The sequence below is a fragment of the Melozone crissalis genome, unplaced genomic scaffold, assembly GCF_028551555.1.
Source record: "Melozone crissalis strain CALT ecotype California unplaced genomic scaffold, PUWL_Pcris_2 ptg000018l_1, whole genome shotgun sequence".
NCBI classification, from domain to species: domain Eukaryota; kingdom Metazoa; phylum Chordata; class Aves; order Passeriformes; family Passerellidae; genus Melozone; species Melozone crissalis.
This window is the reverse complement of record NW_026535796.1, coordinates 31292528-31364616: the sequence shown is the minus strand read 5'-3', so window position 1 is coordinate 31364616 and position 72089 is coordinate 31292528. Positions and strand designations below refer to the sequence as shown.

The 72089-nt window shown below is 42.7% G+C and overlaps 1 protein-coding gene across 1 annotated transcript; it reads left to right on the top strand.

The window, feature by feature from the left end:
- The first annotated feature begins 25945 nt into the window (after positions 1-25945).
- Positions 25946-50323, top strand: EGLN3 (egl-9 family hypoxia inducible factor 3). The gene is made up of 5 exons (XM_054275654.1): positions 25946-26302; positions 46078-46197; positions 48054-48190; positions 48880-48953; positions 50053-50323. Exons 1-5 carry the CDS (start codon positions 25946-25948, stop codon positions 50088-50090), a joined length of 726 nt encoding a protein of 241 aa, XP_054131629.1. The 3' UTR covers positions 50091-50323.
- The last annotated feature ends 21766 nt before the right edge of the window (positions 50324-72089 follow it).

Below are 72089 nucleotides of genomic sequence, written 5' to 3'. Positions count from 1 at the left end.
TACTCACATTTCTTTTCCGGTTTTTATTATCTTGCCCCAGTGGGGATTTTCTTCTAACTTTGTTATATTATAATAGGTAGTGTGTGTACATGAAAAACCTACTGACCTTTTTCTGACTTGTGAGTCACAGGATTAATAGCTGTGCATATGACCTTTTGAAAATCGGAAAAAAAATTCCCTTAACCTGGTTCGCAGATGAACAAAAGGTAAAATTCCTATTCTGTATTTTCTCCACATTTATTGCAATAGATTGCTTCTTTTTTATAACTGCCTCAGATTTTCAAGTTGTATATTTTGATTACTAATCTACAGAGTTATGCAGATAATAATATAGGTAATAATATAGTAATATATTCTGTGTTGGTTTTAAAAAGCAGATATTTTGTGCATTTTGCAGTATGTAGCTTCCATAATTGAAAATATTTTGAATTAGTTGGTTAAGGTCAGTCTCTAAGCTCGTTATTATCTTCAGTCATATGAATAGTTTCAGAGAAATACCATAGGAAATCCAGAGCCAGTCATTCCAGTGGTCATGCTGCTGGAAGCATAACAACATGAGGGGGAGAATCTTGCAATTATGGAGGAACAAGTTGGTTATGGCTTTCCTCTGTAATTCACTCAGCAAATGCCAAGAGCAGCATTAGGACTTGGGATTTGCCTCATGCAGTGACCTTTAGGGTAAAGAAGATTAGTGAAAATTTTCAGAAATCCCAGTTTTAGAAGTTACGACTACCAGTGGCTTTCTCTGAACTTCATGGGAACCAAAAACTTCATCCTAAAGAAGTCACCAGTTCAGATACCCCATATGGAGACATCCAAAAGTGCAAGTCACTTGGGTGAGTTCTGGCCTTAACCTTTGTGTCTCTGAAGCCATTCCATGCAACAAGTAGAGGTTATGAAAAGTGAGAGGGACAGGGAGATATCGTGGGAGAAAGATATCTGGCAAAGATATCTGCAGAGAAAAAAAGGGACACAAATAGCAAGGAGCAGTTTGGGCTCAATAGAAGGGGAGCAGAGCAGTAAAAATATCACTTTGAAATGGAACAAAGTCCAGTCTGTCTCAACATAAATTTTCCAGGTACATCATGCAGCCTACAGAGAGCACTCTGATGGTAGAGCACCCTATGCACTGTCTGGAGTGTAAAGTAATATTTGATTTGCATGTTATTTTATTTTACTTCATTTTTGACCCTTCTTACATTGTTTTCATTAGTGTAGGGCTTTCATTATTTACTGAAAACCAGACTTCTTGTGAGTCAGACTTGCTGAGAGCATGGGAGTATGTATACTGAGGAAGTGTATCCCTTAGCAACAGAATGCAAGTTAGGGTTCCTCAAAACTTCTCTATTCATGTTTCTCTCATTGTTAATAGATCTTTTACAGAGAAATTGGCTCACTCTTCATTTGGAGTGCTTTAGACCCAAAGGTTAGTCAGTTTAATGAGACAATTTTGGGAGTTTCATTTGCTGCCAGACAGTGAAAAACATGTACAGGGTTGCATCAATTGTTCCAGAGGTACAGACCTCCTCAGGAAAAAGGTAAGGGGAGAGAATTATGTCACTGTTTTTGTAGGTATGAGCTAATCTACTTAGCAAACATATAAGCTGGAGACATGATACATTTTAACCTAGTTTGTCTTCATGTTCTTTGCCTTAGTCAGGCTTTAGGTGTGAAGGAGCAGGTTGCCCTATCAGATGTATCAGTTAACTGATTTTACCCAGAAAGTATTTTAACCCTACAGGAGCTGCACTTACAGGAGCTGGGTTTATTGTCTGTTCCAGGGCCTGTTTTACTTCCAGCACACAGTGACACCCAGGTGGCAGTGCGAAGCAGGCATGCCATGGGCTCTCAGCTCTCACATCCTGACATCCCGTGTGCCTCTCCTTAGGTGACCCTGGCTCTCCGTGGTTGTCACTGCCACCATTCCACCCTTCCTGAAGCTGATGGATCCTGGCAGCAGAGACAAGAGACGGAGTTTCCACCAGTGCCCATGTCCCAGAAGGTGGCCCAAGGCCAGTCAGAGCATTCCCACACAAGGCAGCAGTTGTTACCCCCAGAACACACACCTCAAGTGACCTGGCCTTTCACGTGGTGTATTTTACACTGATGATGGCTGATGAACCCCAGACCACTGCCCCCTATCTGTATTTATTGCATCCATGACCCAGACTCTTAGGGACATGTTAAAGAAAAATCCCCAGACAACTAGAAGGTAAGGGTTGACTTCATTGTCCTCTGTGTATAACAAATCATGTAGCAAGATCACTAAAGGCTAAACTGGCAAAGTTATGCTGATAAGAATGAGAAAATTTGGAGAGGAAAATAGTTCGCATAAATAGAAATAAAATTATTTTGCGCCTTTTATGTTGGTGGCATAGTTCACTATTTAATTATTTTCGTTCTAAATAAATCCATTAAATTTGAAATGATAAAAAGCAATCCTAGTAAGCTAAAGAAAAACTAGACTTTATCTAAGTATATTGCTTAGTTAAATGAAGTGTGTTGCATATTCTGACTTCAGATCTTTCTTTAAGTGTTTTTTCTGTGTTGTTGACTCAGTGAATATTTCATTTATTTTCTGGCAGTTTTCCTGAAAGGAAAGCCAAGGAACATCATCTGAATAAATAATTGTAGTTTATTTTGGCAATATGTTGTAGCACCTCAAGTGGTCAGGTATTTATTTTTTAACTGAAGCACCCTATCATCTTGGAGCCTCACCTGGAGCTTTCTGACACTTTAGAATTTACTTGTTTCACTCTGATCATTTTTTGTAAATAATAGAGAGGACTTTTAGCTAAATATTGCTGTTTCTAGTTTCAGATGTCTCTCTTCAAAGCCAGAAACATAGCACTAGAGTCACAGAATGGTTTGGCTTGGAAGGGACCTTGGGGATCATCTGGTTCCAACACCCTGGATTAGGAATACTAATGTCTTTGTGGTACCCCAAAGAATGTGGCTAAAATACTTACAGGCATTCTCTTTCTGGCAAAACCATAAGTAATTTCTGTGAAAAAAACTTTAAAAAATAATAGGAAAAGGAATGAGCCCACTATCCTGTGTATTCGGTTAGTCTTCTATAAAAGGATCCTCCAAAAAATATCAGATTTGAATAAGTCTTGAGCCAAAATACTGATTTGTAAACTTATTTCACCTAAACTTGGAAAAATATTTCCAGCAAAAATAAAAAATCTTTTCTCAAAAAAAAAAAAAAAAAGAAAAGAAAAAAAAAAACCAAAGAAAAAACACATTTCCATTTCCATTGCAATTCTAATTTTTTTTTTAATTGAGAAGTTTTTATTTTAAAAAGTAAGTATACTTTTTGGCTTATACTTGTGTCACTGTCATAATTACCTTTACAAATAGGTGAAGGTAATTATGACAGACAATGAAATAAGCGAGCAATTGCATCTGAACAAATAGATGTAGGCTGAAAATCTGCTGGGCTGCTGCTTAATGAAGACACTCTTGAAGAATATGGTTGTTCTCAGTTTCAGTTCTGGCTTCTGACATCTGTGGATTTTACCTTGACTATTGCTATGTGGAATGCATCAGCCATCTCTGGAACTGTGTACAGGCAGAGGGAATAGGTTTCACACAGCATCTCTTGGCACCACCAGGCCTAAGAATGGGATCCTTGAAGGAGTGCCCTGTATTCTTCCTGTAATCTTGCCACAATCTTGCTATAAATTGAGAATTGTGTTAAGGCTTCTAGTAAAATCAGTTTTTCCAAGGGAGAATCTGCCAAAGCACCACTGTACTATAAATGTCCTTCCTTTGCTTCTGCTTCTGCAGATAGCTTTGGCAGAAAACTCACAGTATAAAAGAATTTGAGGATTCCTTGGGCGGCCATATTTATTTTCCCTTTCCCATCTCCATTTTTTTTTTCTTTTCAGACATGAAACTGAAACCAAATACTTTCAGAGATTCATTAAGGAAAATCAAACTATAATTACTGGTGAGTTCCACCCTGATGTAGCATGAGATGTGGCGGCCCACTTAAAGCAATACAAATCTGTTTGGTTTTGCCAAAGCAGAGAGTTCCTAGTTAATAAACCAGCCACTTTCTGAAACAAGAGGACTAAAATTATCTGTAATGATCCATGCTGAGCTCAGTGGATGGGAAGACCATGCCTCATCTTGGCAGACAAAGGAGTTGACCTCCAGGTCTTTGGCCCTTTGCAGGCTGTTTTGCTTAGGTATGACTGTGCTGACCATGCTCCTGCAGATGATTAATTTGGTTTGTGTTTACTTCATCCTTACTTAAGTGGAAGTGATGAGAGGCAGCTCTTGTGAGTTGATGTAATGCTATTCAGAGATTCAGGAGGTGATATTTCACTGCTGAGGATGCTTGAACCTTCCGTGCCCACCTCAGCCAAGACATGGCTGCAAGTTGGATGCAGATACCTGCAGGCAAGATTTGGGTGGGGAAGCACTGGGTAGGTTGGCCTGACCTAGCTGATGTGAGTCTATAAGTTCTGGTTCCAGATCAAGTAGAAATCTCCTGTTTTGCACAGCCAAAACACTAAGGCTTTGCATCTGAAGTATATGTCACAGTCCTTGCTGGATTTGTTGCTGGTAGTGGGTGGGGTTGATTCTGGTTTTGGTATTTTATTTAATTTGGTTTGGCTTTTAAGAAAAGCCTAGGGTGTACCTGGATGTACAGGGCTCTGTGAGAATTAAGGATATTTATTTTGGAGGCTGGGCTTGGGTTGCATTTTTGATTTTTTTCTAATCCCTGAGTTGGGAAACTGAATCTTATTTTTCCTGGAATATAGGGGGAGGGTGGCAACAAGAATCAATGTGTTAAGCCATTAGCCACCAAATGCTAGAGTACAAATATTGACAAGTGCAAAGGTTTGGTGGTCTTGCTTTTCTGCATGAATATCAGCAGTCTGTCTCACAAAGCCTGCCTGCACTTCCAGGAGGCCTGTGCCTGCGTAACACGATTCCTGCAGCCTAATGGGGAGGGAAATGTTGGAATGGGCAGTGCAGCTTCCACTGAACCTTCGTTACCCAACACCTGCTTAGACAGAGCTTTGCCTTGCAACACAAATATCATACATAAACTGTGCTGTTCTAAAACCAGCCATTGCTTTCCTGAATCACACTTCCTCATAAGGACAATCTTGTAAGCTCATATCTGATAATTTGATTATGGATCTCTGGTGTCTCCTTTAAAAGATCACATGCTCTGAGGGATGTCCCCCAGGAAGAATGCTGTAACTATGTTGTTCACATGATAGGAATAGAATAACTGTGGGAACAGAGCAACTTTCAAAACTTGAAGCACCTTGCAGTGAGATCTGTGAAATGGATTGTCAATGGGCTCTGAACAGGGATCTGTGAGCAGAGAAGTAGATGATGGACTCAAAAATCTTGTCTGAGAAAAGAAAAAAAAAAATTGAAAACTTTCCACTGTTGTTCAGTCTGGCTGAGCTCCATGAGCTTGCAACACTGAGTCATTATAGAAGTTGAGTCACTGGGTGCCACAGGCAGTTTCAAATCCTTACTAATGAGACCTGCTCAGAGCAAGGCTAGAAGCCCTGGTGTTGGAAATGTCTGCAACCTGAGAGACGGGTACAGCCAAGGAAAGAAGCGTAATCTTGGTCCATCATACTGCAGATCCTCAGCCAAACTGCATACCCACAGTCCCTGCTGGTGTTGTCATTCCAAAGCTGAGCATCCTCTGCAGATATTGTGCTGTCACCTCTTCCCTCTGAAATTCATAAATCACTTTCTGCATAAATCCAACTTTCTACCAGACTCTGTAACATGAGGAACCATTGCTATAGTCTCCCTTCCAAGGAGCAGTACTGCTGAGGCTGGTATATATCTGTGTGCAAGTAAATAGCTGCAGAACAAAAAAGAACAACGTTTTTAAGTCTTCCATTTGCAGCAGTTAAAAGCACAGTTCTATTCCATATTTCCATGCAAATTCCTTTCCCTTTTGGTTTTCATGTGACTATCATCCAAAAAGATGATTCTTAGAAATAATCTGGATAAGGTTAATTATTCTGCCCTGATTAATGAAGAATTTCATTTGTTCTTGTGCATGTTATATGTTATATTCCTGTTAGCAGAAGAATTCAATAAGGAAAACATCTGTTCTTCAGTTTTTGATCTGTAAAGTTAATTCACAACATTTAATTTCTTTTTCCCAAAATGTCTTCTTCAATCGGCTGTGGAATACCATGTGTTACCTGTCAGCTCCCAAAATGACACTTGTGTCTGAGTGGTTTGCAAATGAAAGAAAGCAGGAAACTGAGTCTCACTCATTTTGCTTACCTGTTGCATCATTGTCAGTTTTGCCCTTTTTTCCTTCATTTTCTGCTGGGCAGCTGGTTTCTTGGGAAATTTTGTGGCTTTTAAAAGACACGATATCATGTCTTGCTATTTATAACTGCTCAGGCTTGTGTAAGCAGAGGATTTATGTGAGGACATGGAGAGTGATGAAACTATTTGTAGATGATGGGTGGTTATAGGGACAGTGGAAATGCCCTTCTTTCCACCGCAATGCGTAGATTTCCAGACCTGCAGAGGACACAGAGCACTGTGAAAGGAGACTGCAGGAGCATGGAATGAAGAGACCTGTATTTGCAATGCACAGTATGGATCACATCATCTATTCAGGTTAAAGCAGCTACAAGCAGATCAGGTCCTGAAGCTGAGGTAAACAGCCACCAGCAGCTATTGAGTAGACATGGGGCAGACAGTAACAGCTAGGGAGAGCTCAGATCTCTTTAGCTGAGGTTTAGCTCTTTGGCTCTGCCCTGCAGCAGGGAGAGGCAATGGGTGACCTCCTGAGGTCCTTCCCTGCCCTTATTTCTGTGATTCCAAAGGTTATGTGTAAATAGTTCATGCTGAACTCAAAAACCCATCAGGGGAAAGATAATGCCTATGACAAGACCATTCATAGCTCATATACTTGTTTTTGTTATCATAATTGCAGCAAAGATAAAATAGAGTCAACGATGCAGCGCTTTGTTTGAAAGAAAGTTTCACAATTATTTCCTGTGTTAGTGAGGTGATGGAATAAACACAGAAATGGATGCACTTACATGAAAGAGATGAAATAGAAAGATACTAAAGTGAAAAACTGCCCTCTTGTTAGTTTAGCTACTTTCCATAGTGATATCAAAACGACCTGTAAAAGCAGCACTACTAATCCCTTCCCTGCCTGGGCTCTGAAGTTCCACAGAGGAAGCTTGTCATGAGGCAGTTATTGCCTGTTTTATTGCATCATTGTGGAAAACAGCCCTCACACTGGACTAAAATGTGAGCAGAAGTGCTGCTTGCTGTAATGCTCATTCAAGTAATGGTGTGTGACAGAACAAGCAATTCTTGTCATTTACTGACCTTTATGAGTCACTTAATCAATGTAAAGATAACTGGCACCCAGTGCTATGCCCCATAACATATCTTACCAAAAGTGGACAACACAGAACATATATCTGCAGAATAAGGTGTCTTATATGAATATAAGGCACACCTCTAATGCTGAACTGGGCTTGACTGGAAAGGTATCTGCATGGAAAATCCAGTAAAACCTCTGTATATAGGAATATTTGTCTGCTCTGAACGAGACTCCAAAGTGTAGTGGTTGGACAGTATTTATCCTACTGCATAAAAACTCTTTACTCAAAATGAAAGCAAGTTGACAATACAATTTCTTCTCTCAGTGCCAGATTTGAGCAGGGATTTAGAGGTGGCCTGAATTATCCCAAGGTCTGTGTCCAAAGTGTAAGGAGCATTACTTGCTAGGCAGAGGCATCTTTCATCTCACACATAGGACCAAAAAGGTTTGGACTCCTTGTAATCTTAGCCTTTTGTTTTACAAGTAGTTGCCCTGGCTAAATTCCAACTAGCAGTAAAGGTGGACTTAATGAAGAGGGAAAGGGGAATTGGAAGACATGAAGGATACTCTGTTGTGAAGACTGTAGATGTCTTGAATTTAATTGTCAGCTTAGCATAGCTGCCCTTTGTCACCTTGGCATGCCAGAGTTTCTGTTTTCTTTCCCTGGATTTTAAAGAAAAGAGAGGGATTGAAGAAAAGAGAGGGATTTCCGGTGAGGAATAAGTTTACTTTTCAGAGAGCAACCCTCTAAAGGCATGTTCAAGATTGCCAGGTTTTCAGAGGGTCTGTTGTGTGAAAGATGCTAGTACAGAGATGATAGTGGAAGTGGAAAGAAAACAAATGACTAATGACTAACAAATGCCTTGTCTAGCCACACTGTGGTTAGACAAGTATGTGGAATGTACTAAGGATAGAGAGAAAAAGTCAGCAGGAGAGAGACTATAGAAGTTGACAGGTGACTGCTTGAGGTCCTAAATGATAATCGAGTTCATATCGTAGAGTTCAGAGAGCATGCTGGATCTGTCTCTTCCTCTGCCTTTCACAGCTCTGGAACTAATTTTACATATTAAATGAAGGACTTTGTCGACCCAGTGTGTCTGGCACTGAATTTGTAAATCCATGCTTTCCATTTCAGTCAGGCGTGACTGGGTGAACAACCTCTATAACTAAAAGAAATGACATGAATAATTCTTCCTTGAAATAAGGTCAATGTTATCCTCATGTGACTTGAGCTGCATGGAAGGAACAAAGACCTACATCAACTGGGTGCTATTAGCAGCTCTGGGTGCAGATGTATTTTGTCATAAGTCTCAGCTAATAATTAAAGAGTCATTATGATTATCTCATTTTTTTCAAGAAAACAATATTCTTCATAGAAATGTCTTCCAGCATCAATTTCACCTTGGGGTGAGAGAAATTTTGCCATTACAAAGCAACTTTCATGTTATGCCCTAGTGTACATTCACTAAAAAGTTGCTAGTATTCATATTCTGCTTGGTCTTTGTCATCATAAGCCTAATCTTTTATTGTCAGATTAAAATGCAGTTTATGGTAATTTTTGTTGGTTTCTGTTTCTTTCTGTAATTCTGACTTACCATTTCAGTATATTACACGACTGATTTACTATTGTCAGTTACCTTTCCTATATGTACAATATTTTCAATGTAAAAAAGTGGTAATAGTGGATGCAGCCTGCTGCTGTTTTCAGATAGCATCAGAGGGGAATGTTTTGGGTTTTTTAAATATACAATCTCAATCTAGTTTAATTTATGTGGAAAGCTTATTTTGTTTTTGTTCACCACAAAAAGAAATGAACAATTCCGTAGATGATTTTTTTCTACAGAACAATGGAATAGCACAAGTGGCCATAAAATAGCAAAATGCAGTACATCTTGCTAGTAGAAAATTACAGTATCTTTAACAAAATGAACTTGCATAGATCTTTCTTTGATTGTTGAAAGTATCCTGCCTTAAACAGTAGGCAATATCTTTGGAAATGCTTCAGTTACCAGTTTCACTGCCATTTTATACTTCTGCTTACTGACAATAGGAGTTCACAGTCTGCACTGTCCATCTAAATCTGCTTAGAGAAAGAAATGGTAAGTCAGGTGTGTGACATTGGAAAACCTGCATTATTTTCTTCTGCTTTTCCTTACTTAACTCTAAATATTCTCAGCACAAATTAAATAGAATAGATAGGAAAACTTGTCTTTCTCATATACACTAATTTATCAGTTCTATGTATAATAAATCCATGCTACACGATCTCATAAACATGCCACCAGCTTCATAAGCACAGGGCTTTGAAATTTGCTTGTGGAAAACTTAGGATCTACTACTGAATCATATTCAAAAGTTATTATAGGTAAATATAAGGCATCATGAAGGCTTGCATGAAAGATCAGAAAAGAGTATTCTATACTATAAGTTTGTGAACCTTCTCAGGTTACCCAAGAGAAGCCATCTAAAACACTAGCTGGTCTGGAAAAGGTGTAGAGTAACTGGTACTGCTGTGCTATGGGAACCACTTTCTATAACTCCCAGATTATCTTCACATCATCATATTTGAGATTACAGAGATTGGGTAAAAGAAAGCAGACGGAGATGTGGGTTTATATCTTTTGCTCATGTCACAATATTTGTTGTTAAACTGTTCTCATTATTGGAATCTGGCACAGGTCATAGAAGAATGTATTTGAGTAATCTTTTTAAAACTTATTATTGATTTACCTGTCTTTTGCCCTGGTTATGTAATTAAAGCTAAAATCAATTATTTTTTAATTCTGTTTCCCAGTCGTGGGCTGCTATTTCTAGTGACAGTAATAAATTTATTTTTAAGTCTAGCAGATTGCACAACTCTGGTTTTACTTCACAGTCTTTATAAATATAGCTACAGCCATTAACAGCAGATTTCTGCCCTTGTATTCTAAAGGCACAGATTCCTGGCCAAACTCAGCAGTCATAGAACCAAAGAATCATACAATTAGTTTGGTTAGAAGAGACCTTTAGGATCACTTCAGTAGTGTTAGAATATGACTAAAAGTCAATTCCTTATCCTTTGAAAATAGATCAGGAGATAAAAAGGGTTGAACAAGAGAGACATTAACATGGGTTGAAAAGAAAATTCTAGATATAAAAATTTATAAAATTGAAGTGGGATACATTTGATTTTCAGGAACTACAGTGAACCAGATCCTTTGAACATTTTAATTTATATAAGACAGTTTGTATAAGCTGACTCCTTTGAAGATGTTGGAATTAAATTAATGTATCAGCTCTGATTTTCTGAAGAATTCAGTCCATGTATTTTCTTTAAAGCCAGTGATCTTTCTTAACCCTTCTCATTCTGGTGATAGAAAATATTTTAATGATTGGAGAATTAGAAATAAAAAACTGACTTTTTCTTTCCTAACCAAACTTCTGCTCTCCTAAATAAACTGTTCTGCATTTTCCAGGGTCCTCCCTCCACAGCCCAATGCCAGGCAGTAGAAATGGAACTTGCATACCCTAGCTCTAATTAGACTGGTTTTCCAGAAAAGCAACTTAGTCTGATCTCTGAATTTAACCTCACATCTAAACAATGCAGCATACTGAAACTATTGGCTCTTTAGCCCTAAACTTAGTGATCAGAAATTCCCTAGATTATTTTTGCATTCCAGGACTGCTACCACACAAGATCCATGGGGACATGAGGAAGATTCAAGATGCTAAAAAACCATATATATATATGTAGGTAAAAATTATATTATTCCTCAAACTATCTGGTGAGCTAGCATTTTCTTCTAACATCACTAATTAGGTCTTGAAAAAATTCTGTGGTGTCACAGATGTTATTGCAGAGGAAACCATGCTGGCAAGCAAGAAGGAAATAATAACAGTGCATTTGTTAATTTAACAGAATAGAAGGCTTAACCCTTTTAGTGTTAGAACAGGGGCAGGATAAAGTGTTGTATATTAAATAATTTCATTCATTTGAAGATGTTAGTGCTTTTACCCTGGAAAGAGTTTTGGTATAGACTAACTGGACAATTCACATAGGCTTCCTTTGATTATGTTCCCAGGTGTAAATGGCACCGTATAAAAAAGATGAATTTTTGTTAGCAGGAGGACAACATATCAGAGGTTGTTGGACTAATCTGGCTTCAGTCTCTACTGATAAAACTCAGAGGAAAGTCTAGCTCCACAGACCACTGAGAAAAAAACCACCTTTGATACAAGTGGAAAATGGTAATAGAATGTCATTTTCAAAACATGTATGCAAGCAATTCTGGTGGCTGCGCAGTCAGCCTTGCCTGGGCTGCCCACCTGCAGCCCCAAAGGGACCCTGCACCCTGCAGCCTGTCTGGGAGCAGGGATGGGCTGGAGGCCCTGTCAGTGCACCAGCTCTCCTCAGAACAGTGGGAGATGAGGTTCCAACACTGACTTCTGCTTTGTTTAACCTCTTCATTTATGTGACTGTCTCATTCCTGAGCGCATCATCACCTGTGTGGATGAGGACTGAATAGCTAAGTACTTTCCTATTGTTAGGTCAGCATAAATGCTGCTGTGGTGGGAAGGACTCCAGGAGTGTTTATGCCCAAGGGTGGAGAACATGAGAGCTTGAGAGGAATAAAACATAGCTGCTTATGAGTGCAGTGTTTTCAAGGCAGATGAACAGTTTGGTGAATCTGGTTATTATTTTGGCCAGCAATGAAACAAAACCCCAGGGTGCATCATCTCTTTTGAGCTGAGGATTTTCAGCAAGAAAATGTACAGGGAGACTAGAGTTCCCACAAGCACTTAGAATAAGTTCCTAATTGGTTGTGGGTGCTATTTTCAGACATCCTCACCCACCTGCCAGGGAGATAACCAGGAGCTAGTTACCCCCATGTTAGCAGGTAACTGGGAGTGCCTCAGTACCATCAGCCTGGGGTGGAGAAGAGCATTAGGCAATTCAGGAAGCATTTGGAAAAGCTATTAGTAAGGACTTCTCCCTCCCTAATCACCTAGTTGATATTTATGATACTAATCAAGATAATAGCTGTCCCTGCTTGTCTCTCTTCTTTTCCAGTCTGATGAAATGCTGTGCTCTCTTCCTGCTGAGGAAGACAAGTGGCAGGTGATCACAGAGGGTGTGGAGCTGTTCTGCAAGAAGTCAACAGGCAAGTGGATATGGCTTAAGTTCAACAAGGAAAATACACGAGACTCCCCTGTTGAGTTTTTGGTACATAAAATTTGTGAAGTTCACCTTTGGCATGTGGGTGGACTGCCATTTTGGGTGGTGATGGGGAATGTAGCACTAATTTGAGAATAGGCGATCATGATATAAAAGTGATTGTAAGGCTGCACCCTGGTGCTTATCTCTACTCTCTCTATTGTTCATTTCCTATCTATTGTTATGGTTATCACTTACAATAAAAGGGCATTGATTTACAAAACACTTGAACTTTATTAGCAAGGCATTGTTGTAAGATGATGAAGTCAATTGAGAGTTCCACAGCAGAAGGAGGAGGTGGCTTGATGGAGTGTGATGTCTGTATTTGCTGGTTGCAATGATTAGCAAGTCTGGCTCTTAAAGGTCTGGACTTAAATTTCTGCCATTGCCAGCATATTCCTTATTGTACTTTGCAGTAGTTCTGTCTTGTGTTTCCTTGTCCAGATTGCATCCAGCTGCATGTCTTTTGGCATTTTTTTGCCATTCCAGATGGATGGCCATACTACATTGGAGAAGAAATCCAGTTACATATGACTCCTTCTGAAGCTCTAGATAGCATAGCATTTACAATTTCTGTTGGTGTTTTGTTGGCCCTTGGACATAAGATTACAAAATATATCCCCACCACTCTTTTTTTTTTCCCCCTCTCTTATGGTTCCAACCTTGACCAGAAATTTTTCAGAGGGATAATAAGAGATTGCAGAAATTTGCTTCTTGAGGTCATGGGTTAACAGGAAAAACAAAGAACAGATAATTGTTCCTGGTCATTTTACTTCCCCACTTAAAAACATATATTTAAACCTTTATTAGAGCCTTGAAGCAAATACTGCATTTAAGGCCTTGGGTTTGAGGTTTTTTTCCTTTACTGTGCGAGATCAGCATATTCCCAGTAAAACTCCTGGGAATACAGATCTAAAGGGACAGGGAAGGGTAAGCAGAAGAAGTATTTAGTGACGGATATTAAACTATTCCAGACAGAATCCTTGAGGGAATATCTTTCAAGAGAAATCCCTAAGTGGCAAGACACAAGCTGGGAAAATATTACACCAATATATTTTACAGCCTTCTGAAGAGCTGTTGGAATAATACGAGGAATGTTTTCCTTTCTTGCCACATTCAGTTTCCTTCTGTGTGCTGGCAAAAGATTAAGCATCTTGTGAAATACTGCCTTTAAATACATGATGCTAACAGGTTTCCACAGTTATAAACTACAGGAGTGAGTGTGGCACCTCCAGTGAGCTGTTAGAGGCTTCTGTAGCTCCCTCCCCTCTCCCTCTGCAGCGGTGGTTCATCACCCTGCATCTGCCTGGGGGATCAGAGCAGACCCGAGGGGCTCCTTAGAGCACTGTGACATTATCCTGTGGATGATGCCACTACTTCCCATGCCTTGAATAAACACTGCCTTTGCAGTACTTCTATCATGTGCTCAGATAGACAGAGCATAGCCTGAAACATGCAGGATACAATCCACTACTCAAAATTTATTCCTCTAATTTTCTATATGATGGCATTACAGAAAACTAGTTTTGTCATAAAAACACTATATAATACACTTCATAGGATTTAAATATTTTTCATTAATGGATTGAATCACATGCTTTAAAAAGATCAAATTACTGTTTGCTATACCACTGAGGTGAAAATACTGCCTCCCCAAGCACTGCCTTTTGCTCTTGCATGCAGCTTTTGGCAATAATTAGCTGTGTTTGGGTATTATGTGATGTAGAGGAGACCACTCATTGGAAATTACTGAACTGTTATAAATGAGGATTTTAGTGAATTTAAGGAAACTTATGATCTATTTTCGGGAAAATCTTTGGGGTTTTGGAGGTTTTGTTTGTTTGTTTGTTTTGGATAGTGGAGAATCAAAAAAAAAAAAAAATCTTGCCAGAGAGGAAATGGAAGATAATTTGAAAGCATGTGAATGAGCTGGAAGAAAGATAGGATTCCCACATTTTCACTCATACATGTTTTCATCAGCTGGGAAGGTAGGATCAGAGAGGCTTACTCAAAATTTTCTGTGCAGTAAATATTACTTTGAATTCAAGGTTATTTGTCAGGAATTTCACAGAGAGCATGAGTACCAAATATTTAGCTGAGTTTGTTTCTGGTGGAGTAATAAAAGTTCAAGCATCAGAGTGAGATTCTGGGCTCTGTCTCTGTGTTAGGGTTGGACATGGACCAATGCTGGGCTTTGAATTTATTGTACTTTGCCTTTCTGTCCAAGACAATCCATGACTTCCTCTCTGCACCTTATTGACCATGTAGTTCATGTTCATTGATAGGGAATAGAAGTGGAAATGTAGCATCTCATAATATAAAAAAATCTTTTAATATCACTTTGTCTTTGAATTATGGGTATCAGCACTCAGAAGACTTGTCTGTGGGATGTGACCTGCCCCAAGATGACTTTATCAGTGTAAGTCACCCCTTCCACTGCTCTGATGTGACCCACGGGGAGGGGTTTGCACTACTAGAAAAGAGTGTGCCAAAGTGTCAGCAGGATGTGTCAGTGCCAGATAGATATGGGTGGGATGCACATACATTTCTACAACAAAGTAAATTCTCATGGCATAATCTCCATGCTCAGATGAACAATTCTGTCATGATTGCAATACTTTCTCAGCCATGACCCTGCAAAGCAAACTTATTTTCCCTGACCTTTAAGGCCTTTTGAAAATCACTGTGGTGCCCAGAGCATAAAATAGTATACAGTATACAGTTTGTATAATAGTTACAGCTATTATACATCTAAATATACGTGTATGCTGAGACACAGATCTTATCTATGTTCTTTGCTCCTTAGTTCATTTGCACTAAAATGTGCTGCTGATACTAGACAGATTAACAGGATGATCCAGTTTTCTCTATAAAATCAGCCTATCCTTATCATTGATGCTGTATCTACTCCTGGTCACATATTTAATAATACACATACACTCAGAGAGCTTGTTGATGAAACAGCAGCTTACTTTAAAGACTATCTTTAAAATGTTGATTTATCTTTTCTGTATTTCATGGGAAAGACAGAAGTTTATAACAAAAATGTCAAGAAAAGAGATGAACATGAATCAATCTACTCTAGGATCAATACACTACAGCCTATTGATCTGGCCTCTAGAAAAGCAATAAATCTGCTACAAGAAATCTTTTTCCCCCCAAGACTTGACTGAGGTCACATGCAAGATTTTATGGACTTTTCATCAGGCAGTTTTCTCTTACTTATAAATGCAGAGTAGCTTCTGGGATATAACATGACCTTAAGAATCCTCTCCTGGGACTGCAGGATAGATTCATGCCTCGATCAAGCCTAAGCAAAGAGTGTAATCAACCTCTAAAATTACAACAGTGTGGCACAGATCTCTTCAGGAGACTCCTCACCCCCAAGCCAGAGGGCATCATCAGTAATTCCTAGTTAAATAAGGGAGCAGTCATTTGCCAAAAACCTTTCTTTTCAAAACATAAACATCTCTTTCTTCTTTAGGGAAGGGAGAAAAAAGATGGGATTTTTTTTTCTTTTTGGATCATACTATCTGATCCTTCAGAGCACAGCAGTGCAAAGAGCCCAGATGAAGTTTCCATTCACAACCACACAATGAGAAGACAAGTTTAGTCATGGGTAGTCTCTATTTATATTTCTCCCACACATCCAGAAAAAAATGGATATTTTTCTCAGAAAATTGCAGAAGAATGAATTAGGTAGAGGCTCATTTAGCACAGACATAAAGCTTTGAAGATGTGCTTGGCTGCTGCAGTCTCTGGATACCTGTATCTGCTCAAATTATCTTAATGTAAATCTCCAGTGAAGATACTAGCTGCTCCTCTCTGGTTTGAGCACCCACATTCCCAAAGGTGGAGTTGCTCTGATGTCCAGGCTTGATGTCCTTGAGGCTGCTTTTGAGCCCCCAGCAGATTTTTGGCAGTAAATGGCTACTTACCCTCTGTCTTGGAAATCCCCAGAAAGGCAAGGAAGGAACTGCAAAGTGAGATTGAGCTGCTTATTAAGTAAGAATGACATTTTGTACTGAGTCTAATTACTGCAGTGTCTGTTCAGAAAAGGCAGCTCAAAAGTTCCCTCATGAAAAAAAATGTTGGTGACAAAAATGTTCCTCTTCAAAAGAGAGATTGTGGTTGCAATATCCAAGGGTTCTATTTGAACCTACTAGCATCCTGACATGCTAACATTTCACAGTCAAACAGACAGTGAAAAAAATATTAACATCAACTTCTTCTCTGTGGAAGAATGATGAAAAATGTGAATTAAAGTCAGTCAATCCATTCTGGCATTAAAATAGGAGTAACTGGATCCTTGCTTTGAGTTGTAGGAACATTGGCTTGTCCACAAAATCAATGCTTTAAATATATATGATTTAAATAATTGATCAACTCTTTTGGTTATGGTATTTTTCACTCCTTTTGCTTTACATAAGCAAGAAAGTCATTACACAAGGCCTTTCTCCATTAAACCCCCTGATCTATCACTTAAGTCACCATCTTGTGCCTGTAACACAAATTCTATTTAAGTTTTCCCATAGGACACAAAAATAATTTCAACACTTATGAAAAGAGATATGGACAGTATTTTTCCACAATACTCGTAATTCCTTTAAGAGTCTCTTTTTTTAATGCACTACATGAAGGCCTAAATTTTATTTTCTGCATTGCCTTTAGAAAGTTTTGCTGGGCAAAGACATTACTAGCTAGTTGGAAACAGCAAAGTATGTTTGAAAAGGCAGGTTTTAATTACAAGTGTTGTTCTTTTTTGCTAAGTTGCAAGTAATTTGTGAAAAGTGATGTTATTTGGCCAGCAAAGAGACCTCGTGTGAGAGATGGAACAGCCTTATGCACACTGTTCTAAGCACCAGGACAAGGACTTGCAGGTGTAAGAGGACTTGCACAGCATTTGGCTGACATGAGCTGAAAGCTGCGCAAGTGGGATTGATAACTACTGGGACTTCTGCCTTTAGCTCTTGATTTATGAAAATTGCACAATAGCATTGATTTCTGTTGCTGTTATGTGGCTGGGTAGCTTGCTATCAGTGCTTGCTATCAGAAAGAAATTGCAATAAGAAAAAAAATTGCTTATCAGAAAATCAAATGTGTGAACAAGCAGTAGCCAGCCACATGATCCTCAGAAATCCATGACTGTCCAGATTTTTATTAAATTTTATTTACAAAAAAAGAAAGTAATATGTTAAATAGATCAAACTCTATGCCCTGCCATGAGGGTGTTTAGAACTGTGTACAGGACAAACTAAATGCACTTTTGTTATAAGGCTGGCACTACAACTATTTATATGTATAAATTATCAATTTTAAAACTTTACATGAGCATGTATTTTACATTTTATGCAGCCAGAGTAAAACTTAGGCACTACTGTTCAGAATAACATCTGGCAAATGTCCTACAAAATAGATGAGTTTTATTAGAAAAATTAATTTAAGAGACGAAAACAAATCTTTTGTGTAAGTTTTATTAGCAAGCTATTCAGAAGAGAATTTAGGGAACAGTATTTTCATGGTTCTGCATTAGGAGGAAAAATTGCTTTGATTAGGTATGGTAAGTGATCAATTTTGCAAGCTATGAATAGGAGGACAGTTCTAGTAATTACATATAGGGTAAGATGTCCAAGTGCTTAAACATCTGTTCCTAATTATCAAACTTACAATATAGACAAAACTTACATCTGTATTAATTTTGTATAACAGAAACACAAATCAAGATTACTTTATTGTGATCTTTATGTAAAAATGCAAATTCTATTTTTAATAAAATGATTATGCCTTGTATTTTATGGGATTTATTATCTTCCTGATGCAAAAAAGTCTATATTGTAGTGTAAAGGCCCTATACTTGTAGGATAGGAATAAAAGGCAGAAAGACACCACTTTAATTATCTTAAGTAGTCTAGAAACATTTTAACTTTTCACTCAGGAACTTTTAAAAAAAATCTTGGTTTCTTTTTATTTGTTTAATTTGTACAATATCTTAATCTAAAGCCAAAATGGAGGACCATAATTCTTGACAGCTAAGGCAAGAGATTTAAAATGTATGCTCACTAAGTTGCTTATAAATTTTCTACTCATAGGTAAGAGGAAAATAAATAAAAAGGCAAGGAGATGAAATAAGATAAAGCAAAATCACACTCCCCCCATGTTGAAGACTATTTTTGTATCCATATTGATCTGAAACGGGTAAGAAAAACCAGAATTCTGATTTTATTCCCTTTGTAAGGATTTTTGTTGTCTCTGATTCAGCAACTTAAAAAAAAATAAAATAAAAACCCAAACCACACACACACATGCACACAAAAGACATCCAAAGAGAAAAGTCAACAACAACCCAACCCAGACAGCTCTACTATCTCACTGGCACTTCAGTAACTGCTCTAAGTCAACTGTAATTTTTCTTGCCAGCTAGAGATTTCTCAGAAATTAAATTTGCCTGTACTACAATTGCACAGAAGCAACTAATTATAAAACCCAGGCAATAAATGACTGCTCATTCATTAACTAATAGAACAGGAAAACTGGCAAGTCTCATCCCTAAAACTGTCTATCTTCAAATATACTCTTGTTCTAATTTTTGTTTACATCACATACTTATTCCTTGTTTTCCTTGGAAGCTATGGGAAAACTAGAAATGTGAAAACTCAACAACTGCAAACCAGCAGGGAAGATGCTTTAAACATTTAATTTCTGGCATCCTTCTTCATCTGTATTAATGATCAGTTAATGTCTTTGAGAAAGAAAAGACATAGAAAAGATTTTGAGATCTGGTTTTATCAGTAGAAGTCTCTTTAATATCGAGAACTTTGATTTCTTGTCTGTCAAAATTTGTGTTTCTGGCTGTTATAGTTCTCTGGTTTGAAATCCCTGGCAATGCAGTTAACATGTCTGTGGCTCCAGTCTTCTGATCAAAGGATTGTGGATTACTGTTTCCTGGACATACCCTCTATTTTATTACAATGCACTATTTGGGGCAGACTTATTTCTCAGTCATCAGGATTTACTGTTTAATTCCAGAAACACTGAGATACACTTGGGAGAACACTTGGGAGAAAGGGATGTGGTTTATGGGGAGGAATATCTACTTAAAAAGAAAGTAGCTTTTAAATTAATTATAATGCTATCTATGGTAATTTTCTATTTAAATTCAAACCTAAATACTTGCATTGGATACAGTTCTTAACTGACCAATCCAAATCAAAAAGGGAAAACAAACCTCTCTAAAACATGGAAATATACATATGGATATCTGCGCACTCTGATTCCTACAAAAATGTTAGCAATTTCAAATTCACTGAAATGTTGTTTTACAAAAATATTATACTCTCAAAATTTACTGTTTTCCCTTCTTTGTGCTATTTATTTATCATATTGAACTTCTGTTTACATAAATGAAAATCTCAATAGTTGCCTCTTTTACCCTCATAGCCATACTTAATTCCAAGTTCTTGATGGTATGATACTTGATAGCCATAAAATTAACTGCCCAGTGCAATATTGTCAGACTGTGCATGAAGCGCATTTACCAAACAACTTTGCCCTCCTTGCACTCTGCTCACTTGCTAACTCCCTGCAGGACAGTTTGGAACACCCCAGGGCTCCTCAAGCAGCTGAACACGTGCCACAAACATCCATTGCTCTACCAGAGATGCACCACAGGCCAGTAAAAGCTGCAAGTTTAAGGTCTGGCATTCCTCAGGGCCTGCTGGAACAAGATAGGAGCAGTTAATCTTATCAGGAAGCTGGAAATCTCACTTCCCAAAGAGCCATTTTTACACCCAAACTGCTTTAGGAAAAACCTTGATAGAACACCTGATTGTGGCTGACAGGTAGCTGAGCTCCCTTAGCCACAACAACACTTACAGTGTTGTTTTTTCCCAAGACAAGGATTTGGAAGATACTGGTGCATCAGATACTCAGCCCACTTCAAAAAAGGCAATCTTTAGCAGATGTTTAGTCAAAGCCTACCTGGAAGTTTATCACGCATTAACTAACTCAAACCTGGTTCAGGCTGGATGGCTGGAAAGGAAGGGAAGATACCAGTGACAGCTGAGCTCTCATAGAATGCCATGGGTTGGAAGAAACCTTAAATATCATCTAGTTCCAAACACCTTGTCCTGGGCAGGGATGTCACCCACTAGAGCAGGTTGCTCAGAGCCCCATCCAACCTGGCCTTGAACGCTTCCAGGGATGGGACATCCCCAACTTCTCTGAGCAACCTGTTCCAGAGCCTCAGCAACGTCACAGTAAAGAATTTCCTCCTTACATCCAGTCTGAATCTCTTCTCTTTTAGTTTAAATTATTTACCCTTGTTCTAGGACTATCTGCCCATACAAAAAGTTCCTTTCTCTCTCTTTTAAAAACCCTTGTAAGTACTGGAAAGTCACAATGAGGTCTCCCTGGAGCCTTCTCTTCTCCCAGCTCTCTCAGCCTGTCTTTATAAGAGGGGTGCTCCAGCCCCCAGTTATCTTCGTGCCCCTCTGGGCCTGCTCTAAGAGGTCCCTGTACCTCTGGTGCTGAGGGCTCCAGATCTGGACCCAGCACTCCTTGTGGGGTCTCACAAGGGCAGAGCTGAGGGGCAGAGTCACCACCTCAGCCAGGCAGCTGCTGTTCCTTCTTGGTTATCAAACTGTTCACCTCCTGCCCAAAGAGGTCAGTCCCAATGGTTCCCATCCTTCCAGGGCATCTCACTGGACCTAAGACAACTCCCCAAATGACTCTTTATTTCTTTGCTCAGAATTGCTTTTCTGCCACCTTAGCAAAGGAGATCAGCCATCAGGGAGTCCAAAGTGTGCCAAAGCAAGTGCAAAGAGAGGTGTGTGGAGGGGAAAGGTGCTGAATGAGTTGTTAGGTCAGCTCAAGCCATGACAGATACCTTTGCCCTCACTCCTGCTTTCAGTGTGACCTAATATTAAGGGTGCTGACAAAGGAGCTCTGTCAGGTCTTGTGGCTGCAGTTGGAGGACACATCATACCAAAACACGGCTGCTCTGCCATGGTACCTGCACAGCAGGCAAAGGAACAGTACAGCTGCTGGTGCCTCAGCTATTTCTGTGTAAAACTAAGCCCCCAGTGAAGGTGGATGTAAGGCTCTGGACTTTGGACTTTTGAAGAGGCTGAGGCAGAAATACATTCTCTTCTGCCAGCACTGCAGAGGAGAGGTTGAAAGCCACAGCAGAGGGATGGGGAGGGCAGGAGGGGTCAGTGACCTCTCAGGAAGCCATGGCAAGGTGTGCTAGCACTGGTGTGTCATCTCTGCACAAACACTACCTGCCCCTTGGCCAGAGGGATTGTATAACCATACCAACATTGTCAGAAAAGTACCTTCTGTAGGCAGAACTTCAGTTATTTTCTCACTAGATCATGAGACATCAGCTCTACAAATCATGCTATGAGGATGATTTGTATTTTGTAACAGTATTAAGAGTACTGTTTTACAGTTTCTCACTGATGCAAAGAATACTCTTCCCTTCTTCCCTTTCTCTTGCTGGGGCCCTTGCAGTTCAGCCCTTGGCATTGGAGAAGTCTGGCTTTCCAGCAGGAAAAATCTGAAAACAAGACTCAAAATGCTTAAAACTCCCTGCTCTAAAAAAGTGTGAAGCAGTTCATCTGTAAATTCTCTTGTCAGAAAAATAGCATTAGTGTATAACTAATATCCAGGCTTGACTGACACCAATTATTCTAATCCTCTAAAACAAATCTCCTTAAAATCATTCTGCCAGCTTGCTAATGTCCTTTTTTAGTCTACTGAGCTCTAATGTGCGCCATACTGGCAGTGAAAGCAACAGATATGCAGGATTCAGAAGTTTTCAGAATTAGATGAAATGGAAAATAAGAAGGCACAGAATTAATTTTAGAAGTGAAAAAAAATTTCTCTATTGTAAGGATAAACAGAGCTTTACATGGCAGAGGGATTGCTCATCTATAACTGAATGATGTAGGATTTTTAATTAAATTGTGGTGACACCTTTCATGCCTGAGATGCACAGCACTGTAAACAAACCTTAAGCGCAAACATGTTTGCGCCATGTGCAACACTGACATTGTACATGTACATTTGTTTGGAGAGCAGTGGAGTGGTCGCAAGAAGGGCTATGGAAGGTTCAATGCTGGTCCTGTTCCAGCTCTTTAGTTCTGGGTGGTTCTCATCCACTGCAGTATACATTGAGGATACACTGCTTTGCCTTTCTATTGGCAAGTTCATGGCTTAGCCTGGGAATTACTGCAATTGCAGCCCAGCATCTCTCAACTCAGCTTTGGTACCCCTAAGGGGCATGAGAGAGCTCTTGAAGAGTGTCTGTGGGCTAGGCAGGAATTTGTCCTTTCTTGGTGATGAACAAGGTGATGTGTGATAGAGGCTGTGATTGCTCAGGTCACAAACTATAATGATGGAATGAAAACTGTTTTTGGGTGCAGTCTGCATGCATGGAGAGGTTCTAACATCACAACCTCTGTCACACACCTTCATTATTATCATCATCAAGGGACAAAGAGATGAAGCAAAATGGCACTGGTAAATAAAACTAAATAGAATCACTACTCTTTGTTCCTCCTGATGTTTTATCCTCACATGGAACAGTAATGCACCTGACTGCTATTGCAAATGCTAGTATGAAAAGCACATCATGCTTCAAGGGCCAAAACACTTTGTCCACCAGAAAACCTGATTTGCCAACAAAGGGCAGCACATGCCCTGCTGAGGAAGACATGCCATCAATGCTGGGGAATAAAAGTATTTCCAGCTCTGAACATCACTCTGCAACTGGGGCTGTGGACTCAGTTTTCTAAGACAAATCTCTAACTCTCTAAGGTGACTTTTTCTGATGGAGACCTGTAATCTAACTAACTCATAATTTCAAACTTTCAAAAGGAGAGAAATAAAGCTGTAAAGACCACCTTCAGCTACTGCCAGAAGGCATCCCTCTTAGCCCTTGACTTGTCAAAGTGGCATCATTACACTTGATAGAAAGGCTGGAAATTCAGTGTTTATAAATACCTGATTCTGGTACAGGACTGTATATCTGCATGTGTGTGTGAGCAAGAAAAGGGGAAAAAATCAAAGGGTTTTGGCACATAATGGCTTTTATATAATAAAAGTGTGTATATAAATAAAATTTTATATAATAAAAATGTGTACAATAATATGCATCAACAATATTTCCTAATGTATCCAAATTTCATAATGTTGAGATTTTGCAGCTGAACTAATCTTGCATCCCTTGCTGATTATGACAACTGCTCTTACCCTATCATACATGACTTATTTCTCAGATAAGCATTAAGGGATTAATAAGATTCAGAATTGTATCTTATTAATTATAACCCCATTTTAATGTGAAGTGTATACCTAAATCAAATAAGGTCCTTTGACAGTCCATATCTCCCCACATACGAATTTATCTGATGTAATGTTGCTCGGCTCTCGACAGAGCTGTCAGGCACTAACTTTATAGGATTAGACCTGTGCTTAGTGCTATGCACTGAGGGTAGACACCACTGGATTCAAGGAGAACAAACGTGGAATACGTGACCCGCTCCGGCATCTGCCGGGGCCTGGAGTTTGCAGCTCGAGCAGCACCAGCAGCACGGGCTGCTCGTAATCCCGTCAGGATTCGCGACGGGAAGGGGAAGAAAAGAACCAGCACAAATTTTGCCTTTTTTGGGGGTGAAATGTGCCGGGTTCCAGCCGGAGCTGTCAGTCCCGCGCCGTGCCGTGCCGGTTGCTGAGCGGGCTCGGGGTGCTCGGCCCGCACGGGCAGGCGCACACACGGACCGCGTCCCGCACGGGCAGGCACACACGGACCGGGTCCTGCGGGCTCGGGGGGCACATCCCGGACGGGCAGGCGCACACACGGACCGGGTCCCGCACGGGCAGGCACACACACGGACCGGGTCCTGCGGGCTCGGGGTGCTCGGCCCGCACGGGCAGGCACACACACGGACCGGGTCCTGCGGGCTCGGGGTCTCGGCCCGCACTGCCCCCGTGGGGTGCGGAGGGGTGCAGCTGTGTCAGTGTGTCTGTGTGTCTGTGTGTGCGGACTCTGGGGCAGCGCAGGTGGCCGCCGAGCAGGGGGATGACTCGGCACACACACACAGCGCTGCGGGGGCTCGGTGACATCGGTAACTTCACAGACACCGACTCAGGCACGGCCGCCCGGCTTGCCCGCGGGCAGCGCCTCTGAGCAACGTGACTTTGCTTCGGTTTTGGTTTCTGTGGAGGCTTCTCTTGTTTGGTTAACAAATCCCGGGCGTGTTGCGTGTGTGAGCGGAGCTGAGCGGCTGCCTGCTGCTCGCTTCTCAGGAGGCATTTTACTTGAAAGCATGCTGCTCGGTCGGAACAGACCCAACAGCGACCGCGGGACCGTACTTCGTGGCCGGCCGGTACAGGGACAGTGTTACCGGCAAGGGGCACGCGGGGGAACGGCGAGTTTTGGTTTGGCACGAGTTTTGTCACGGTTTGACCGCAGCTGTCCCGTGGTGGCACGAAGCCGCCGACGGTCCGGGGGGTGTTTCCTGCAACCAGAGCCAAGCAACCTGGCGGGCCCTTTGGGATAGATAATTCAGGGAACTGCTGTTTTGCTATGTAAACCTTTTGTAAAAGGTGCATTTCTCGCTCAGAAGAACTGCATCTGCCGCTTAATGCAACAGTTCCGTCTGGTGCTGAAAGTGCCGCTGTGGTAGGCGGAGGTAAGAGGCGGCCGGAGAGCCCCGGCGGGGCATTGGCAAACTTCACTGGGGCTGTTCCAAGAGCTCCGGAGCGGCGGAGCAGGACGGAGCAGGGCGAGGCGAGGCGCGGGGGTCGCGGCCGACATGCCGGGGGAGAATTCCTCAATGGCGCTGCCCACGCCCACTCCGGGGGCGCGCGGGACCGCGGGCCACGCCCCCCGCGCACGTGTGGGAGCCCTCGCCGCGCGTTCCCCGCGGGCCGGCCCCGCCCCACCCCGCGCGATTGGCTGTCGGGGCCCCGCGGGCGGGGCGATCGCGCCGCGGCGGGCGGCCCCTCCCACGTGCGGCGGCGCGAGCACACATCCCGCACGTAGCCGGCGCGTTAATCAGCGCGGGGCCATCTGCCGCCCTCCTGCCGGGGCGGGGGCTGCTCGCGCCCTTCCCGCCCGCCCCGGGCCGCTCCCGCACACTGCCGGGGCGCCGCCGGCGGCAGCAGCAGCAGCTCGGGGCTTCGGCAGCACCGCCGCTCCCGCAGCGCCGGGCCGCGGTGCGTAGCCGAACCCGCAGCGGCGAAAGTTTTGCCTCGCCTCGCCTGGCCTCGCCTGGCGTCGCGCCGCGGCGGAGCCCCTGCCCGGCTCGGCCTGGAGCGGACGGCGGCCCCGCGGGCATCGCTTCCCAGCGCGGGCGCCGGCGGAGCAGCGGCGCGCCCGTCCCCGCCGCGCCATGCCGCTGGGGCACATCATGAGGCTGGACCTGGAGAGAATCGCCCTGGAGTACGTCGTTCCCTGCTTGCACGACATCGGCTTCTGCTACCTGGACAACTTCTTGGGGGAGGTGGTGGGGGACTGCGTGCTGGAGCGGGTGAAGCGGATGCACCGCGACGGGGAACTGGCCGACGGGCAGCTGGCCGGCCCCAGCCGCGGCGTCGCCAAGCGGCACCTCCGCGGTGACCAGATCAAGTGGATCGGAGGCACGGAGGAGGGCTGCGAGGCCATCAACTTTCTCCTCACGCTGATAGACCGGCTGGTGATGTACTGCGGGAGCCGGCTCGGCAAGTACTACGTGAAAGAGCGATCCAAGGTAAGGGTCCGCGGGGCCCCGACCTGCTGTCCGCCCGCGGCACCGGCTCCCAGCCGGCCCGACCCGCCTCGCAGCTGCCGCCGGGACCGGCCCGCAACTTTCCGCGGGCGCCGGCCCGTGGCGCGTCCGCGCTGTCGGGGGTGCCGGCGGGTGCCCGTGGCTCGGGCAGTCCCCGGGGCCGTCCCCGGGGGGCGGAGGCGCCGTGCCTGCCTGCGGGGCTCCCGTGACCGCAGCCGCTCTCCAGCCCTCGCCGCCGCCTGCGGGGTCCCGCTGGAAGCGGGGCCGCCCCCTGCGGGTCCCTCGCCCCGCCGGTGCCAGCAGCGCTCCGGGCCGGCTCCTCGCCGCTCCCTCGCTGCGTTTTCGCCGGGATTTTCGGCTGCCGGACCCCGGCCCGTCCCTTGCCTTTGCACCTGTGTGACACCGGCCGTCCCTTCTGCAGGCAGCTCCTGGCCGTGGGCTGGAGCGGGCTGCACCCCGCGTCTGTCTGTGCTCACGCCAGGTGCGGACAGGGTGGGACAGTGCGGGGCGTGCCCCACCGAAAACGTCTGACCGTGACTGCTTTCCGCGGGGGAGCAAGCTCTCCGTTCTCTCCCTGCGAACGAACGGACCCGGCTCTGATCCGATTGTTTGGATGTTTCGCCCATGTATTATCCTGAATAGTTTCGCGGTTCCAACTCTTGTCGCCGTTCTACAGCTGAAGAGATTATCGTTACTGAATTGAGTACGCACAGAATACGGGATGTTTAGTGGTTTGAACATAGCAAACTTTTGTTTTAAAGAGATAAGTTGTTTTTTTCTAGGCTTTCTCAGAAATGGAGGCGACACTTGTATTATTAGTTTCTTTGCCAATGAAGTTTATTTGAACTTGCAATGATATTAGTGTGGGATAACTTGTCTTTCCTTACCTGTTTTGCTACGGCTAAATGAACTAGCTTGGAACGAAGTTTACTTTGTCGTCCTGAATGCTTATTTCTTTATTTCTGACTTGACATAGTACATTTTCAAAAGGTCCACTGCTTTTAGAGTACGCCAGAAACAAAAACAATGAAACTTTTAAAAATGACGATAGGGAGAAATTAGGCATTTCTCTAGATCCTAACTTGCACTGGACTAAGGGCATGTGTGAATGGTACTGCGATTCTGCCCTGAAAATGAAGAAAAAAGTACAGTGATGTTCACCAGTGACTTGGGAACACACTGAAACCTGTGCATACACCCCCACACATTTAGACACAGTAGTGGGAACAATAAAGGCTCCTTACTCTTTGCTCCATTGAATTACTGATCATCAATTCAGTTAAAGCTTGGGTAGGGATGTTTTAAAATGTGGGTAGGTTGGATTGTACTTATTCCTGTTGAGACCCTTGTATGAGGAGGCATAAATAACCATCCTGCCTTGGCACACCTTAAAGGTCATCCCCATCCTTTCTCTGGGTGATTTCTGTTTACCTGTTTACTGCTGAAAGCGCGTTTGTGGCCAAGGGGGTGTGTGCAGGGGTGGATATTGTGCGTGTGTGTGTTTGGGGAGTTGCTTATAAGTTGGATTGGAGTGAAAAGGAGGCTGTCCAGCCTTTTTACAAGGTATTTGTAAAACAAATCAGCTGAATGAATGAAGGACGTTGGTGCTGGCTGGGAAGAAACATATTTTGGGCAGTAACTTTGGGTTGTAGAGATGACTTTAAAACGGAGTTTTGGTGTTTTTGAAGGCATTCTTGTACAAATAGTAATTAAAAAATAGAACAGAACTTGTTTTATAAATAGGCAGCAAGCTATTTACAATGAATAAAGACTTCTGGCTCTTGTGCTTTAATGTGAAAGTTGTCAGACTCCAAACAGCACATGGAAGTGCTGCACAACAGTCTGGGACTGAAAGGAACTCAATATCTCAATATTGTTTATAAAACCAAATGCAGAGAAATTTTCATCAGATGTTAATGGTAACCAATCCTCTTGTTACAATAAGAAGTACCGTGGGTATGTGAGGCCCTGGAATAGCAGCTGCTGTCTGCAACTGAGATGTGGGATGCCTTCAGCAGGAAGATTAGTCCTGTGACTAACAACTGATTACTACAGTGCATGCAGGTTCCCACGTAGGTTGAAGACATTTCTCTTCCACCATAAAATCTTCTCATTCTGCTTTTCATCTGAAGTCTTATGAATGCATACACACAAATCTCAAATTTAAATCCAGTATTTTTATCTGACAGATTATGCATGTAAATGCCCAAAAAACTTTCACAGCTTAACATTTGTGGGGATGCGGGATGTTCATGGGCAACTGGACCAGAACATCTCTGTGGGACATGTGCTGTTGTAATTTATTGTTTTGGGATATAGATATTACTCAAAACTAAGAGTTCAGAACAATTTGTTTAAAATGTAAGCATTTAGGTACACGTTAACTCAATTTGTCACGAAAATGTACTTATGTTGTATTAGCCCATCATTATTTAAAGGTTTATTCTTTTAATAAGTAGTATGACTTTAGTCTTCAGCTTAAGTGTTGGAAGAAGGCAAAAGATTTGCCTGGTAAATGAACTTATGTCAGTTCAGTGTGAAGTGCTTAATATTTTTGTAGCTACACAAACATAAGTCCTGAACAACTTTTGTCAAATAATTGAAATTTTCCTTTTTGCTAAATGAGAGAAACAAGTCAGTTGGGATTGTGCTGTTGCCAAATTAATTTCAAGAGCATTTCAAGAGAGTTAAGATCGCATCAAAGAGAATGAACAGAAGTAAAATTTTCAAGGGTGCTGGATATTCATAGGAGCTGCTGGCTGACATTTGAGGGCTGATCATGAAATGTAACCTGCCATCTTTGCAGACCAGTCATACAAATATATCTTTGGTGTAAGCTGTATTTTAAAATACTGGCTGGTTAAATGATCAAAGCATGGTTAAAGGTTGATGGACGCAATACACTGCTTGTTGGCTTTTGTATTCTCATCCGCTAGTCTCCATTGTCTAGTAAGATAATAGAATGGTTCCCCTTTTCTAGTAGGTGAATGACTAAGGACATCACTCTGAAGCATAATTGACCCAAGTTCAGTCTTCTCCTCAGAGTGAGAAGATTGATGTCCTTGTGCAGAGAGATGTTCTGGCCTGAGGACAGAAGTCACTCTGTTTTTGAGGACCTGTCACTACCCTGCTGGAGCTTTCCTTGGTGGAGAAGTGGGGGTGGGTGTTTCAGGTCAGCAGCAAAGCTGCAGCTTGCTCTGTGAGGCCAGTCACCCAGAGTGCCCTCTGGATCAGGTGGTGCTCCAGGGACTGCAGGTGGAAGGGTGATGTGCTGCAGCTTCTGGCTCCCCAGATCCCAAAGTTCCATCTTGGGGTTTACTGGCATTTGCAGGGGCTTGAGGGGGGTGCCCTGTAGGAAAACACTGTACTATAAATTTCTCCTTCAAGACTTGAGAAATGTTTTGGTCATGGGTGGAGTGTCTTTGGAGGTTTTTTGGGTGTTTTTTTAAGAGACTCTGCGGGGCCTGGGGGAATTTGGAAGTCCCTGATGTGAGGAGGCAGGGGACAGAGTATGGCAGGAACCAGGCGGGCTGGCTGGTGGGTGGAAGTGTTAAAGCTGTGTTTGCAGTGGGGTGCCTGCATAGTTCATCTGCTGCTATGAGGCTGATGCCCTTGTCTCATTTTACCTCTGCTGGAGAGGGGCAGCTGTCCCCGTGGCTGGGCAGGTCCCAGGGCAATGCCAGCAGTGCCTGCTGCCCTGGGTACCCCAGCTGAGTCAGCTCTTGACGTGCTGCCAGCGCTGCCTGGGTCCTCACGCTGAGGGGTGGAAGGTACTTTGAACTGGTGTGGCTGCACTCTCAGTGGACTCTGCACCTCCTGCTCTGAGTCACAGATACCCTCTTGGGTACCACCAAGGGCTGAAATCCATGTCAGGGCTGCCTCTGGGGACTTTGAGCCCATCTTGCACCTGCTAGACACCAGTGAGTCCTGCTGGTTTGAAAATAAAACAAGAATTTGTAATCTTAGTAGTTGCTCTGTGCTGAAGGAAGCCTGTGACTGATGTTTTCAGCTCAGAACAGAAGTGCTCACATTATGTCAAGTGTATGGCCTAAAGTTAAAAACTAAAAAAGTGTTTTGAATGTAAGATTAGTTAATTTAGAAGTCCCTATGGGATGTGAACCTTCTCAAAAACTTGCTTCCTCTGCTTGTTGGCATTGCACCACCCTGGTGGACCCTCTCTAATGGTCACAGGAGAAGTAGGTCTTTTGGTAGCAGCTCATAGCTAGTGAGTGTTTGCTGGAAACCAGAGTGGGTTCTTGTGCCTGTCAAATGATGGGGTGGTCCTAGGTAGGTTTTGAAATATGGTCTGCCTAGCAGGTTGTTACCAAGATTTCTGTTCCTGAAGATTGAAGAAATGGATGAGATGTTACAGCAGTAGTTTTATAAAGTCCCTTATAACTCAGGTAAGGAGGTGAGGTATTTTTGCATTTATATATGAAAAAAGAAAAGTGCTGTTCTATAACATTCAAATTCTATCCTTTGCAATTAAAACACAGTGAAATGCTGAGTTTTCTGACTTGAGGTACTGATTTGAAGAATGAGATAACAGAGAACTCTAGCTATAGTAGGCTGAAGAGCAGTACTGCCCCTTGAGATATACTGGCTTATTGTACTTACAAAGTATTTTTGATACTTGGGTAGCATTGTGCCTTACAGTTAGTTTACAACGGGAGGTCTGATGAGTACCACCATCCAGAAGAAATATGCATAATTTCTTTCTTCTAATCAAATGCGCATGTTCTGCCATAATGCACAAGTTCAAATCTGTTCTTCTGGCCAGCTGCCGGCAGAGTCCAGAGCCACTGGAACTGTAAATACAACAGACAAGTCATTTTATGATATGAAACTGAAGAATTCAGCATTGGCACAGATCCTAGTGTGGTTGCTTTGGCTCAGTGTCAAAGCTGATGTTTATATCTCTGTTTGTCAAGCAAGATTAGTTAGCCTGGTTAATTATACACAGGAATGTATAATTTTTACTTGACAATCAGATGAGTATAAACTTGGGCATATTAACACTTGTTTTTGTTCTTCATCAAATTATTCTCAATGACTTTTGAAACTTTCAAAAGAACTACTTCTCTGAAAGAGGCACTTGGAGAATCTTTTCGATAAATTCTTCTTTCAGCAGGGACAGGGTATTGGAGAAATAGATCAATATTTCACAGACAGTAATGGACATGTCTGCAAGTGGGTTCAGAAGCATGAGAAGCCTCTAGGGAATGGTGTTTGAGTTAATACTCAGGTGTTGAAGTTGCAAGCAGCTTGAATTCAGCAGCTGTTTTGTATCCTCAGTCTTAAAAACCTGACTGTAGTGCACTGGCAAACTTATTTTATGGTAGGCAGTGGCAAAAATCTGCTGCCTTCAGTTGTGTTACACCAGGCCCTTTGGCTGCCAAGTGGCTTCTCTTGGTCCTCCTTTCCCCCTCTTGCCAGGGAAGTCTGTATCCACCCAGTGACCTTTATCACACTGTGCCAGGAGCCTGTCCATGAGCTCTACAGCCATAGTCCCAGAGAAAGGCAGAAGGTGGTTAATCCTAAGAATGAAGGGAAATGTCAGTGCTCTCAGGCAATGTAAAGATATGAATGGTCTGTTTATCCTGAGTTTTGCATGTGTTTGTGGCATCAGGGCAATTTTTTTTGTTGTTGTCTGTAGTTTTACAGTCCAGCAGTTCTTAGTGAGTCTTGATAGACTCTGGTAATTACACGGTGGTGGCAAAGCAGTGAAGTTTTCCACAGTCTCTCATACATTGGTCATGCATTTTCTGCAGTAACTTATTCATTGCTGTGCCTGCTCTGGTAGCAGTTCTTGCTGCTATCATGTCAGCTCTTAGTGCCAGGGACTTGCAGAGGTTGCCTTACTGGTGTGCTGGCCAGAGCTTGATCACTGGCAAGCCCTAAACAGGTATGTGCTACTCAGTTTGCTTTTGTGTGAGGACCCATTGCTCACTGAATGCTGGTGTGACTGTAATACAGGGCATCAAGGCCTCTGTGTATGGGAGTGTTTGTCCTTTGTACCCACGGGGATGTGTGTGTGGCATCACAAGGTGCAGTATCCTTGGGAAAGCCACTGGGGAAATGACAAGATTCAGAGTTCAGCACCTTGCCCTGCTGAGCTTGCATTTTGGGAGGGAGGAGAGCTGGCCATGGAATCACAGAATCAATTAGTTTGGAAAAGACCTCTGAGAGCATTGAGTCCACACTGTGACTGAACACCACCATGTCAACTAGACCATGGCACTAAGTGCCACATGCAGTCACCTCCAGGGACAGTGACTCCACCACATCCCTGGGCAGCCCATTCCAAATCTAATCACCCTTTCTGCAAAGAACTTCTTCCTAATGATCATTGCTATTAATATTTGTGTGCCTTTTCCCAAGGTAATTGTTAATGAATAATTCAGTCCATTTCATACAGTTCATTGCTAATAGCAGTATATGTTAAAATGGACATTGATTCTTACAACACTGATGCAGTGCAGGAAGTATGCAGTAAAAGTGGCCTGTTAGTTTGCATTAAAGATTCCAGCTGTGTTAATCCCAATGCCTTTATCTGATTTCACAGTAAACTCTTCTTTCTCTGACTTTCAAATTTATCTGGATGGTGGGTCAATGTAATTCAGTCTTTTCTTGCATGTTGCTTCCTGGCAAATTTGCTTGATTTATTACATGGAAGTATTCTCTTCCATATTGCAGAAATATTCTTTTTAATTCTTTTTCCTGAGGTGGTGGTGGAACAGTACTGCAAGTGCTTCCTATTTGTGTGTGGAAGGGATGAGAGAGGGAGGAGGTAGAACCACAATGATCCAAGCGTGTATGCATTTTTAATTAGATGAATTTTTGATGTTTCCTGAACAAACTCAATACACTTGGAAGAGATCAATACTTTTATCAAATGTTTCAAGATCACTTACTAAGACAAGGTACTTTCTTCTTTTTTTGTTTTTTTGAGGTATTCACTTTTTTCTGCTCCTCTTGCATTTGGACTGAGTTTTCCCATTGTGTAGCAGGCTGGGGGCAGGTGGTCCCTTGGCAGCAGCAGGCCCCATAGCACTCACCCGTCTTGCAGTGGATGGCTTGAGAGAAGGGGGAGGTTAGGAAGGAAAGCCTAGGAGAGGTGTTACCTGTTTTACCTCCATGAAGGAGGATGTGTGCATACCAGCTTGAGGGAATTTAAAGCACTGGGTTGGATTTGTCATGACTGTAATCCTTCTGTCACAAAGCTGGAGACTGAAACAACATTGGTAGAAAGCTGCCAACAACACACCTCCCTAAGCTTCTGTGAAAAGGCTTTATTGGTAAGGTTTATTAGTAGAGGAGTTCTTGGGAAGAGGTGTTTTGGAAACTGCCTCTGGTACCTGTGCCTATGGCTGATGGCTGCTGTGGTGGGCTCCAGGGTGAATAACTGATGCAGTGGTGCAGAACTTGGTGGGGCTTGACAGAAGATTTTGACGGATGCATAACACCATGTAACAATTTGGTTTAGACCTGTTACTGCTTTGAAAAGATGTTACAGAGTTGGTCAGAAAAGCAAGAAGGTCTCTCAGTTCAGTCAGTGACATGAAGTAAGATCTTGAAGGAGGTTCATGCCAACTAAATCATCTATTTCCCACTGTTTAAACTGCTCACGGGCACATCATCCCATCAGCACACCACTTGTGATCGTTCCTGTGAAGGATTTGGAGAGAGCTGTAAGCTCTGTTCCCCTCCATCACTCACACATGTGCATCTAGCATCTCTCAGTGACAGAAAGGAGCTTTTTCCCCTACAGTCATTTTTCTCTTGACATTGTGCTTTGATAAGATTAGTAGGTGAATAAAATTAGTGCCAACATGCCAAGCACTTAGTAGAAAGCAGTTGATTAAACAACCTACTTGTTGCTCTGATTTTTCACAAATAAAGTAATCAAAGAGATTTTTGCTGACCATAGTGGTTCCTTGGAGGCTTACTAAATGTTCATGTTTAGCCACCCAGATAAAAATGAGTAGTCTAAATGGCAGGAGTACAGCACAGCACTCTATCTGCACTGACTGGAAACAGCACAGTTTGTCCAAAGCTTTGCAGTTGGAAATGGCAGAGTAGCCATATCTTTTGCCAAACATCAGGAAATTGCATCCTGCTTTGTAGCAAAAAAGATACCCATTTTGAGTCTTGTGTCTATCTAGTTCATGTGAATCCTTTGGTCAAAATAAATAGTCTATTTTCTGTACTTTCTTTCTGGACCTGAAAATCCAAACAAGATATATGTCTGCATTTTTCCTGTCTGTAAGTCATAATATGATTAATCATTGCTTATGTGTTCTTGCACTGTAATTTTTTATACAAAGTGATAAGACAAATGTTTTTAAAGCTCTGGCTCCAGTTCAGCAATTCACTTAACTACTTTTTCTTAAAGGCAGTTTCAGATCAATGGGACTTCAAGTGCATATTCTGGTGCTTGTCAGACTATGCTAGAATATGTTTAGAAAACTGTAGGAAAAGTTGTGTATCTTGTGCCATCCCCGGTGTTTGTATAAATATTTTTGTTACATTTGAAATGCGGGTAATCTTTAATATGCTCTCCTGGGAGGCAGCAAGGATCCTCACGTGATGATATAGATAGTAATGATTTTTATCTGACCTTTGCAGCTGACTGTCTTATGGTAAACTTGTCCTAATACCGTTAACAGTAGCACTCATTCCAGTAGTGCATGCAAAGAGATAGGCAGTGTGTGGTGAGGAATGCCCTATGGAATGGGAAAAGCCTGAGTGTAAGAACAGTGGGCTTTGTGCTGGTGGAGATTGGCATGGAGCTTCCTGACTGCCTTGGAACTCCAGGGAGTGAAGAAAGCTTCTTGCATAGCCATCCACACTGGAAAAAGGAAAAGCTTCACCATAAATGCTATAACATGTCCTGCTGTTAACACATAAAAGCCATACAAGTAGATGTGCACAAACAGGAGAGAGTCCCCCAGAATATATTGATAACTCTGTTCTTGACAATATTCACTAATGTTTCCGCCTCAGTAAGTTAACTCACCCTCTGTCATCTGCTGTATGGAGCATGTGCATGGTGTCTCTGAAGCAGCCCAACAGGAAGAGTCACTGCCTGGTTCACTGTTTTACACACTTCCTCCTCATGAAGGAGCAGTGAGAGGACTTGTGAACTCTGGTCCTCATTGCCAGATTTGGTGTAATTCAACATTTCATGATGGTCAAACACGAAGTCTCAAAGTTGTGCATTTTACCAAGATATTTGATTGCATAACTTGATGTTTAACTGGTGATGTAAAGGCTCAGTGCAGTCTCACATTTGCACTGATAATTTCTTGGCAAGAGTAAAAATGTAGTTGACATGGTTTTTTTGTTTGTTTCTTTACACTTGGATGTCTGTAACTGAAACAAATATTTTTTTCTTTGCTGGCACTTGGTTAAAAGCATGTTTCACTATTTACCATCTGTAGAAGCTACTGCTGCTAGTTATAAGCTGTATTGGTACAATGTTTTGGCTGCAGTTAGAAAAGGCTCTAGCTGTGCCAATGCTGACCAGAGCTACAGGCAGACACAGTACCTGCTTGACCCTCACACTGAAAAGGGCATATGTAACCCTAGAGCTCTGCCTTCCCCTCCAGTATCTGTCCTGCCTTCCCCCTCTGTGCTTCCCACCACAGAGGTGTATTTGTAGCCCATATCTCTAGCAAAGCCAACTGCAGGGTCCCCACCAGATGGGTTCTTACCCCTGCTCTTAGCACAGCCTGTCATGCCTATGCAGCCACAATCTCCATCTCCATCCCAGGGCAGAGACAGGGATGAGGGCTGCCTCTCTGGCTGCCCAGGCAGCTCTACCCTGGGAGAGCAGCCTCTGCCCAGCCTCCAGCTTGGCTCAGCCTTGCCTTCCCCTGGGGTGGCTCTGAGTATGTACTGCTCTTGTCACACTGGCTGCCACAAGAAAGATTATAGAGAGGAAGAGGAATAAGGAGGGGAGTAAGCCAGAAAGAACGCTCCAGGCTTTCTGCATCCTCAGGAAACATCCTGAAGTCACACCAGAGAGTCTGCCTCCCTTGCTCAACAGTTGCAGTGCTTCCTGCAGAAACTGCCTTAGATGCCACAGAACATTATTGCTCTGAGACTCAGTCCTGAGCTCGGCCTTGAGAAATCTCCCAAGGGCTGCTGCTTCAGTGAGTTGTGGTGGTGGGAGTGACTGGGTAAGGTTCCAGAGGGGGCTGCAGCAAAGCAGAGCAGCAGGTGCGAGCAGGCTGAAACCTGCCAGGCATGGATGTGTCCCTGTGCAGGGCCACTGCCCCAGCAGGAGAGTTGAAGCCTGTGTCAGTGGCCACAACAGAGCTGGCCTTTAGCTTGGTCTCTTCTGTCAGGTGGTGGCAGCATAAATCCACGGGAGACACTTGACCAGTGGACAGAGGGAAGTGGGAATTCAGCAGTCCGTGTTCAAATCCAAAATCTAATGTTGTCCATGTTGCTAATGAGCAGACTTCCTTGTTCAGGAGATGAGAGCTTTTGTGGATATCTCTGAGACATGCAGATGTAAGGCTGGCAGTCAGTTTGTGGTGTGTGCATGTCTGTCTGTGCGTGCTTGCTTTGCTCAGAGTTGCTGAGTGTCTGTCCACACGTACCTTAGTGGTGTAAGTACCAGCTGTGTACGTGGTGGAGAGAAAAGGCACTAAAACACTTAAGAAGATTTATTTGGTTTTTTTACCAATGGGTTTTATTGCCTAGCTTTAGAACAGGTGCACAGTTTGATTATTACAAATTTCCCTTGAATCTGAATATCTTGTTTCCCTTCCTGCATGGAAGGGTGGTGTGCCACTGAATACACATATATCCACTTTAACTGAGAGATTACACTGCTGTAAAGTGCACCTGTAGACAGAGCAGTACAACTTTATGTGCAGGCAAAGCTTTAGAGGTAAAGACCATGTTATTGAACCATAGTAGAGATTGTTTCTGATGGTAATTTGTTATAGATAATTTTAATGGGTTTTACACTTAATTATTCATTCAAAATCTTATGCAGGATACTGTTATCTAGGCAAGTCCTCTGTAAAGGTATGGGTGAGCAAAAGATGTGTGGGTAGTGAGTGAGATGGCTTCCTTCCAAAATTAACATAGGAGATAACTGGTCTCATCAATTAGCATTAATTTGGTTTTACTGCTGTGATAACAAGCACTTAAGAACGTTGATCTCTCTGTTTATGCAGCACAGCGATTGTTAGCAGCCTCAGGAGCCCAGATGGCTCTGACAGGGAGGACCCTTGAGGCGTATTTGGGGTACCTGCCAAGTGTGGTGGTGCTTCTCTGAACCCTGCGTTCCTCTCTGGCAGTGAAGGGTGTTTTTCACTGAGCCAGAGGGGCAAAGGAAAACATCTCCCCCAGTGTGGTGCTGCCTCTGCTGTGGTGGGATCGTGTGGGGTCACAAGAGGCACCCTGGGTGGGGCCTCAGGACTGTTGTTGGCAGCTGGGGCCTCCTGTCCCCTTGGCACACCAAGGTGGTGGCTCATCACCTCTGCCTGCCAGCCTGTCCAGGGCTGCCCTGATGAGCTCACGGGAAGGGTTTCAAGTGCTGCATACCAAATGTGAGCTGATAAAAGTCTTGTGGGCTCTGCTGCTCACTTGCCCTGGGCCCACAGGCTAAAAATAAATGGGTAATAAAAAGAAAAGGATGTTGGCAGCTCAGGCAGCTCCAACAGCAGCAAAAGTTTGGCTATGTTGTGGCTGTCTTTCCTGACCTTTATTAGTGCAACCACAAGAGCATCAAAATATGCAGTTATTTAAATGTTGCAAATAAAAAAGTGGTGTAATCCTCTGAGTGACTAGTAGCAGAACTGAAAAGGTCTGACTTGCTGATGAAGGATGAAAGGCTGGAATATTTCAGGAACTGTGAGGTTATCTTCCTACCCCACAGATGAGGAGTGTTCCACCCTCAGAGGATGTGTGTGCTGGTTACCAGGCTTTTATTCCCTGCTGAGAAACTGAACATACAGGGACAGTCCTTACAGATTTCCTTAATGAGCTTGCACTTATTTATGAATTTGCCTTTCTGCGGGGGTGGTGCTTGTCACCACGTCCCCCAGGGCTCATTACAGGGGATGCTTTCTCCATCTGCATCAATTGCTTGGGATGCTTTCTCATTAGTGCAGCTTGGCCAGGTTTGGTTCTTTGGGGAGAGGAGGGGACTGAAAGAGTTTTCTGGGTGATGAAAGAGGGCTTCAGCAAAAGGCAAAAATAATCCTAAATGTAATTAGGCATCATTTTTTTTTTTTGAAGTATGGGAGATAAGCCTCTGTGTCTGTGTTCGCAGCGCAGGAGGGAGGGACAGCCCAGTAAGAACGAGAGGCGAGAAGCGCCTGTGCGCCGCTGCCTGTGTGGGTTCCCCGTGTGTGAGGCGCTCTCTGGAGCGGAGTTTGCCTCGCTGTGTGCCGCTGCCTGTGTGGGTTTCCCGTTGTTCCCCCAGGCCGTGTGTGAGGCGCTCTCGGGAGCGGAGTTTGCCTCGCTGGCCGTGGCCTCACGCTCCGCACGTAGCACTGTCGCTAAGCCATCACCCCGCTGGCCCCCAGCCAGCGCTCCCCGGCGCAGGGCGGGCGGTCTCTCTAAACTCAACAGCCTTTATTGATACATCCACGCACTGCGCATGTTTACAGCTGCTAATTGGAGAATTAATCTGAATATCCTTGACTGAACTAATTCACTGGCAATAGCCTTTCAAGTTCGAGGTCCTGCCGTGCTGGTGTGCCCGCTCTGCACAGCGCTGAGCGCCTCTGGAGCGGCGCTGTCGCCGTGTGCGTGCGAGGCACAGCGAGCGGTGACAGCACCGACCAAAGCGTGGTTTTAGGTCAGAGCAGGATGTAAAATAAGAATCTTGTCTGATTCTGTGTTTGCAGAAGACGAGAGAAGCACTTGAAGTAGTGGAGAAAAGTGTTAATTGGCATGCACATAGGCTTATTTAGATTTTTTAAGCATACAAGAAAGGAGGCTAATTGTTTTAATTACTACAACAGGCAAAGATGCTCGTTGCAAGGACAGTTGTGCTCCTATGGCAGTTTCAGATTTGTTTCCTTTACTTTCAGTGTTCTGTTTTCTCCTTGCTGTGACCAGAGGCTGAATACAGATAATTTGGATGGTGGTCTGAAAGCAGTGTTAGTTTCCTTGGCTTTTTAAAAAATGTGAGCCATGTAGACAGTATTCAGTGGTAAATGAATGCCTGGAACTCTCTTGCCCTTGGAAACCTGGAGAACTACTTCCATGGTCAGATCCTTTCAGAGTTTCTGAATTGTCCCTTGACTTTAGGATCCTGTAGGATCCCAGGAGGTATCCAGCAGTGGGAACAGCTCAGCAGAGTTGCTGCTGTATCCAAAGGCTGGTTCCCAAATGCTCTCTGCTCTCTCGACACTTGCAGGTGGCTGCTGCCCACATGAGGCACGGCTGTTTCCTGCCTTCCCATTTCACAGTGGCACTGCTCTGGCAGCCAGCTTGAACTTGAAGGGCATTCAGATTTATTTCTAAGTGTGTGTTCTGTTAAGGAAAAAAAAAAAAAGTAGTCACAGGCTGAAACAGTCCTTCATATTAATGGGCTATGAAAAACTAAGTTTTGTTGCCAATCATAAGGAAAGCTTCTTAAGCGCCATCACGGATTCATTTAACAGGGAGCTCATTTTTAAAGCAGCATCAATCTGTGATCTGTTTTCCTTACAGACACCTTCCATAAGATTTGAGAGCTTATTAGAGGCTCCTTGAGCTACGACTAGATAACATGCCAATCACCAACAGCTGTGTGGCATGGAGGTAATCCATGAACAGAGCTTTCATGGGTAGTTCTTTTTTTCTACCCTTAGTTCTTAAGAGAAATTTAACAAGAGGGGACAGTTTTCCATCATACAGTAATCAGAATATTATCAGGTAATAAAAGACTTCTGGTTGGTAAGCAAAAATAAATCAGTGTCTTAGCATCTTCTTCCTGCAGATGAGAGAATAGTCTTTCCCACAATTCCCATCCTCAGGTTGTTTCTCAAAAAATTCTTTTAAAAAGTCCTTTTATGTACCTGTAAGCAACAAGCAAGCTGTGGTGCTTTCAAAAGACTAAAAAAATAAGAAAGGAGAGATGAGGTTTCAGCTCCTGGAGGATCTGAATCTAATGATCAGGCTTGCATGTAAGCAAGAAGCAAGTACCAGACCACCTGGTGAAAGTGCTGTCCATGGAAAAAGGATTTTTTTACACAGTTACAAGTAATAGTTTGATTGAAGACTGGTAACCAAGTTATGGTGAGGAAATGAGGGACCAGTTTCTCATGCAATATGAGAAAAATGCTACTGAAGCCCATTTCATGTGTTGCTTGATTGAAATTAGCAGACTTTTACTCCCTCTTGGAACTGGTGATTCCCTTTCCAACAGGCATTCAGCTAATGTTTCTGATTTGTTGGTGTTTCAACATAATTTTTTCCCCTCTGTTCCTTCCCATCTCTATAGAGTATAAAGTTAGATCAATGTTCCCAGTTCATACTTCAGTATAGTAGTTGAATATTTTAACTTTCATAAACTCAAATAAACTAATATTTAATAATGTTCATGAATATTTTATACTTAACCATTATAAGCTGTGCAGCACAAAACACTTAGGTGCAATTGGGTGCAAAAGGAAATTACTTAATACCCCATAGTGTTTATATGTCAGTCAAGCCTCAACTGAGAATCTCCTGCCTTTGATCATGAAATGTCAGACTACTCCTGTTGTTTTAATGTAGAGCATGCTGGGTGCTTTTCCCTTTCTGGACGTAAAGACTGTGCACATCTATGAACTAGAATCAGGTTGAGCACAATACACATTCAAAACTAAGACAATCAGGTGAATCCTGGTAGTCCTAATACCCTAGAGGACTGATCAAAAGTGATTTTTGTTTGCCCTCAAGTTCAGACCTGAGAACCACATATTGGGCTGAAATTTGGGACCTTCTGACCTGGTGTCTCCACTGCTTCCTATTAAGCACTGTTCGTTTCCAGCTACAAACATCTTCTAGCAGAGATATTTTCTGAAATATCAGAAAATAGTTCCATGTATCAGGCTGCTCTAGCATTGCTTATTTTGTAAATCATGTCTCACAGCATGATCCTGGCCATCAGCTAAGAGAATTTGTTTTTCTGCTTGCTAGAAGCACTGGGAGGTAGGGAAAAATCCTCTCAATGGAACAGTTGTTTTTTATCTGCCTTCAAACTTTACTAGTGTCTTGCAGTTTGACTTGCAGATTTCTCTGGCTGACTTGAGTGTAATACTTAGGCTGAATGATAGATAACTTATTTCTGCAAGCTTCTGTGCAGTGTGGAATTTACTGACGATTCATGGGTCCTTCCTAAAGCTGGTAATTGCTGCTTGTTTAACTTGTGGTTGATTTGCACCCTCTTGGGAAAGCTAACATCCCTGAAAATGACAGGGCAGAAGCTTTAGTTTTGATGATTCGCTTTTCATTTTCCAAGTTTTGTAGGTTTAATTTATGACTGTTGACTAGACTACCAGAGCATTGGTCTTCATGGGGTGGTGTGTGTGACTCCAAAGGCATGCATCTGGGTATGAGTTTTTAACTATTCAGCTGTAATGTAAGACAAACTCTTCTTTTTTAAGTTAAAAAAGGGGAGTGTTGCAGAAATTTTCTGAGTGCTTACACTGGGAAGTTAAGCCAACCAGCAGCCATTGCAATAGATTGTATTGGAAAAGAAGAAATGTTAGGTACATTCCTGCTCATCACTGCGTGCTATAGTAAATTTGATTGGTTTAGGTTTGAAGATCGTTAATGAAGAGAGGAGTTGCTTCCAAAAATGGAGTGTGCTCTTCTGGACACAATAGCCAAAAGTGTAGGAAACATTTTTAACTAACACTCCATGTGCACACCTGGTAAATGGTTTGATTATTGTTATCGAGCCTCTGGCTTTTGTAGCTGGACTGTGCACTAATCTGACAGATACCAGTGTTCACAAATTACCTAAATTAAGTCTGGGTCACGCATCTCATCTCCTGTTTCTTGTTTGCTTTAAATGATTCCAAAAGTACTGCTAACAGCTGGAATCCCTGCTGAGGCCAGCTTGATCTGCTCTGGAGCTGCTCCAGCCATTGCTCTGATAAAGCTTCATATCATTTCAACAGTCTCTAGGAGGACCAGAATGATTTCCCTTCATTGTTTAAGGTTTCATTCAAATATTCGCTGTGCCAGGAAAAAGGATATTTCACTTCTGCTTTTCTTCTTTTGCTACTGCTACTAGAAACTTTTTTCTCTTTGCTTTTCTGAAAGTTAAGCTATAGTGTGGCCCATGCTTTAGGATTCTGTGGGAATTGTTCCACTTAATCTCCAGGGATGGAGTGTTGCAGTTGCAAAAGGTGCACACTGTAAATAAATAAATTATGCATCAATGCTGGAGACAAAGCACATGTTCTAAGAGAACATATTATGTGGGGGAGGCCAGGGGAAACTCTGGCCTTTTGCCTAGATTTCCATAGTAAATAAAGCACCTAAATCCCTTTCAGGGTCTGCAGTTCAGTAGCTTTTTGTTTGTGGCGTTAAAAACAGTAGTAATATTGGACTAATTTTTAGGCAGTTCAGTAATCTTGGAGTAATGTCTACTCTCCAAAGAGAGACTTAAGGCCACCATAATTTTGTGTTGTACATTGACTTAAAATGAGGTACTGTTGGCCAGTGAGGTTGCATTCCTGTCATGCATCATCCCCTGGTGTGGTGAGCAGGGCTGTGCTGAGCTGGCACTGCAGGTGACCATGCCCCTGTGCCACATCCAGCTCCAGCACTGCCCTCCTCCCTGCCCCTCTCCTTGGTGCTCTTAGCTCTCACGGTGGGTTGGGTTTACAGGGAAAGGTTTTGGTAGCTGAGAGCCCATCAGGGTTTTTTTGTGAGAAGGTGCCAGAAGCTTCTGTGTCTGACAGAGCCAATGCCAGCTGGCTACAAGGTGGACCCACTGCTGGCCTAGTAGAGAACTTGGGAGTGAAGTTGAGCTTGGGAGGAAGGGAGGGATGGGGGGAAGGTGTCTTAAGGTTTGGTTTTATTTCTCACTATCTTACTCTGATTTGATTGGCAATAAATTAAATTAGTTTCCCCAGCCTGCAACAGGTACTGGTGGGTGATCTCTTCCTAGCCTTATGAACCCTTTTATTACACTTTCCCCTGCTCAGTTGAGGAGTGGAGTGATTGAGGGGCTTCAGGGGCACCAGGGTCATGCTTCCCAGTGTGTGAAGATCCTGTTTTACACAAGGTTGCTATTTTAATTGTTAGACCTGATGCAGCTCACGGCATGTGGGATGGGTGAAGGTGCCCCTGCATGAGGTGCTGTGCTAGTAACTGGGATGGGGAATGCACAAGCTGGGTTATCCCCTCCAGTGAGGGCCCAGCTTCCTCAGACCATTATTAGATTGCAGATACAGCTGACTTGTGGTTTCCACCAGACTTATGCCCTTAACATGTTTCGAGCACTGAGCTGTAGACCAGCCCTTACTGCTGTTATCAGGCTGATAGTGAAATGTAGTGCAGCTCTGGAGCCATTTGTTACAGCAGAATGACAACAGAGCAGACAGGATCTACAGCAAGGCATCTACCTGACTGCTAGGTGTATGGAAGAGGGCTTATTACTTGGAATTAAAAGTATTTGCTTTTGTTTAGCATAATGTCCTGACCCTGCAGGCCACTAGTCTGTCGGCACCTTTGGCCTGAGGTGTGGAGAGCGGGCCCTGGGGCCTTACTGCTGCCTGCAGGTGCTCTTCTAGTGCTTGTTGTGTGGAGGAAAGTTAATTCATACGTGGCTGACTCCTGTGGATAGGTTTTGTTCTTGGTAGCAGAGGTTTTGAGGATCCACTGTGCTGGCTGGCAGTAGCTTCTGTGCTGGTGTTTGTTGGCACAGTGAAATTTCCTTGTTGATGAAACCAGCATGTGCTGTACGGTACCTGGTCATGTCCCATGAGAACAGCATGCCTTTCACATGTGCTTGGAAGAAGAAAACAGGAATTCTGGGGTTCCTAGATAAAAATTTCTTAGAAAAGCCTATACTGTCAATCTCCAACTATTGATTACATTATAAATTGTGCATATCAGATCATTGGAGCAGGTCATGCAAAAGGTGTACAATCATATCCTCATTCTGTGGCACAGGCGTGTAAAATACTGTTATATGTGAAGTTAGGGTTTTATTGTCTGAAAGGATGGAAAAGTAGGTGGGTAAAAAACTGATTGGATGACTGGATTGAAGGGTCGTGGTCCATCAGACCTCCAATAGCTGGAGGCTGCTACGAAATGGGGCACCACAAGGATCTGTCATGGGACCTGTTGTGTTAAACACACATCTTTATTTATCAGTAACCTGAAACAGATGGCAGAGTGCGCTCTTCAGCTGTGCAGAAGACACCAAACTGAGAGGGACCAGTTGATGCCCTTGGGGGCAAGGCTGCCACTCAAAGGAAACCAGATAGGCTGGGGAGACAGGCCATCAGGAGTCTTATGAAATTAAATGTGGGCAAATCTGACTCCTGCCCTGGGAAGGAGGAGCCCCTTGCAGAGGTACAGGCTGGGGGCTGCCAGAAGCTCTGCTCCCCAGGGGAACCTGGGAACCCCCAGCCCATCCTGGTGGACAGTGAGCTGAACTTTAGCATGTGGTGTGCTCCATGCACAAGTTGTTTATGGTAGCACCGCACACAGATTGAGGAGTGATAATTGCAGAACCCACATCTGAACACTATCTGCAGTTTTCCAGCTGAACTTAGTCCATCATTTCCCATTACTCTTGCTGCTAATTACTGGCAAGCAATCTGGAGATGTCAGAGAGTAGGAACAAGACCTCTATTGCAACAGCTTTAGGGGTGATCAGTATCACTGCCAAGTAGCCCCAATAGTGATGAGTGACTGAGACACTGAGTGAAAGATCTAGTACCCTACCAGCAGTCTCACCTGATCTTGCCTGCATTCTGCCTAGGCTGCTAATTAAGTCAACCAAGTTTAATATGTTTTTACTGTAAAAACCTTTTAAGACCTGTTGATTGCCGTGTGGTTTGGAGTAATTCATATTAGGCTTATCTTATCATTCAAGACGAAATTTAAACCATGAATTAAGTGATTGTATCAGCAAGTCTGAAGATGATCAAAGAGAGAAATGCTCTGAAAGCTATTTGGTTAGTTTGGCTCAGTCCATGAAAGCAAACATGCACTGCCCTGTGCAAACACAGCACAAAGGAGCTGCAGCTTTTTGCACACTTTGCTCTATGGAGTTTTACCAACACCTCCTGGGGACCACTCACTTTGAGTTGCACACGGGGGTGTACATGACAATGACTGGAAGATATGAATAGAGGAGGATGGTGGTAGTAAAGCACGACATCCTGGGATGCTTTCTACTTTCATTATGACTGGAAAATCTGCTTTGCAATGACTGCTTATCTGTAGAAACCCAAGCAAATTTCAGCTGAAACTGCCTCAAAGTCACGTAGCTTATAACAAGCTTGTACCATGCATACTAGTGCTCTAGTTTCACTTTTTTTCCCTTTTATTTTAGTGTATATGTTGTGAATTATAAGGGTATTTATTTTCCAGTTTTGAATTTCACACTGGCTGAGCTGTCCTGTGAAAAATACTTGTGCAAAAATACCTTCAGGTGATGTCTGCTCTAGGTTTTGGATTGATAATCTGAAAAGTAGTGAGCCAAACTGGTGGTGGGAGGATGCTTAGCAAATTAAAACTCAAGGTTGTTATCTTGTAGAATTAATTATTTTACAATCTGTATGTTTCAGGCTATGGTTGCTTGCTATCCTGGAAATGGAACTGGGTACGTTCGTCACGTGGACAATCCAAATGGTGACGGGCGCTGCATCACCTGTATTTATTACCTGAACAAGAACTGGGACTCCAAGGTGAGTAAGCCATGGGGTTGAGACACAACAGGAAGAAAAAGCTACTTCAGAAGCAGAGCTCTGGAGCTGTCTGTTGTTTCTGTGAACTCTGATGAACTTCTGAGCCGCTGGTCCATTCTTCATCTCTTCTTCTTTTTTTTTTTTTTCTGTCTGTTTTTGGCAATGCTTTGGAAGTAAGGATGTGAACCGCTTCCTTATCGTCCTCTCTCTCATTCTGCACACATACTGTTGCTATAGGATAAAGCTGTAAGCACTGGCCTGTATGCTCTTAACACTTTGTTTAGAGGAAGCAGCAGAAAAAGAAAATCAATTCACTACAGAATAAGTGGATTGTGGGAGCAGAGTAAAATGACAGCCCAAATTTGTGACTTTATCATTCTTGATACTTCAGGCTAACCTGCAGAAGATATTCAGGCAGTTCCCTTTTCTTATTTATGAAGCAGTGGGGCTTAGGAAGAGGAACAAACATGGTTTGATTCCACCAGTGGGTCTCTTGACTGGATAGAACTCTTGTTCCTGCCTATATTACTATAAAGCAGTTAAGTCACCCCTGAATGGGCCATACTATTAAATTAGAAACAAAAGAGGAGTTTGTAAAATTGCAGAATGTCTCTTTTCAAGTCTGTTTTCTGTTGTAATGCCCCACAAATGTTCATGAGGGTTATCACTTGAAAATTGTGCAATGTTGTTTGCTTCTCTAACCTCTTTTTAAGCCAATATGCTCTTTAAGAACAGGTAAATACTATGAACCCTAATAAGCGAGTTCAGATACAGAGACAATGTGATTGAAAAATGCAGTGTTGCAGAAAAGCACATCTTGTTACAGAGAGTATGACAGTGAAACATCTCAATGTAATACAATGAAGGAGGAGATGTGGGAGGAAATGCAAATATCCAGTTTATTTTGTGCATTGCACCCTTACCCAAATAGTGGGGAGGCACCCAAGTGAGCACCAAGAAAAGCTAACTGAAATTCAGGGCACTGATGGAGTTTATTATGTAGATGTGGTGGTGATTTTATGTAAGTGTATGCTGGAGGACATGCTATATAAGAGTATAATAGTACTGGGCTTTGAAAAGAGCCATATGCTTTAAACCTGGCTTAGCAGTTTCTCACTGAGGTCTGCATGTGACGTGGAGGTACCACGTCAGGTTGGTGCTGCACTGCACTCTGTGATGCAGCATTAAAGTCTCCAAAGAGCACTCTAACAGCAGCAGGATGAGGCAGGGTTCATCTTCATCTTTTGAAGTTTCTGGAGTGTGTGCAGATCACCAGACCTTTTTCCTGAAAATCGTGGCACGTGGAAAGACAGGAATTGTATGGTAGAGAAACGAGGCTGTGTTATGAGTAGGGAAAATGGTGGCTGGGATCTATAATGCATTTGAGAAGTTTTACAAATCTAACAATAAAACAGACTTCACTCTTCCTGAGGTGTAGAATTTAACTCCTAAGTGATCAGGCACGTTGTCTGAAATACTGTGAGCAGTATCTAAGAAGAGTTGAGCAGAGAGCATGATCTCAGACTGGTCAGGTAGAGCAGCTTGTGGTATTCACTGGTTCTAGAAATGTGACTGGAAGCTCAGAAGTTTCCCAGTGTTTGCTGCAGGGCTAGTGTTACCTTTATCTTGGTTCATTTGCTTTAGACAGAAGCTTAAGCTGAAACATTACAGACTGGTAAAACAAAGTGGCCAAGAGACACAGTAAGGTTTTCCAGTGTTGTCACGTAGGTGTCACATTTATCATTAGATGTTTATTCCCCATTTGTTAGGTGTGGAGGAGAGAGAAATAAGTTATTTTTCATGTGAATGTGTGGCTGTTTATATGTGCAAAAAACCAATCTTTCCTTTTCTTTCAGCTGCATGGTGGAATTCTTCGAATATTCCCGGAAGGAAAGTCCTATGTAGCAGATGTTGAGCCGATTTTTGACCGATTACTTTTTTTTTGGTCAGATCGAAGGAACCCACATGAAGTCCAGCCTTCTTATGCAACCAGGTAAGTAGCATATTTAATATTGGTTTTTGGCTAGGAAAAACCCCAGAGCATCTCTTCTACCAGTATTTTAATCCAAAATTATGGCCATCATGTTTAAATACATGTGCATAAAAAATAGACAGATGTTGAGTGAATTTCCTGGTTTTGAGTCATTGGGAATTCTCTCATTAAGTAAGGAGGAGCAAGCTCGAATGATACATTTCCTCATGTGTTGGAAAAAAAGGCCCTTAACCATTAACAGGAGAAATCTTCCAAGCTGGGCATAGCTATTTAGCTGGGAGGTGCTGGGTTATTCTTTTGCCCTTGTAGCACTATAGGGATTGTTGGGGCTACCATCTGTCAGCAGCCTGTGAAAAGCTGATGTGACGCAGGGCAGCCCCCAAGCTGCCTACAGGCCTCTCAGAACAGAAAAACATGCAAAGGTCTGGAAGCTACTTTTGCCCTCTGTTACCAGGGGCCGTGCTCTCTTTTGTGCCTCCAGCAGAAATTCTCACCTATATTTCTATCTGACTTGTTAAAATATGCACTAAAATGCTGTCTGTGTTTGACTCTAAAGATGTGTCACTTTCATTCTACTTTTTTAGTCTACTAATCCAGTTTTGTTTTTGCTTTCTCCATGAGCATAAAAGTGCAGTGCTGTATTTTAATATCAAAAGTGGAAAGACATGCAAGATTTCTTTCTTTTATAGATATGCCATGACCGTGTGGTATTTTGATGCCGAAGAAAGAGCAGAAGCCAAAAAGAAGTTCAGGAACTTAACTGGTATGATTTTTTTATAAATGTTCACTAGAAAGAATTTAATGCATTTTGGTATTTCCAGAGTCAGAGATAGACCAGAAGTGGTTCTGTAGCTACAAGCATATGTCATGCATATTTAGGAAGCTTTTTCTCCTGTTATTGCTAGTCAGTTATTTTATGCAGGTGGAGAAGTTGTGACAGGAGATCAGGCCTGGCCCTAGAATCCCTGATGAACAAAATGGGGAGAATGGGAGAGACAGTTTCTGATTTGTGTCCCAAATGACTGACATTTTTTTCCTACCCTAGGTGGCTACTCCAACCACAGGGAGTCAGCTCTTCTTTTGTTATTTGGGAGGTATATTTTGCCTCCTCCAAACCCTGTTTAGTACTCTGTTTGGACTTTGACAGACAGTTTAATAATTGTGTTCTCTAAATGTTCTGAATGAATAGGGTCTCCTGTATTAGTGAAGGGCAGAAGCCCACAAAGGGGTGACCCAGCTTTCTAAAGGCTGCCACCCTGCACTGCTGCAGTAATGGCATTTGAGTCACAGACTGAGTTGTCCAGGTGTGTTCCAACACCCTACCTCTGACCATGATCTAAGGGTTGCTGTTCAGAGCAGTTTAAGATCTGGTCTTCAGGGGCTGCCTCCTCAAAAAACAGTGTGGAGAGCACTTGTCCTTTTAAAAATATGTGCAGCTGGGCAAAGTTGTAATTAGTCAAATGATTTTCAGAAGAGACTGTTGTCATCTCTCTAGCTTGTATGGAAAGCAAATACTGCTTTCACCCTTAAAGAGGATCATGAAAAAGGGGCCAAGAGGCTGTGGGGGAAAAGTATTACTGATCTAGGGTCTCCGAGTTTATTGGGTTACTTAAATATTGCATGCATAATCTTCAATTTGAACAGGAAAAATGTATAAGATCTTTGTGTGACTGTCCTTGTTAACATGCTGTGGTATCATGTAGCAGTTCAATCCACATAGTGGATTCATGGCATGATTCTGAAATGTGAAGTATTGTCCATTGAAAATAAATCAGTTTTTTTCTGTTTCTGAGTTTTCAGATGAATACAGTCAGAACCCCCTGGTTTAACCACTTCTTGTCTTTTTTTTCTTTTTGATGTAGATGCGAGGAAGAGAGAAGCACCTCTTAATGAAGACTAATCAACTGCTCATGAACTCTTTGTGAGGAAATAAGATCCCAAAGATGACTTCCATTTCCAGCAAATAAGGGCAAAACATTTTTATGCACAAGTATGCACCGGTGGTGTCTAGCACGTGCATCTTATGCTGATGGTACTTAAGGCAGCCTCCTGTCATGCTGCATCTGGTAGAAGAAAGACTTGTTTGCTCTTTGCTTTTTGCTGGAAAAAATAACCAGGGTTAAAAAAAAAAAAGAGTATGTGATACTCAAGCCTAGTGGTAGTGGCTCAGCCAATTGGCTTTTGATCACTCTTGTAACTAAGATAATGGTCATTGGAACTAGTGGTAAAAAACTGAGTCTTATTTGCACTTTATGGGGAAAAAAGTTCTAGTTAAATGGGAAGAAGCCTTGCAAGTTTAAAATCAGTTGGCAGACTGCTGACAGGCACAGAGAGATATTTGACAGGAGAAATTAAATTGGATGTTTGTAGAGCATTTTACAGTCTGTCCCAAATGGACCTGTTGATGTATTGTTCATCATTTTGCTGTGCAGAACATTGGTTCAGCTCTTCAGAAACATGATTTCCCAGATGTTTGTCTACACAGTTGTTGCATTTTCTGGATTTTGTTTGCTCTTCAAGAGGCACATTCTAGCTCTGTAGCTGTACTGCCCTTTCTGTCCCAGGACAGAGGGGAAAGTAGTTATGCATCTGTTCACACTTCATAAAACCATTATTTTTTCTGTTTTGCGCAGGATGGGTTGTATGTGTTCTATTTTCACAGTTTGGTAAAGCAGCTGTTTTCTCCCAAAAATCTGGTAAACTTGAAAGGCTTATGGCACACAATGCATTGGCCCTTAAGACCAGTGATATGTAAAGAAGTATTTGCTTTGTGACTTCTCCATCTGCTGTGTTCTGTGTGACATAGATATGAATCTGAAAGGGAAAGATATGTCTGGCAGTCTGACAAATATATGATAAATAATGGGTAACTTAGACCTGGTTTTTACGCTACATATTCTTAGTGAACACACTTGTTTAATTTTGCATGCATATGTAATTTGAATGAAACTGCAATTCTGTTTCAATTGATCTGTGATGGCAGGTAACTACTGCTGCTGTGCCCAGGCTGTGAGATCAGAGTTATTCAATGGCAAAGCACACATTTTTTCCCTCCATTATTTTTTTAAACTTATTAGACTCAGTGAGTAACTGGTCTACTGTCTAAACTTCTACAACCAGCACTTACTATGCAGTTCAGAATAGCTCTTAATGAAGCTGGGATCTGGCAGTGGATGTATTTATCACTCACACTAATTGTTCTCAGCCTAATACACTCACTTGCATTCATTTTTATCTCGTGCTGTCAGTGTGTATGTCAGACCCTATTAAATGTTCCAAATAGATGCCCCCTTCAGTGTCCCATATTTTCCTGTGCCACCTGCCCATGCTGGGGAAGGTGGTGTGTCTGAACCTCTGGCCCCTGCATGGCTTCCCCACACTCTGCTGCATTGTTGTGCTGTGATGGGCTGCACTTGAGCTAGGGAATGGAAAAGTTGTGTGCAATGGCAGTTATTAAATGTCAGTGACAGGTAACAGCTGCATAGGACAGAAGTAACTTTTATGACTTAAAAAATGATAATAGAAAATGGAGTATTTTTTAAAGCTGTTTTGTGTCTTAAAGAAAAGCTGAGCATCCTTCAGCCTGCCCATGAATGCTGAATGTAAATACAGCAGTGCTAATTCTCTCTGGCTTCTCCCAGAGATCCAGCTAAGGTTGTATAGGCCTGAGCACTGTGCACCCCAAAAGAGGAGTATGAGGGAACATGTGTGACTAATATCTTTACCACTAGAAAACGACGAAGAACATGATAAATGTTCTTTAATGTTAAGAAAAACATTATTCTACTACAGTTGATTCTAAGTAATACCAGAGACTTGAAGGAAACTTAGCGATAACTTGAAATTCTCATTCTAAAATGTTCATGTGGGAGGGGAAAGAGTTTGGGTCTTGCTTGAGAGAGGTTATCCTTTGAAATGTGAGAGGTGTTGGAGAAGACAGCATTACTATTTACAGACGGTGATGGAATACACCTATTCAAAGTTAATAACAGCACATAAATTTGAAACTCTTACATGATTTAAAAGGAGGAGAATCAGAGCAGAGGAAATACTGCTTTGCCTCTAGAAACTGTAACCTTAAAAATGAACTAGAAAGCATTGTTAGTACACATCTCACTGGAGCCTGGAACAGTGGGAAAACAATGTGGTGGAAGGGGAAAAGCTTTGTGTAAGGGCTGAAAAGGGAAGGTACTTCAGTTATCACTGTTGCTACCACCAGGTTTCTACAGTGGTCAGCAACGTGTGGTGAATGGAGCATGGAGCAGTATGGTTGCATTTATTGTAAATAAATACATATTTTATTTTTTTGTGAAGATCTTCCTCATCTATATTACATACATAGAAGACAGAGCAAATTATTCTGTGGCAGGGTGTGTTGTCTTTATTAACACTTGTAATCAAGTGCAAAAACAGTTGAGGGCTTGAGAGCTTGAAACCAATTCCTCAGTCCTCCATTTCAGGTCTCTACTCTGTTTTCAGTGGGATGATCTCCTTGAAGAAGCTGTAGTTTAATTGGGGGTGGGGTGTAGGGGGGTGTTGGTCATGTGTGACATACACATAGAGAGGGTATTTCAGAGAGGCCTTTTCCTTGTGTTCTGTCTTCATACAAACTGTTTGAATCAAATGGCTAAACAGCACTTGTCAGCCAGTTGTGAAAAGGAATGCTTTCTCTAAGGTATTTAACTTTGAATCCTCCAAAAATTCTGGTTGGTATTTTTTTTTAATCTTTAGGTAATGTGCCTTCGTTGTTCATATCTGTGAAGATGTTTCATGCTGCACAGGCATGTCATGTCATGCAAGTTTTTGATGGCTCTAAAAAACGTGGTTGCCTTTTCAATTGCGTGGGAAAAATGTGCAGAGCCACTAAGCTGCAATTTTCAACAGGAGGTTTTTGTTGTGCAGGGAGGAAAAAAGGCCAGGAGACAGTGCTGAAAATCAAGAGACTGTTTTTATTCTTAAACCTGTGAGCACTGGCCTTTTGAGCAAACTAGCCTCTAATAAATCTTTTTCTCTAGATTACTTCTGGTTCTATGAAGAATGACTTCTACAAAATAGTGTCTAAAAAGTTCCACTCTTTTTTCCCCTTCTATTTTTAAACAGTTTTAGTCCTGTGTGTTTTCTAAAATGCTGGAATATATTATTTGTATTTCTTGTTGCAAAATAGCTGGCTCTAACACCACTTGCATCTAGAAGAAAATGTGTCTATTTGCAGGCAAATGACTAGTTCTACTTTGACTGTGATGTACTCCCAGCAGATATCTGAGAGTGAGTTATGACTACATCTTCTCTTGTCAGGTTGTATGCTGGTCAACAATGCTGGCACTTTGCATTGGATTCATGTAGAAACCCCTAGTAGTGTTTTACCACACATCACATTTTGTGTTCCTGTTACTATTAAAAAAAAGTCGCGGGAGTCAATAAACACTGGGTCGTGTTAAACACTGTCCTGTGCAAATCTCTCAGTCTTGTGTCTTGCTGTGGCCAGGGATGCGAGGGGTGGGTGCAGTGCCATGCAGCTGCATGTAAGGTGACACTGAAATCTGTATCCACGACTGTCTTCTGCTGATGGAGAGCCCTTTTCTGTTGCCCTGGGCTTGGCACATTCCCTTGGTCACTTCCTGCTATTTTGAAGTTATTTACCTTGCTAGTGACCCTCTTCTTGAAATGCCCATTTGTTTTCACGCTCCTGTTGAACCAGATAACATTCTCACGATTCAATTGTTGTCTGATAAGTTTTATTTTTAACAGTGTTCACATCCTCCCCCTGCTACTTTTCCAGTCTGAATCCCACAGTTTTCTCCTGTGGCTGTGTGGGAGACTTCTCCTCACTCCCACTAGCAGTGCAGTTGAATGAAAGCCAAGGTATTTTCACTCATTTGGTAGAGCTGTGAACTTTCTGATTCCTTTACAATCTTATGAAGAGTGAGAACTTCCTTTTCCTATTTAAAACATCCTTTCTATCATGGAGGGCTTGGATTTGACTTGTGGGGTTTTTTTGTTAGAGAGGGAAGAGATGTCTAAATAATTTGCCATTGATTTAAGCATTTCTTTTGGACTGAGGAGTTCTTAGAGCATAGGGAGAAGACCTATGGAAAGCAGAGGGGTTTCTCTTCTGAGCATGCTCCTCAATGAGTAAAGGTTTCTAGGGACAGCTTGAGAAGAAGCTGGCTGTTGGCCATCCAGCTGCCAAGGACTTTGAACTCTGACTAAACTTTCTCTAAGCAAATATGTTTGCAGTAATTGTTATCTTACAGCTATTTAGGGGTTTCTTTCCTCCCCCACCTACCCAAAGGGATATGGCTAAATATATTTGCACTGACAATTCTCATGACTCCCGAGAATGCATCTGATATTGGAGGTTGCACTGAAAATTGCAAAGGAGCATGACAGTGGAAGAGAGGTTAGTAAAACTTGATTCCCCTTTCCCACATAATGTTGTCTCCATGGAGTACTTCTGCTTCAGAGAGTTCATTAAAACTCCCATAATCTTCCACAAGGCATAGATAGAGTTTTTTATCTGTCTTGCAGAAAGCAGGGATAATTTCATCTGCATGTGTGCTTATTTTAAACAAAGCTGGAGATGCTAATAAACCGCACTGGGTCAATGGCAGTCACCAGCATTTCTTCCATGGTGGCAAACAGAGTCAGTGCTGGTAAGAAGCATGGAAAGAAAGACCCTGTAGTCCAAACTAGTGGAGCTCTGAAAAAAATCACTTGTGGGTACATGGGTTCACAGCTCCCTGAGCAGAGGGAGCAGAGCATCCTCTTCAGGATGGGTTATCCCTTCCCTGGCAGAGGATGTTGAGTTGTTAAAGTGGATGGGAGGCAATGGTTACTGTCACTGTGCCCTCTTGCTGAACCAAGAAGTTGATTTTCTTCCTAAAAGGGACTTGGCATTCTTCTGCAGCACCCAGAGGTTGTCTGTCAGGGACACGGTGCTGATCCACCTTGTGCCTGGGAAAGGTCTGGTTAGGATGTAGTCTTGGGGGGTTGATGTGGCATGCAGCGCCAGCAGGTTCCTTTTAATTTTTTAAACACTGTATTTCATGGCAGCTTTGACACCTGTCCCACCATACGGTGGTTCAGTGGATGGCCTGTGCTCCTGACTGTGATACATGGTAACATAACACCCCATGATCTGAGCAAGGGAGAAAGTGCCTGCTGTTAAGAGGTACCAGCTGCTTCTTTTATAAGAAGAAAAAAGTCAAGGAAGGAAAAAAAAGACATCTGAACAGACATTTAATTGTCAAAGGAAGAGTCTTAACAGACTTAAGCTCGGCTGTCTTCAGAGAGTTTTCAAAAGCATACTGCAAACACTTCTGTTTCAAAGCTTATGCTCCTTTATCTTGAGAAGCTAAACACTGGCTAATTCTTTAATTAGTTCCCAACAAAATGTTTTTCTCTGTAGCCAAGACTTGCTACAGGATAATTATGTCTTCAGTTTGAAAACAAGTGTCAATACAGAAAGTTGTTTTGATTTTTCTTTCTTCACCTGCTTTATTTTGCCTTCTACTTAGTTTCTACTCTTCATTCTCACCTGAAATATCCCACATACCCCCAGCCCCCTTGCCATTGTGGCAGTAGGAAAGGCAGAAAAGGTTTGTATGAGCATTGCTCAGTGATAGCAAAAACATCTCTGTATTATCAACCCAGTATCCAGCACAGATCCAAAACAGCCGCTGTGAAGAAAATTAACTATCCCAGCCAAAGCCAGCACTGAAACAAAAACAGGAGAGAGGGGAATTGCCCTCTCTACACTTCTCTGATCCCTGTCTGTCAATGCATGGATGCAGGATGCCAAAGGTCAGACACCAGGCTTACCCATGGACAGTCAGACTGGCTTCATTTATCCCACAGGAGAAGATCCTCAGGATTAGGCTACACAGTATGTCCACGTGATGAGGGAGGAGTGTGACCTTTCTGTTGAACCCATTTAGTTGTTACATTTCTGAGGGAGTTAATATCTTTTCATTGATTCAAGGGGAAATTTGTGTGAACTCAGATATTGGGGCTTCTGTCTTCAAGAAAGATGTGGAAAAAAATGTTCACCTATCAGTCCACTGGAAAAAATAAGTATGATCAGAGACCTACAAGCTATAACCTGTGAGGACAAGCTAAAAGACTGGTACTGTTCCTTCCAGGGACAAGGGGAGTGAGAAGACAAGTGAAGGAGGAAGTAAAAGCATTATAAGGAAGTAAAAACATTGAGTAGTTTGCTCTCTATACTTATGATGCATAGCACCCAAATAATGGGATAAAATTGGAGCAAGGAAGTTACGAGTCATTTGTTGGGAAAAGCTTTCTTATGGCTGGGATGCTGAACCACTGGACTATCTGAAGATGTTGTAGAGTTCTCTTACCAAACATTTGGCTGGAGAAAATGTCTGCCAGGAGTGATGTAAGTAGAAGGTGTTTTTTTTTGTTGTTTTTGTTTTTTCTCTTGGAGCAATGAGTAAGGACCAGCCGGGTTAAATGACGCATTCCGTGTCACAGCAATGTAAGCATTATTTTGGAAGTTATGTGGTCAAGGCATCCCAAGAAGGGAAGAGGTAAGAGGTTGTCCTGTTCCAGTACAGGTTATAAAGACCACTACATGCATTTTTGCAGGACTAGACCAGGGCTGCCCTTCCCCAGGGGTGAATTCAGCCCAGCCCTGCCGTGCTCAGTTGTTCTCCCTGCACTTTTGTTTCAGTCACGATGCACTCGCAGTTACCACACGCGTGCACTGCACAGCAGGGTGGGCTTGGTGGGCAGGCACCTCAGGAGGATCCTGCAGCCTGGCACTGCTTGTGCTGAGCAGCACCTCTCCTCTTCTTGGGCAGCAAAGAGCTGAACCCACATTTTCCACAGCAACGAGGCATCGGTATCACCTTTGGAACCCTCTTGCTTTAAGACAATTCATGCAGGTTGCACTTATTTGTTGTCCAAACCTAAAGATGTCCTTTCCTCTCATCCTCATTTTCCTGTCTCAATTCAAGAATTGCAATCCTGAGTGTGATGCCCCTTTGTATCTAGACTCAAGATATAGTAGGGTATAGTGGGAAGCAACTTCCCCTCCTGTCCAGAACAGCCATGGAGTTGGTTTGGTTCTTTGTTTCCTAGGAAATGTGTTATAAGTCATCAATCATTCGCTACCCATGGAAATAATATTGGGGGAAAAAAGGGAATGATGAAGAAATATACAGTGAGGTATCAGAAGTTAGCCTTTGGAGCCTATGGTTTTAAAGGCAGGAACCTTCCCTCTGTTCAAAAGTTCATGTTCTGATTAAAGAGAGTGTGCATGTGTCTGAGTCTGTGTTTGCTATGTCCATTAAACATTTTCTCCCATGTTGCTTTCCAAGTATATTTTAAGTAATTCTCAGTTGAGTCATTAATTCACACATCTGAAAGGGCTTGAGTTAACTAATGTGATCATAAATTCAACGACTTTGAATATCAGTACTTGAGCATAAATATGTTTATTATTAATATTAAATACCATGAGTAGTTCTTGCAAACTTTCTTTCACTTTTAAAACTGGCAGTTCATCAAAATTTTATATGAGGTTGGAACCTATACTATTGTTGCTGCTATAAACATGTTAATATCATAAGCTAAACATTTTCCCTTCATTGTTAGTATATTTCCTTTTCTTTGCCTCTGCAACTGTGCCCAGGGAACACATGAAAATTGTTGGAATCTCGGCTTCCTTTCATTCCCCTTGTCAGCAAATCATGCCCATAAGATGTTTTGGAGGACATGGGGGAGTCCCCAGCCTCTGCAGGTGGCATGCCTTCCCCCAGCTGGCTTGGTCTTTTGAAGGGATGGATCCCTCAGCATCCCCGCTGGCCATGCCAGCAGCACCCTGACCAGCATCACCCTGTGCAGCAGCACAAAGGAGTTTTCTGCCCTGCCATCTTAGGACTCAAAGTCTCAGTTTGCTCTGTCCACTGCTGATTTTGAGGTTTCTGTGCTATTATATTTATGCTCTGTCTCCTGAGAGTTGAGGAATCGGTAAAAGCGCCCCAGCTCTGAAGATCACCTGTTTCATCACACTGACCTGTGCTTCTGCAGCAGCAACCCCATGGTGGGTTTCTGTAAGGGCTCCTGGGGCAGGCTGAGGCTCTCAGTGCCTTTGGGACCCGGGCAGGGCTGCAGATGTAGGGTCAGCACGTGGCCTCCCATTCTCAGGAAATACAGACTGGAGAGTCCTGCTCAGGCCTGGAAATGCAGCATCTGCCACAGCGTCCTAGGGACTGCACAGCTTGGGCCTTGCTGCCTCAGGAGGACACTCATTGCTTTTCCTGGTGGCCCTGAGGTTGGCTCAGTTGGTCAGAGCTTGGTGCTATTAACACCAAGGTTGTGTTGGGGCTTGGTTGTGTAGTCAATGCTTGTATGGGCCTTTCACTAAGGAGTTGGGCTCAGTAATGCCTGTGGGTCCCTTCCAACTCAGAATCTTCTGTGATCTAAGAAAAGCATGAGCCATGTGGGATGGGGGTGGCTCTACAGGACCCTCAGCAGTGTGACACTGGGACTGCCGGTTCTCCTCTGCCCAAGTATGCCTTGTTCTTGGTTATTATCTGTGGGTTTGCAATAGAAACTGACTTTAGGCTTTTCTGCATGCTATCAAAAGTTCTTCAGATGGATTTCTGCCTCCCCAGCTTCTCTCAAGCTGAATCCAAGCCTTACTTCTTGCTCTTTTCTCCTCCCTTGAAGGCATATCTCCAAGCACCACCTCTGCCAGATCCTGGCACCATCTGGAACCACAGCACCATACTCTCCAGCTCCAGCAGCTGCTGGACACCAAAGGAATGCTTAAAAATTAATCCAAACTTGTATTTCTCATTAAGAGTGCTAAACTGTTGGTGCACAGCCCAGAAAGTCAATATGGGTTCAGTAAATAGTGTCCCCATTATTTAAATCACTTTACATAGAGCTGAATGCAGCTACAGAATGATTAGAGAAACTGGGCAGTAATTAGCAGGCATGAGGTGGAACCCCCTTTCTGCATGGGTCTCCTAGGGAAGAATGACAAAGCAAAGCCATGGGCACCATCCTCTTTCCTCCCAGGGCAGAGAGATTTAAATGAATCCCAGTTTAAACACAGTGCAGGCACCAAATGGAGAAAGTAATGGGTATGTCTTGGAGACCTTTGGAGCAGTTGAGAAAACAGCCCAGGACTGGGCATCATCCCAAGGGGACTCAAAGTGTTTCCTTACCATTAGGGCCAAATTATTCCAGACTTAAGTACACAGAAGTCAAGCAAAATATGTTAATTGACGTTTCACTTGCTAAACACTCTCCCAGTTTGCAAGTAGTAGCATCCATATGTGCAAAGAGGGTTTTTGGCTCAATCCCTGCCATGTGTGTGATTTTAGTTGTGCTTTATACTGTTGCTCCTTTCCCAATGTGAAATAAGGAAAGTTTTGCAAGCATGTGTTTTTCTTCACCTGTGCCAGGTAGCTCTGGCCCAAGCCAGGATGTTGTGGTAGCAGTGATGGAAATGTTAAAGAGCAGGAAATGTGTAGCTGGTTTCCCTGGGTGTGATAAGGCTGGGGGTCACATCCCAGAGCCATATATATATATATATATTTCACAGATCCTTATATAATATTTTAATGTGGCTCTATCAGGATCACCTCCTGTGCAGACACGTGCATGGCATCCACTGCATGTTTGTGTGTGAGAGGTCCCTGGCCATGTGGCGCTGCTCAGGAGTATCTGGCTGTGAGCCAGGAAGCTGTTTTGCACCACAATGGTGCTGACACAGTTTGGGACCTGTCTGTCCCTCACCATGCTGGCAGGCTTTGCTGGAGAGCTGGCGTTGCAGCAGTCTGGTGACACCTTACTGCTTTCAGTATCTGCTGAAGGGCAGAAGGCAGCTGCCAGCCTCCTCCAGGCAGTGCTTCCTTGCCAGGGGCTGCACTGGTGCCTTGGTGAGTCTCAGCTTGGATGGGGGGAGTCCAGGCTGACAAGGTATTGCTTCCCAGGACCCTGATATGTTCCTGCACCTGATGCCTTTCCTGCAATGCTCTGCCTGTTTCCTGCCTGCCCAGTTCCCATTGGCTCTACAGGCCTCTGCTCTGGCTGCACAGACACTCAGATCTGGCTCCTGCAGCACGTTCCAGCTGAGCTCAAGCTTATGCTTACTCAGCTCAAGCTCTCAGCAGTATCAATTATTACCCAGTGTTGATCTAGCACTTGGGTAAATTAGAAAGCTAGGGCACTTGAGAAACCTTCCCTTCACAGTGCCCCTGTCTGCACTGGACATCAGCAGGTGAGTGTTGGGGCTGGAAGGGTTGGGTCTCTGTGGGTTGTCCTGGTGGCTGTGACTGCAGTGACAGTGACAGTGACCTGCCAGAGCCAGGCTCCCCCTGTGTCTGACTGATCTGGCGCCTGTTCTGTCTTCCTGAGGTGGACCTGTGTGTGTGGAGCAGGAGCAAGGCCGACAGCACAGATGCATCAGTACCCCTGGCTCCTTCTACTGAGAGTGCAACCCAAGCTACAGACTCAATGTGGGTGGAAAAACCTATTTGTTTAAAAACCCTTTTAAAATCCTATGTCTCGTAGGGGGCTTGTAGTTCCAAGTCTCATGGAGGGAAGCTGAAATGCAGCAGAGGACCCAGAGAAGCCAGGAGCAGCTGGGTGCTCTATTCACTTGGCAGCTGCTGCCTGGTTTGGTGATGATTGCAGACATCCAGCATTCCTAAATCCTGGCCAGTCACCTGGTCATTACAGAGCCACGTGCATTGTCCCTGTTCTTGCTGAGGCTGGGCTGGGCTGGTGAGCACTCAGCAGGCTACTGCAGCTCATGAGCCTCACCTGCAGCTGTCTGAGGACTGCTTTCTACCCAGGATTTGCCCATGACTGTGAACAGAGGCCCAGAAGCATCCCCATCCTCAGCACCACCCCTGGGCCCCTGAGTGACTTTGGCTGCTTTTCCCAAAGCCACCCTGCCTGGCCCTTGACAGCCTTAGAGTGACCTGTTAGCTTAGAGACAGGTGGCAGAACAGGACACCCCAAACTGCAGGAATATAGACCCAATGCCAGTGAGCTTGCACATCCTTTAATTTAGAAATTATTGACATTAATGATGTTGATTATCAGGTTTAGTGGGGTACCCAGAGTTGAGCAGGTGGGGACACTGAGCATCTTTGCTGGAAGAATGAGTAAATCAAACTTAGACTGCAAGAGTGAGCCATGGCATGGTTGTTGCCTGTGCATTATGCAAGACTACAGCTAGAATTCCCTTCATTTGTTCACCTGCAGTCTTAAAACATACTTGCAGTGGAGAAACCTGCACAGTGGTAGCCATCTAACTTGTCTTTCCTGGTGCTCTGCAAGCAGCTGGTCAACATTTTCTGTCATGGTTGTGGTTGCACATTGAAAAAAAATTATCTTCTGACAGTATTTAAGATGAAATTGCTGTACAGGGCTTCTCACTGATACCTGAGGAATGTGAAATTTTCCTATTAGAAGTGTCTCAGGACATAAAACAATGTAATCTTGAAAAGAATTTAGTATGAGTCCTGGACAGAAAGTAGTACCAAAGCCATTCAAACCTTTTATTTTTGTTCTCTGCAATTATTAATCGCACATATAGAGCCTACACTTGTCCTTTTCAGTATCAGAAGAAAGATTATGAGAAAAGTTCAATAAATCAAACATGGAAGTGTTGCCACCAAGTGGTACAAACTGTATTAGGCAATGGCTCATAACTTCTAGATCACAGCAACGTATCTGAGATGCCCTGATGTTTTACAAAAAGATTCCTTTCTCCTTTGTTTACCTATATTTTTTTTCTATGTGTGTGTGATTTATTTTACTTCTCATGATGTTAAATGATGATGCTTGCACCCATCTCCACAGAGTCACAGAATGTATGGCTTGCCTCTTTCAGCTTCTTCTGGAGCTGCAGGCAGTGGAGAGGCAAACATGAAGAGCCCTCTGGATGGATGGGGCTGTTCTGGCAGTCTTCACTGCAGTCCCCTGTCTGGTTGGGATGTGGCATAGCCCTCCCTCCACAGCCTCACACAGGAGCAAAGAGAGTGGCCTGCTCTAGAATGTGTCCCCCAGGTCCTGGAGACTGGCTGAGGAATTCCCCAGCCCTCCCCTGACATTTCCAGTGCAACCCATCCTGAGGAACTTGGGCACTTTTGAAATCATGTGCAGATTTACCTGATTTTTTACTGATGCTATGTGTGTGCTGTGTGTGCGCTCAGGTGTTTTGTTTTTCAGCTGAAGTATTTAGTCTGTTGTACTTCAGCCACATATTTTTCATTACAGTGTAGGAGCTGAATAATGTCCTTTTCCCCCCACTGTTTAGAAAGCCTAGATTATTAAAAAAAAAAAAAAAGAATGAAACTTTTCCTGGAAACTAGACTGAAGTGCTTCTTTGCTATTTATGTTGTGAGGCTATTGAGAGATGTCTCTCCCATGGGAACAGGGCTCCCCAGAGCCTCTTGGGGCACAAGGCAGCAAACGAGGGGGTGATGCAGAGACTTGTGCACTTGCACACACAGGTGCCATCTCTGGACAGGCATATTTCAATGCCAGCATTGCCAGGGTGCAGAGGGTCTGCAGGTGTCAGACCCTTCTGCTTCCTGTGCAATGTGGCCTCTGGCACCAGCAGACTGACCAGCTGAATGGTCCCTTCTGCTGGTGGCTGGGAAGATGAGGGTGGTGCAGGAGTGTGGAGAGCTGAGAGTCGTGATGGGCCCTCAGATAGAGAGTGGTGATAGTGCAGTGCTGGACTGGCTGCTTGGATTAGTCAAACATCTGGAACAGGTGCCCAGCAGAAAAAAAAATAGGTAAAAAAGCTGCTTTTTCAAAGCTGACATCTTTTCTCAGCTTTTTTCCTCAACAACCTGTATCTCCCTCTCTGTCAAGTGTTTCTTAGACTGCAAACCTGAAGTACTTCTCATTTTTTTTTAAACATTGTCAGAGTTGCCACCATTATCTTCAGACCAAGCAAATGATGGCAAAAGGCAGAATCAGTCACCAAGCTCCTTTTATCCCCAGGTGTAGTCTTTGTTAACTACAAATTACAGTAGAGGAGTTAAATTAATGCAGCTGAGCCCCTGAAAGGACCCACTAAGAAGGGAATTGGTAAGTGTGTGTTTTTGAAACTTAAGAGGACAAAAGGGCTCAAAAAAATCTTGCTGCATGATTTCCAAAGCTCTTACACGTGTGAGTACATTTCAATTTTATTTTTTGACATTATAAATTAAATTAACGAATTAAAATAAATGCAAAAGGTGATGTTAACCTTAATAACACCTAACATTTTTACCCAGAGGGAAAGGATTAAAATTAGGATCCTAGCTATACAAATATGTCTTAACAGGAGCAGAGGGATTTGTCTAAAATGGCTTCTATTTTAGTCTGTTATACAGAGTAAGTTTAACATGATTATTTTTGAGTAGCTAATTATTTTCCAATATGTCTCTTCCTTAGATATCACAATTGCATATAGTTATTCCACTTATTTTTACTACTGCTCCTTTAATAAACAATTAATAGATATAAATAAGCAGACAATTTTATAAAATAAATTTACTAGCAGATGAAGTAATTCTTTTGGAAAATATTACAGCAAAATTAGGTTTTCTTTCTTTTCCCGTGAAGTTTTGCAGATGGAAGAGGCCAAGTCTTAAGACAGAATTTGTATATGGCTATAGCTGTTGTATACCTGTCATACATGTATTTGTAAACAAAATATCTACTTTTTTCCCCCTCTGTGGAATTCTTTCTCTTACTGAAGAGAGAAACATAAATAGAAGCTATCATAAAACCATGTAAAAATGAAACACAAAGGAGTCACTGGACAAATATGATTTCATCTATAATTCTGTGAATCAACAAAGAGTAGTTTTAAGCAAGGTGTTTGACAACTAGACAACTATTTAGAACCTTTTAATTAATATTTTACAAAGTCCAGGAAGCTTTCTAGTTGTTTCTACTTTTGCTTATGGTATAGATACAATGCCTGTACTGCAGTTGTTAAATCTCTAGTGAATCTCTGTATCTTGTTGAAAAAAATAGAAACAAAACAGAATAAAGGAAAACCAAAAATCTCAGGTATATTTTTTTTTTTGAGCAGAGTGTGCATATTTTGGTGATCAAAACAGTAGAGAAGAAACCTGGAGGCAATTTGCCCAAATTAAAATGCTCATGAACAATGCACTAACAGCAAAGACATGTCCTGCTGCTTTTTTTCAAGGCAGTAGGTGACAGATGTGGTATGCAGCATGCCAAGGGCCAGGATGATCATCTTTGGACCCAGTCCTGCTGATCCTGTGTGCTCTCAATCCTTCAGGGACGAGGGCGTGAATGATGGGGTTTGCCACTACTGACTTGCATGGTGACAGAATTAGGTATGTGGTCTTCCAGACCAACCTATCCAGATATCTGGAGGTCAAAGAATCAAAAACATTTAATTTAGAAAAGACCTCTAAGGTCACTGAGTTCAACCAGCACCACTGCGTTTGCCACTAAACCATGTCTGGGGTTTGCTAGTCTTACTGGACTACAAATCAGGATTAAACCCTTGATAATGACCTCTGAAGAGCAGCAAAGAGAAAGAGTTTCTGGCCCTGAATGTTTCCTGTAATTTATTTGTTTTGCAGCTGTTTTTGAAGGAAGGTGGAAAATTATCATGGGGCATTAAAGCTCAAATACCTAAACTTTCCTTCTTTTTGGTGTGTAAGAAGAGTCTTAAGCATTTATGTAATTGAGCTATATGGCTAATCTTCTTTCAGCACTGAACTTTAAATTAGGTAAAAAATATATTAAAGGATTATAAACTAATTGTCATATTAGAACTCCAGGGCATGAATGTCAACACAAAAGACCTTTCCAGAGACTACTCCTGCACACTCAGTGAGCAGGTACATTGGAGAAGCCTGTTTCCACACCTGAGAATTCTCCATCTTGTCCTGCCACGTCCCCAGGGTAACACACAGAGGAGATGATGCTGTCACACAGAGCTGCTGCAAGTTTTCAAAGCTATGTCCAGCACTTGTGGTTAGAGGAAGCAACAAAGGTGGTGAAGGGCCTTGGAAGGAAACCATATGAGAGTGGCTGAGGGCACTTGGCCTGTTCAGCCTGGGGGAGACTGAGGGGACACCTCACTGCAGTTCCAGCTTCCTCAGGAGGGGAAGAGGAGGGGCAGGCACTGTGCTCTGCTCTGTGGTGACAGTGACAGAACACGAGGGAATGGCCTGAGTTGTGTCAGGGGAGGGTTAGGTTGGATATTAGGAAAAAGGTTCATCACCCAGAAGGTGACTGAGCCCTGGAACAGGCTCCCAGGGAAGTGGTCACTGTACCTAGCCTAGCAGAGTTTGAGAAGATTTGGACAATACTCTCAGGCACATGGTGTGACTCTTGGGGATGTTCCTGTGCAGGGCCTGGATTTGGACTTGATGATTCTTGTGGGTCCCTTCCAACTCATCAGATTCTGTAATTCTGTGCTTCTGTGACATCCTTATATTACTGATAATTTTTTTTTATAATTACCTCATATTAATTTCTTTAGGGAATATCCCATTTTCAAGACCCCTACCCAAAAAGAAAGTTTTCTTTTTCTTACTATCTCTACTATCATCTTTGTGATGATCTAAGAAACATCTTTGGGGTTTGCTACTAATTGTGTTAATGGTGTCACAGGGCTGCTTCTCCAGAAATAGCTACTGGCATGCGCAGAGCCTGTAATTTTCTATATGCAATGTTTCCTCACTTTGTGTGGAAAAACCCCAGGAAAACAAAACAGCACCTGTGAAGAACAAACGTAATTGCAGTTCACTGTAGCCTTTCAGTGCAGAGTCATGGAAACCCTCCCAGAGCACACAAAAGGCTCTGCTGTAAACAGAGGCCTTTCCACTCAGGTGCCATTGCTGCCACAGGTGTCTTTGTCCCCCTGTCTGCCTCCCTCCCTGCCAGCCCATGGCGTGTGGAGCAGGCTGGGAGGCACCACGAAGGCTGTGGCTCTGCAATGGGGGCACTCATGTTGGTGACATATATGACTCCGTGGTTTTCCTCAGTTTTTCCTTTGACATTACCAAGATTATAAATAGAACACGCAGAGCAGAAAAGTACAGGAAGGAAGAGTAAATCTCTAATAAATTATATCTTAAAAGGATCTGAGTAGAGGGAGGAAAAATGTACCTCCAACAAAAAGAAAGTTTAAAAGAAGCTTGTATTGAATATTATAAATTCACATGAGATACAGGTCTTCTCTCAGGGTGGAAAGACACAAAGGTTTCAGTACTTTATGCTCAAGTAGGAAAAAGGTCAAGACTCCTTCTGCCATACTGTGGTTAAAAAGTCATGCAGTTAAAATTGTATTAAACGGGACTCCTGATTTCTCATAGCCACAGATTTAAGAGCAATTGCTTCACATTTAGCTTGTCCAAAGTTTTTTCCAGCAAGAACCTGGCATTGCACTAAGCAAAAAATATTGTGTAACTTACGACAAAGTGCATCATGTGTAACTTAGAACAAAATACATCAATCTCATCCCTGTTGCTGCCCTGTTTCTTTGCATGTGATCTGTGAGAGAAAGCTGCTTGTCTGTTGGTTTTTCTGGTGGACTGTGGAGAAAGGGACCTGAATTTGAATGGAAAGTGCTGTAGCAGGAAGGTGCCGTAGCAAAATTGTGTTTTCCAGCCTCCAGCCCAGAGCTGCAAAGCTCTCCTTCCTCACTTTCTAGTAAACATGATGAAAAAAAGACATTGCAATGTAAGTTTGCATGCACACAGAGTGAAGGATCATGAGGTTTTTACAGACAAATTTGAAGATGAATTAGGCTTTGAGATACTGTCTGTTTAAGGATTATATTGTTAATAACCTAATTTGACACACATTTTTCCCCCCTTCAGTCACTACCTGCAAAGCCTCTCTGAAAATTATCTCTTATGAAGCAGTGTCATTAATAGCTTCCTGCAAGGTTTCTTTTAGAAGTGGCAGAAAGGTAAATAAAAATGAATTAATACAGCATTTTGGGTTTGTAGGCAAAATATGCAAATATCTTACTGACAAAGACTTAGTAGCATTAAAGGCTTTCAGATCCTATCCTCAGAGGCTCTTCTTGTGGAATCAGAAGCCTTTAGGCAACCTTTAACTTAGTTTACATGTAATACATTCTCTTTCTCCCTCTCCCATTCTCCCCTAATGTCCTCTTGGACCAATTCCCTCTGGTGCAGTTTCCAGCTTCACAGTTCATGAATTTTATTTGCAATCAATAAATAAACCCATTATCAAGTTTTGCATTCTCATCATATATCGTCATTCCTCATAAACCATTTCACTGTATGGGTCAGCTTCACTGAGCACATGCCACTCACCTTTACAGCTCAGCAGAGGGCTGTCAGGTACATGGATGGGATGTGTTTGAAGATCTAATCAGATTTCAGTTGTAATGAACAATTATGAATAACACTGTGCTACCATTCATCATTATTATCATTATTTTTAACACTATGGTACTGTTTTGAGTTAGTGATCAGCACTTAAATACTCTTTGAGCCCTGGTGTGGGACATATTCTCATAGTATGAAGCAGAGGTTCCCAGACCCACCCATATCATCAATGAAAATGTTATTTCTGACATGCAACATCACAGCATTTATCAGCTGTTTGAGACAAATAAAGAAAGGCTTCTTTCTGGCTCCTTACAAGGCTGTCAAGTTCCCACTGTGGTAAATTATAAAGTAACTAATTTTGAGAACCAGGGACCCACCATGATGAGCCCCTCCTGATAGCTTATGCAGATTTCTTCGGGCAGCATTACTTTGGGCATGGCATGAAAAGGCAAGCCATCCTTGTGGTGATCAGGCACAGAACTTGGACAGTTACTGATTTGTGCCTTGAATTTTATCTGTCAGCCCAGACAGAGTATTAAATGCTGGTGTCACATGCAGTTATCAAATGATAGTATTACAAGGTCAACTGACAAATAATATTCTAACATAAAGACTCCAAATTGCCTACTTTGCTAACCTCTGACAGTGTGGAATCTTGTGCACAAATGAAAAAATGAGTCTATCAGTGACCAAAATGGGTAGAAGCAAGCAGAGAGGGTCAAGGAAGTTGCAAGCAAACATTCCCAGCTGAGTGCGCTTTCATAAGCACAGGAAAATCCAGCAAGTACTTTGAACATATCCTTGTACCACTACCATCACTACTGGGAGATAGCAAAATGGTAATTTTACTACAGTACACCACATTCCTATTGATGCTAATACAACTCATAACAGCAGCAGCATCATTACTCAGCAGTGCTACTAAGTAGTATCACAGCACGCTTTTAGGGAATTACAAATAATTGTTTTGTTAGGTTCATTTATTTATTGCTCTCTTGATTGTTTTGTCATCCTCTGGACCTGACCAAAATTGATGGGGAGAAGATATTTTGAGCCTTCTCAAAGAAGGCACTTTAGATTTCCCACTTTTTAGGGGGATGTGTTGACTACAGGGATATATCTTTCCCTCTGTAGTCTCTGTAAGAAAGGGAGGTTTGTGATCATGGTCAAAGCAAAGGTCTAGAATATTGCAGTGGTTTAATTCAGTTTCAAAAATCTCTTGTCTGCATTGGACCCTGAATTTAAGTGATGGAAATGAATGCATGACTAGGTGGCAAAGTCCTGTGTCTCGTTGCGGCATCATGTAGCCAAAGTGGTTAATGTTTGAGGCAATTCTCACCTCAGCACCATGCCTTTAAAGTAATGAAAGAGTTTTTGAGCTTTGTATCCTTCTTTCTAAACTTGGTACTAAGCCAATGTTGAAGTTAATATTTATGAAGTTTCGGAAAATTGTTTTCAGGGTAAGATTTCTGGTAATATGAATTTTCATATTTTAAGCAACTTGATTTTAACTTTAATGGCCCAAAGTGTATTTATAAATTTTGTGCTGTGCTCACAGCCATGCAAGTCAGTGTATCCCTGACAGTGCCAGCCAGGAGTGATGTGTGCAAGGCAGGGCTGTGGGAGCTCCATGTCCTGTGCTGCCCAGCTGTGGCTCTGCCACTCAGTGCTCTGGCTGGCGTGAGTCAAAGCTGCTTATCATGGGGAGCCAGGTCCCTCTTGGTGTATGGGGATGTTTGAGCAGTGATACAAAGAAAGAAAATGTCCTGCAGATGCTTAATGATGAAGTTAAAGGATATCTCCTGTCTCAAACATCAGTTCCACCCTCTTCTCTCATGGATGCTTTCTCTGAAGTGCACTGTGGATTCCTGTAAGTATAACTCATCTGCTGCAGGGTAACATAGAGAAAACATAATAATATTTTCTTTTGATCCTTTACAAAACTTCACTATTTGCTCACAAAAGTATGCCAGAAATCATAGGCAGAACCTTACAGTAATGACAAATGATTTTGCTGCTGGTTTTGTTTACATTTTTGGTTCACTTTTTGTTGTTCCTAGTTAGTCTAAGATTTAACTCTACAAATTGTGCATATATAGAGCAGACTTCTCATTAGTTTTAGCAAGGTCACTGTTTCAATGGGGTTTTACCATCAGAAGGGAATGTTGCCATCATCTGATCTCTCACCCATGACCAGATTTGTTTAGGAAAGCATTGTTATAATTTCTGCTGCAAGTTATATAACTTGCTTGTCTGATATATTTTCTAAGGTCTATACTTATTCAACATCTGATTCTTTAAAGATATTAGGTAATTTGGATTGCATATATAAGTTTAGTTTACATGATGCACTTGCTATTAAACCATGTTTATTTGATTGTGGGACTTCATGTAGATGTGATGCATCTTATGCCAACGACAAGACTGTTTTACCTGCAGATACCAGATACTGGAACATGAGAAGTACATGATAATCTTACTTTCTCTTCAGAACTCTTTCATCATAAAGTACACGAGCAATCTTCTCTTCCAAACAGGGAAGACATGCTCCATTTCTTTATACTCTTATAACCCTTATCTTTAAGTTATGCTTCTCTGTATTGACCTACTGTGTCTGCAAGTTATTTTTCTGAGCATGTCTGTGCTGGCTGTTAGAGTGTCAAGGCCTTGAACACAAGCCAAACTGTTTGGTGGGGCCCTTTCCTTTGTTTCAGTGGATGTTTGCCAGAATATCTAAGTCTTGCAGCAGCACTGACTGTGCTGAACTCTCCCAAAGCGACATCTCTCCCATCATACACGGACTACCACATTTCTGATTTGAAGGGACAAGGGAGCCACATGTGTATGTATCGGACATAAGCAATAAGCCTCCACAGGGTGTAGATTAGAAGGCTCACTTTGTGCACTTTGGGTGTCCTGTGAGGCAGAGGGCCAAAGGTTAGTTTCCTGAGGGATGCCTTTGACTTCCTCTGGATCTCAGTGTGCTTGATGCATATGTTGTCAAAGAAGCTCAAGACAGACTGTTGGGATGGATTTGCCTTCTCCTCCCAAACTAAAGAGATCACTACTATGCTTACACCATTGGGGGAGGGATTTCCAGTCACTGAGGTGGAAAAGCTCACAAAACACCTAATTTATACCTAAACTGCTCCCAGGATTCACTGCTGAGAGCCTCTTTCCTCATCCTGCTTGTGTGGGCTGCCAACTTCATACCCCAGCAAGCAAGCAAGAGGACATGGTGCAGGTCACACGGCTGCACCTTGTAGTCCCTGACCCCACCTCTTGCTGAGGAAAAGCTTGCTTTTCTGGCATTAGTCAGTAGTGATGTGGATTTAGAGTAGATACATGTTTCATGGGAAGTAAGATCCCACGTCTTAATGGAAAATCAGGAACATTGTTGCAGTTGACAGAGCACCCACGCTCTGCAGCCAAGGTGGGAGATTGGCCAAGGTGGGAGATTCTCTTGGCATCCTTTGGCTGCATTTGCACAGAAAGCAACACCCATGCTCCCTTTTGACATAGGCAAATGCAGATACAGCTCTCTCAGAAGCTGAGGGACAACATTCTGTTGAAAATGAGGGTTTTGCAATGCCTTTGTGATTTTGACTTAATCACAGATGAATAAAAGCAGAACCACTTCCCATCCTCGGTGATCACATTCACTTCTGCAATAGAAACAGGCTAGGCAAATGCAGACAAAAGCTTTTCTTCTCTCCAGGGGAATTTTGGTTGAGACCCTGGGGAGGGATCTGGCCACTAATAAGTTATTGGCAAACCATCAGACCTGGTACAGCTAACTTCAGTATATAAGTGATTCCCATCTCTCATCTCCACACGAAGCAACCTTAGGTTGCATTTATATAACAGGCCCCCTTTGAGTCTGTGTCCTGATTTAATATCAATCTAATATAGATTGGTTAGAGGTAGTCAGCATGGATTTACAAAAAGGAGGTCATGCTTAACAATCTTGATTCATTTCTCTGAGGAAGTGGCAATGAAAGTGGACAGCGATGAAGAAGGAGACATAATTTACTTGGACTTGAAAAGGCTCTCGATACAGTGCCACATAACAGATTAATTTATAAGGTTAGCAAGTATGGGATTGATAGTAAAATCCTCAATTGGATATAAAATTGGCTTGGTAACAAGACCCATGAAATGGCAGTAATGGTTATAGATCATGCTGGGGAAGTGTGATGCACCTGGGGTGTGTGCTTGAAGACATTCTAAAGATAATAAGGATGGGCAAAGCCAAAAACAAAGGTGGTGGAAAAAAGAAGAAACATGCTGCAAAAAAGAACACCTGAAGGCAGGCTACAATCTCATGAGAAGCAAATGATCATGCCAATGTGCAACCCGAAATTTCAGGTAATATTTAGTGAAGAAAATTTTCTAGGAACTGAAGGAGCCCAAGTCAGGCACATAAGCTGCAGATCTTGTGGCAAGGCAAAAGTATACAGAGCAGCAAGGATCTTCCCTTTTAAATAGGAGAAAGGGCAAAACTTACAGCTTTTTCAAGGTGCCAATGAGCAATAAATAGGAGGCATGTTCTCAGAAAC

Excerpts from the sequence above, each read along its gene's own strand:
- EGLN3 (XM_054275654.1), top strand. The coding sequence starts at position 25,946 with ATGCCGCTGGGGCACATCATGAGGCTGGACCTGGAGAGAATCGCCCTG. Across the intron at positions 26,303-46,077 it reads ACGTGAAAGAGCGATCCAAG|GCTATGGTTGCTTGCTATCC; the intron begins GTAAGGGTCCGC and ends TGTATGTTTCAG. Across the intron at positions 48,954-50,052 it reads GAAGTTCAGGAACTTAACTG|ATGCGAGGAAGAGAGAAGCA; the intron begins GTATGATTTTTT and ends TTTTTGATGTAG.